This window comes from Eublepharis macularius, chromosome 2 (genome assembly GCF_028583425.1).
Source record: "Eublepharis macularius isolate TG4126 chromosome 2, MPM_Emac_v1.0, whole genome shotgun sequence".
NCBI lineage: Eukaryota > Metazoa > Chordata > Lepidosauria > Squamata > Eublepharidae > Eublepharis > Eublepharis macularius.
In genome coordinates this window covers 199,035,200-199,107,099 of record NC_072791.1, presented here as the reverse complement: position 1 = coordinate 199,107,099, position 71,900 = coordinate 199,035,200, and the positions used below count along the sequence as shown (strand labels likewise).

Genomic DNA, 71,900 nt, shown 5'->3' with positions numbered 1-71,900 from the left:
AAACTTTCAACATTTAGCCTGCGTGCCTTTTGCACCACACAATCCTATCTATTTTGAGATAAGGGGACACTTCCATTTGTTTGTGTATACTCATGCAAGGACACTAAGCTAGATAACATTCTTGAAGACAAGGACCCCAATTTATTGCAAAGATAGGCAAACTCGATTGTAGATTAAACATCCGGAATTCTTCTAGAAGTAAGGGTGGTAATTATCATGGGAAATAATTCTTTTATCCAGTGTTGAAAATAAATATCCATACTTTTTATTTACCTCATTTGTACCCCACCTTTCTCCCCAATGGGGAGTCAAAACAGCTTACAACATCCTCCTCTCCTCCATGTTGTCCTGACAACAAACCTGCGAGGTAGGTTAGGCTGAAGGTGTGCCACTGGTCCAAATCACCCAGCAAGCTTCCGTGGCAGTGCGGGGATTTGAACCTGGGTGTTTCAGATCCTAGTTTGGCACTTTTAAAAGTATACTACACTGGCTGTATTGTTGAGAGTAAAATATCCCTAAGTTTCTGCGGTATCAACCCCTGGCATATGAGTTTGGATGCTTTGGAAGTCAAATTTTCTTACCATGCTTTATTTTTCTTTTACATAGAAAAATCAGTAGCACCTTAAAGACTAACAGAATTTATTTCTTCATAAGCTTGGTGTAGTGGTTAAGAGCGCGGGACTCTAATCTGGAGAGCTGGGTTTGATTCCCCACTCCTCTACTTGAAGCCAGCTGGGTGACCTTGGGCTAGTCTCAGCTCTCTGGAGCGCTCTCAGCCCCACCCACCTCACAGGGTGTTTTGTTGTGGGGATAATCATGGCATACTTTGTAAACCGCTCTGAGTGGGCATTAAGTTGTCCTGAAGGGTGGTATATAAATTGAATGTTGTTGTTGTTGTTGTTGTTATAATATTGAGTCAGAGCATACTTCCTGAGATACACTGAAGTGTACATCAATCAGGCCTGGTTAAATTCCCAGCAAAAGGGAGGAGGGGAGTGTTACAATGGCCATGTCTAATCTAATCAAAAGAGCAATCAGTTTACTCATAGTGGGTGTGAGGTGCTCCCAAACAGCAGCAACTATCAAACTTAATGCACAATCTCATATCAAGTACTTAGTTAGAATTCATTAACAAATTCAAGACAATCTACACCTATCCCTAGGACAGACCTTGGATGGTAATCGGTGCTAATCTCTTGCCATCCCCCCACCCTTTACAGGTGTTAATTTGTTCCAGTGTGCTATTTCATCTGGCATTAGATTTTTTACTGCTGTTATTTGGGAGTGTCTCACGCCCACTCTGAGAGAACTGATTGCTTTTTAAATTGGATCTTGTTTTAACAAAGCCACCCTGTATAACATCCCTCCCTACCTTTCTGCTGGGTCTCTCGGATAGTCTGAGAGCCAAGCTATAAGTGACGAACGACACTTGCCTGGCAAGTGAACAGACTCACGTGTATTCCTCCCTGTTCACTTGCCATTCACTTGCTCTCCACTTGATCAAGTGGAGTGCAAGTGAATGGCAAGTGAACAGGGAGGAATACACGTGAGTCTGTTCACTTGCCAGGCAAGTGTCGTTCGTCACTTGTAGCTTGGCTCTGAAAGACTATCCTTCACCCCCCACACTTTCTTTCCTAGGTTTCTCACCTCAACAATTTCATGTTCCTATGGTAGACACAGGGCTGGATCCCAAGTAAATATTCTATCATGACAATGGAAGTTTCCTGCCCCCCCCGCCCCTTGTTCACTGTTCTCCATTAAATGCTGCTCTTGGGGGACCCCCAACAAACATGAGGGGAGAATGCAGTGGGAAGTGGGAATTGCCAATTTACTCTAGATCTAATATTAATAATAATATTCCTGTTGAAAAGGCCCAATGCTCACACACACATTCCCACATCTCACTATGGTTAACCATAGTGTAGCATTAGTTTGAGTTGGTTCCAACAGGTTAAAGCAAACCAGATTCTCTTGTAGCCAGGTTAACCAACTAGACACTAGTTTCAAGCTCTGATTACAAGGACAGTCCTTGTAACCAGAGCTTGAAACTAGTGTCTAGTTTTACAGGCAGATGTAAAACAGAAGGGACAGAATTTTCATAGATATGTGCCCTCCCGCCCAAAGTCATCTCACATCGTTACATGATCGTCTATAGGTGAATGTATAACGTGCTGCTATGTTTGCAATTTTGATAGCTGTATTTATATGGTGCCAATGTTTTAAATGAATGATTTGTATTATTTATATTTTAAATGGCTATTGCTGATGTATTGTGTACTGTGTTTTAAATTGTTGTAATCCGCCCCGAGCCCACTTGGTTGGGGAGGGCGGACTATAAATCTAAGTAAATAAATAAATATATCTTATTTGGTGGGCAATAGGTACCTTCTCTCTTCAGAAATGGCCACAGGACTCCACATTGTAGGCAAATAACTTGCCAGGTGACCTGTTGACACTGATAAATTGTCAGCTAATGATGGAAGCTGGAATCATGCTAAGTGGTAGGAAGTGAGTGATGCAATTGATATAGTGGCTAGTAGTGTCATAAAGGCACTGAAGCCTGAATACTCAAGTCAGTCTTTCTGAAGCTTGGTCTCTAACAGTTCCTTGAAGACATTGATATGTGAAGAACTCTCAGAGGTTGACATCAACTATAGAGGAAACATCCAGCCTCTTTTCTTCTTTTGACCCCTTCTAACAGTTTTTCTTCCACCCAGACCAGCAAAACGGTTTAAGAGATGGATAGGCATGCACACACAGTTGTTCACAGATATATGAACAGTATATAGGCTGATGCTGGATTAGAATATTCTAGCTACTTGAGCAAAAAAAAGTGGAAAGTGTGCATGTTTGGACAAATGGGAATGAACAACATTACCATTAAGATTCTACATCCTTATAACTCTCCTAATATATGTCCACCGCATGCCAAGGTCTATATACTTCCATGGTATAAGCCACAAAGGAAACTCTGTTACTGAATGGAATGTCCTGGAACATGAACCAATGTATATTTCTCTGTGTTGGAGTAAGCACAATATTGACATTTTAAAGCCTTTCCCCCAAAATGAACATACTCATTTTAGCAATTTCACAGATGCATTTTTAAAGAAAAGTGTATTCAAAGTAAAGAGATAGCAGTCTTGTGTCTAAGTCTGTAAGGCTGACAAGAAGAAAACTAGTTTGAACGTACATGATATTGTAATAAGCAGCAATCTTATGAAAGTTTGTTTTGTTGTGAGACATTTAATGGGGCTTATTCGCTTACAAGTTTGTACAGTTCTAAGGTCTTAAAGATAATTAACTCCTTATAATATGGTCAACTGATGATTTTCAGTAATACAATACTGTCATTTTAACAAACAGGCAATCACCGCTCATAGGACCAGATAATGAATGTGCACTAGCATGCTTACATCACTTCCGGCAAAAAACTGGAATTGACACACAGGATGCTCTAGCATTTTGTAAAACTCTATGGTAAAACCATAAAGATTTTGCAAAATGCTAGAGCATCCACTATGTTGCTTCTAGTTTTTACTGGAAGTGATGTAAGTACATCAGCCTCTGCCCCCCCCCAATTCCTCCTGGGGGGTTGTTGCTGTGGCCTGGCAATCATACTGAGAACCAAGATGGATTACTCAGCGTCTGTCAATGCAATTAATTAGATGAGACATCTAATAAGCAATGTAATAGGACTAAGACTACAGCAGTGTGAAACAAAGCATATGTTAAACAATGTCTAATGGTATACTAGATTAACAACATTTCTTTATCATCCAGGATCTAATCTAAAAAAATAGCCACTCTTAATATTCTATACATTATCCCCAGTGATAAAAGAGTTAACTAGATGTTCTGCTGTATTGCATCTCTATACATACAAAATAACAGCACATGGGCTACAGTCTGTAATATCCCTACACCACACAAGTACAAGTGATTATTGGAAAGAATGCACTTGTAGCAACCCTCAAGGATCACTGATGGCAAATATCACAGCATGCCAAATGTAAAAGTTCTCCCAGGTAACATTTTTTAATAATCTGCACACTGAAGTACTGGAAAGTTTACATCTAAAGGGAAAGATCAACGAGAACTACGTGCCTGCATATTTTGGTAATCTAAACCCCAATCCTTGGTTTGACTAATGTTGACAATAGTGCCAGAATAGAAAATCCAGCCTTTAAACATGTTAAAATAAGGATGCTATAGCTTTGTCAAAGAAAAAAAAAGCTAAACAATTGTTTAAATCCAATATTTTATGTTATTGTTACAGGACTTTGGCCTCATCTATTGACACTGGACATCACTTTTTTTAAAAAAAAAAAGCTGTTTCCATTACATATTTTGATTGGTTTTCACAGTTTTTGGGGTACTCATGAAACATTTTATATGTTCCCCTAAAAGTTCTATTGTTTGAAGGGGTCCTTAATTATGACTACAAGTAACGCAGGTGGATAAACACACTAGGAGAACAGTTCAGTTTAACAGTACCAACTTGGCTAAACACTTTCCCCGCTCATTTCAACAAAGCAGATAGCTGCGAAGTAACTTGCAGTTCTACTATTCCATTTTCACAACCTTCTGCTTTCCTCAAACTCAATACTCCTTTTGTCTTCTCACATTCTGGCTATGCATTTTTATTCTACTAGCTTGCGCAAAGAGTTTCCAATTTCCCTAATGTTAACTACTTATTTCCCCGTCAATAACCCCTCAAAGAAACTACTCACAAAACCTCTCTTGCTCAAATAATATATATTTTTATGCTGCAGAATAATCATGCCACAGCATTGCAAGTTTCTCTCTCTCCGTTAGCTGCTTTCTTGGAACATAAAGTAATCTTTTAGTAATCTTTGATTCGTTCAAAACTTAATAGCTGAAGGTGGAAAAAGAAGAAAAAGAATGGGGGGATCTGGGCTGGAGCCCAACTATCCTGTTTATCCCTAAAGCATAAAAAGTCTCCCAACATTTCTGTTAAAACTTTTAACAGCATTTCTTTTACTTGTATAATAGCCAAGGCCAAATTAGTGCAATCCTAAGAAGAGTTACTCCAGTCTAACCCATTGATTTCAATGGGATTAGCCTGGAGGAACTCTGTTTAGGATTGCACTGTAAGACATGTTGAGGCCACTAAGCTATGTCAAGTTTAAGAGGGCCTATAGCATTACCTTCCCAAATGATAATTTGTAGTAATTTTTTTGTAGTGAGAGGCTCTTAACTCAAAGTCTTAAACTGGGGGGGGGGGACCCATTCCATTTGAGCCTTTGGGCACCTCTGGAATTCTGACACATAATGGTCGGCATAACTGCAAAATAGCTGCTGCAGGAAGCCAGTGCAGGGGAGAAAAGGGGTAGTTTAAAATAAACCAAAACTATGGTGGCAGCTGCCTCAAGTCTGAAACAATATTATTTTAATCTGCCCAGCCAACTGAACCGCCAGAGGCCAATCAGAAGCCCCGCTGGGTAATAATAATAAAAACATTTGATTTATATACCATCCTTCAGGACAACTTAACACTCACTCAGAGTGGTTTACAAAGTATGTTATTATTATCCCCACAACAATCACCCTGTGAGGCAGGTGGGGCTGAGAGAGCTCCAAGAAGCTGTGACTGACCCAAGATCAACCAGCTGGCTTCAAGTGGAGGAGTGGGGAATCAAACCCGGTTCTCCAGATTACAGTCCCGCTGCTCTTAACCACTACACCAAACTGGCTCCTAGTCAGGCCCCACTCTCTTTCTAAAAGCACATGGTGGGCTCCAGGTGTGTTGGCAGGTGCAACAGCACCCACAGGCATCATGTTGGGGACCCCTGCCCTAAGCTACAGCTTACTCTTTTTTGCCATCAAGTTGCAACCCCACAGGGTTTAAAGGCACAAGATGTTCAGAGGAGGTTTGCCACTATCGGCTTCCGCAAAGCAATGCATTTCCTTGGTGGTCTCCCATCCATTTACTAACCAGGGCTGACCTTGCTTAGCTTCTGACATCTGACTTACTTAACTTGTGCATAAATCCCGCTAGGATAATAGCTCTTCTTTCTATGGCTTCTAGACAACTTATATTATTGAGCCAACCTCTACATCTTATGGGATACTGGCTTTCCAATTACACAAAACGCTTATGAAATTTTTGATATGGGACTTTCCCCCATAAGATGTCTTGCAATATTATCACTTCAGCAGCTATGGAGACTTATATTGAGAAACATTTGAGCAAACAGCTAACCTTCATCTGTCTTCATTTTCTCTGCCTACTTTTCATATTTCCCATGTGGATGTTTTTATTCAGGGGACTAGATTGGGAAAATTAGTTCAACATTCCCAAACTACCCAACTGATTTTACAATTTCTTATTTTTCTTCCAGTTCTCCTCTAGGAAAGCCTTGTATTCCAATTAGTCTTCCATTTTTTATCTTTTGACCGCTTTGATTTTCCTGTTACCTGATGCAATTAAATTTCATTATCTGTATCAAGATGTATACACCTTGAATCTATACTCAAAGATCACTCCTTTTTTAGCAGTGTTATCAACTATTAAGCACTGACTTAAGTCTGAATAGAATCAACGTCATTCTTTCCTCTGCCAATGCACCACTCACCCTTGTCATTCATTTAACCTTTTCTCCTACTGAACTAAGGACCAAAGATAATCTGTGTAATCAATTCAACCCCCCTCCCCCGCTCATATAGAAAATGCCAAGTATTCATAAATAGCAATGATAAAGAGCGGTTAATATCAGTTCTGCCTCACTTAACAGAAACAGCTTGACAGGATACACATGCAATTACCGCACCCTTTAAAAATGCAGACTCAAACTTCACTACAGGTATTCTCTCTCCTGGCTGCTTTATATTTAAAAAACAAACAAACAGGCAGCCACAATTACATGGGGCGGAGGGGATCTATAAAAATTTTAATATAGCATTTTTGCAGCCCAGTCCTAAGCATGCTGACTCCTCTCTCTACGCAAGACGTCCTACAATGTTCTCCCATGCGCTGCTAGGGAGACAGAGCACACTTGAATATAAGGGCGAAGCTACAAGTGACGAATGACACTTGAATGGCAAGTGTATTTCTCCTGGTTCACTTGCCCTCCACTCAACCCACTTGCTGTTCAAGTGTCATTCCTCACTTGTACCTTGGCCCTAAGACTATACAGAAAGCAAGTCAATTGAGCGTTCCGTGTAAGATGTCTTCTGTAGAAAGCCTCAATAATGAAGTTAAACCCCAGGGGCTTTATCTCCTTGCAGACATCCTTAGAGCTGCCCGGTACAGCGCAGGCACCCTGCCTTGCCGCTTGCCCAAACCCAGAACTATCAGGAAAGACAGGACAGAATGCACCACTTCTACAACGCAAGCTGGAATCCACCTGTGGAAAGCGATGGTTCGGAAAAGAACAAGTCCTCTTCTTCGGAATTCCAGCTTGCGGCAACAGACAGAAGCATCTGAGGCCGTGCACTGAAGCTGCGGGCGCGGGCGCGGGCGCTCCTTTGCTTCTCAATTTTTTTAAAAAGGGCTGTGAGGTCTGCAGGCACTCAGGGCTCTTTCCCTCCTCCTTCGGTCCTATTTTCCTCCCGTAAACCAAGCAACTGATCTCTGTTGCCTGGAGATCAGTTGTAATTCCAGGAGATCTCCGGCCACCCCCTGGAGGATGGAACCCTGCGTACCTGCAACTCTCGCTCCAGCGCAGCCCAATCTTGTTCGCTCACAAGAGGCGAGACCCGTCAAGTCAAGACGGAACTTCCAACCCCCAACTCACTGGGGCAACCAACGGCCCCCGCAGCTGGGGCGCGCCCTCCCGAGAGTCCCTTCAGCCGGCCCTCTCCCCCTCCCCGGCGTAAGGCAAGGTTGCTTCTCTCCCCCTGGTCCCGCGTGGCGGCGAAGCGCTCCCCCCGCCGCCGCCTCCTACGCACCGATGCCTTGCACGAACACGAAGCCCGTCAGGATGAGGACCGGGTGCCAGTTGAACTCGGCCGCGCCCCCGTCCCAGGCCAGCCCTTCGCGGTAGTGGAGGACCCAGACCAGGGCGAAGATGACGGAGAGGAAGCCGAGCAGCAGCGCCGAGGCCAGCAACGCCAGGAACAGCCCGTAGCCCTCCATTTCCCTCGCGGTCCAAGCCAAGAGTCACGAGTCGGCCGCCGCAGACCCAAAACAAACTCTTGGGCCAGGGGAGGAAGAGGCGGGCGAAGCGAGCCGCCGAGGAGCGCCAGCCCTCTCCCTCCTTCTCCTTTTCCCCTCCCTCTGGAGGGACCGTGAACAGCCCCTTTTCTCCGCCGTCGACCTCATTCCCTCGCCGCGCGCGCGAGGAAACTGGGACTGGAGACTCCAGACATTCCAGCGTCTTTTGGACGGAGTTCCCTCCAGGCTCGTGGCGCGCAGGGCAGGAGGCCAACTGGAGTCGCCTGCGCGTGGAATCCCACAAGCCCGCCATTAATTAACGAATTGCCTTTCTGCGCTACGAAGCGACGCCGCGCTGCTGAGATTTCCGCGCCTCTGGCGCTGCGCCTGTCCCGTAATTGGACGCCCTCGCTGGAAAGAACGACCTGAAAGTTGAGAGCGGGGTTGCCAGGGCGCTGTGGGAGAAACCTGGCAGCGAGGAGTGGCGCTGGAAACCTTGTGTAGAGTTGCCAGGCCTCCAGCGAAAGAGGGAATGAGGGGGACGTGTGAGTCATTCATAGGCAGATTATGTACAGACTGCCGCCCTTTTATGTCGTTATGTTGTAGGGGGCCGGTAACCTGTGTTTCATTGGCACACGTAGAAATTTTTATTCACGTGTAACACAGTGTTATATATGTGTATGGATTTCGGTACTTTTAATTACTTCATTTATAACCCACTTTTCTCTCCAGTGGGAACCCAAGGTAGCTTACCCAATTCTCCTCACAACAGTCTTGTGAGGTAGGTTAGGCTGACTGGGTATGACTGGCCCAAGTTCACCCAGAAAGCTTCCAAAGAAGAGTGGGTATTCAAAGGTGATTCTTCCAGAACCTAGTCTGACACTCTAACCACTTCACCACACTGGGTCTCTACCCCATGCTGGCTCTCTGTGAACACTTCCCACATTCAAACACTTGCTGATTTTTTCATATCCTTGTTTGTGCAAGTTTTGTTGACTCATCAACCTTGAGCAAGCTGGGAACCCCCTTTTTTGGTCCAGAATCCAAACACTTCTGCTTTCTAGAAATATATGTCGCTGTGCCTCGCCCAAAATATCCAAAAACCTTAAGAGAAACTTTGGGGGGGAACTCCATCCATTATCTTACCCTGAATAGGGCTGGCTTTTCGGCCCACACAAAACAACACTTTTGTTCCATTCTCTCTGGTTTGGTTCCCTTTCTGCCCCCTCCAGGCATTTATGTCCCTTTTCCTGCCCTCTTGCTTTCCCTTGCATCTTCTGCTCATTGGTAGTTGAACAATAGAAAAAGCACCCATATCCTTTTTGTTCATTACATAAATCCATAAGTTCCATGTAGAATTTCTTGTACTGCAATAGCACAAAGACTATTTACTATTTCAAACAAACAGAATCAAAGCATATAATGTTCTAATAACAAGGTCCATTTATTTGCCTGAACAATAGATTGAGAGTGTCATAAAGCAACATCTACATCTTCTCTGCTGATAGGTGTGGGAGTGCATACATCAGAAGTAATAATAACAACAACAACAACATTCGATTTATATACCGCCCTTCAGAATGACTTAACACCCACTCTGAGTGGTTTACAAAGTATGTTGTTATTATCCCCATAACAACAATCACCTTGTGAGATAAGTGGGGCTGAGAGAGCTCCTAGAAGCTGTGACTGACCAATGGTCACCCAGCTGGCTTCAAGTGGAGGAGTGAGGAATCAAACCCGGTTCTCCAGATTAGAGTCCCACACTCTTGACCACTACACCAAACTGGCCTTCTGAGCGTCTCTGTCTCATAATCTATGGATGTTTGCAATTATGGCAAAGGTGGGTTTTCTCACTAGCACCACCTGAGGGGCTTAAGAAACTCTCCAGGCTATCCTTCACCTCTGCATGAAGAATGTATTTTCTTGTCTGGCATATTTTATGGGGGGAAAAAATTAACGTCAACTGACATTTGACAGTGCAATGATAGCGCACGCACACACTCGCGCATGAGTGCTGGAGCACATACGGACCTTGCTTTGACAATGGTCAACGTGCACAATGCTGCCATCTTTCTTGAATACTCCCCACCCAGCATTTTTCCTGGGACAACACAATCCAACCACCTCTGCCGGTCATGCTGCAGCAAAACAGTATGTGCCACCACTCTCCATGACACTACAGTGGATGGCAGTATCATGCTCCGGTGACACCCCTGCTCCCAAATATCCACTGGTTTGTGCAACAGAAGTTCTTAATTAATGGGCATGGTTGCAGAAAGAGCCGTCATTCCAGGATAATGCAAGCTCTGGTTGACAGCAAAGGGCAGTTTCTGGATCTGCATGCAGGGATGCTGGGGAGCAGCCACGATGCTGGCATCTTCAGAACCTCCCCTGTGTAGGAAGATGGAGCACATTCTCCTTGGGAAGGCTGCAGAATGAGCAGTGAAGCTGATCATCATAGCAGCCCACACTTTTCTGTGACTAATGCAGGTCTTTCCCTGCACCAGGAACATCACAAGAACAGAGCTACCATGTGCTCCAGCACTCGTGTTGTTTTTGCTGCCATTGCTCTGTTCGTTGTGGCGTCAGAACACTGGAGGACACCACAGTATCTTTGGTTGCGCTCATTAATGTACTGAATTAGTTTGATTAGGTTTTCTCACCATGATGTTTTTGAAGTTTTTTCCATCAGTTTTCTCTCCTCTTCCTGCCTCAGGTGATGTTCCCTCTCTCATCAATGGTTTTTACTGTTTCAGTTACCTGCTCGTATCCTGTTCTGTTATGGTTATTAGACAATGCTCCAGGTCTCTGTGGTTCTGCCTCCTCCAGCTGCACACACTAACAATTCTTTGTGCATTAGAGAGTGGCTGAGCCTGCCGAGGGGACAAGGGAACTGGGGTTGGAAAGCAAAAACTAAGCAGGGGGGAGAGGCTGCAAGAAAGAGGGAAAGAATTCATATTTTGTGTAGGGGGGAGGACAGTAGAACCACATAGCACTTGCCCTGTTTCTGTAAGTGCTTGCTGGCAGGGTTCATGCTTTTTATGCTTTCCACAACCTTTTGTCCTTTCTCTTCTTTTTTGTTTTCTTTTTTATGCCAGCAAGGACAAATGGGAGCTGGGGTTAAAATAAGGGTGTTTCCCTTGTCAGTTGTGAGGCAATTGCCATCTGTCATATACACAGTTATCTCAGTGATTCCAGAGGGTGTTGGTAACAGTCCAGTCATTTCCATTCTTTCATTATTACACTCCCAGTTTTCCCCAGGAGCTGATTTCTTGCAGCTTTTTAAAAAAAATGCTTTTGAATTAGAAGCACGGTTTCTGAGAGTCTCTCTACACAAGACATCTTACACAGGGACGTTCAGGTGACTCACTTTCTGTGTGGTCTTATATTCAAGTGTACTGGGTCTTCCTAGCAGTGCATGTGTATCCACAATCAAAGAACAAGTGTTAAGATCTTTCACTTGATCCTACTCATGTAAGATGACTTGTGTAGAGAGACTCTCAAAAACCACACTTCTGTTCAAAAGAAGGATGGTATTTGTGCTACTACTTCAGCTGATTCTTACTGTTTATTGCAGCTTCCTGCCCTGTTCTCCGTGATGTCTGAGAACAGTGCAACAACAGCTTCCACAGTGTCTTAAAATGGTACCATAAAAGAGCACTGTACAAAAATTATCACCATTTCTCAGCATGTGGGTGGGGGAGATGTTAAGAGGAATTGCTTGGGCTCTGTGAAACAAGGGTGCATCTTTACAGAGGGGTGCAAGAAATTGCTCCCTGGGAATTGGATGCAGTGACAAACCTCTGTCCTCATCTTTCTTAAAATCTGAGGTTAAGATTAAATAAGTATAATGCCCAGTTTAGGTAAAACCCATAACCTCTTGCAAACGAAAGCCTTTATTGTGGAGGATCAAAGAGAACCAACCATACAATTCAGGCCATCTTAATTTCTTACTAAAAATAATGTTCAAACTTGTAAATAAATTTGACCCAAGGATAATCCTTGATATGAATCCAAAGAGAGGCAGAGAGTGGACTGTGGACACCTGTCAAGTGCTTTTCCCTCACTACGCAGTCACCACACCAACTACCTACTTGTTTTTAAGCAGGAGGGAGTGATTTGCAAGCAAGTATAGCACTGAAACCTCCCATTTTAATAAGGCACTGATTTATATTCATCTTGCCCTCCCATCTTTCCCAACAAAGTTACGAAACTTATTCTCTACAGTCTTCTGCCTTCCAACATTCTTGTCGGAGAAGATTATAGGCGTGTGAGTTAAATAAACAAAGGGCTCATGGTACGATTATAAGGAAATCACTGTAACCTGGATAGCTGATGGTATGCTATTCTATAGATACTAGCTTCACAAACTGCAAGTACTTTTTAACGTGTTTTAAGTTTCTGCTTGTTGTAACTTCATAGCATTATACTCCCATACACCTGCTAACCGTTTTTAAGATTTTTTTTAAAAAATAGCTAGCAAAATAGGAGATTATGTTCCCAGAAAGCACTTTAAACACTGAATAGCATTAATTTAATGCATTTTTTGTCTTCTCTTTCTCCAGACGCTCAGAGCAGCATACATGGTTTTTCTGTTCTCTGTTTTATCCTCACAACAGCCTTGTAAGGAGGCTTAGGGTGAGAGAGGATGACTGGTCAAGTTCACTCAGTAAATTTCATAGCAAGGGAGAGGGTTGATCCCGGTCTCTCTAGTGATTAGTGCAACACTAACCACTACACAACACTTTCAGGTATGACTCTGGAATCTCTCATTTTATCTTCCTTCCACCTCTCCCCAACGTTCCCTGTACTATTATTAATATATAGCTAGGTGATATCCAATGGAACTGTAAGCAGAGTTACTCCAGTCTAAGCCCGTTGAAAGACTGGAGTAACTCTGCTTAGGATAATAGCAAAGAGTCCAGTAGCACCTTTAAGACTAACCAACGTTATTGTAGCATAAGCTTTCGAGAGCCACAAATTTCTTCATCAGATGCATCTGGATGAAACATTATTAGTGTTGATCAATCCATTTGTGGCTTTGTGTTTGCAAAGCATGATTTTTTTTTTTTAGTCAGATAATGCTGCGACGGACAGATATAACCCCTGGTGTAATCAGTTAGCAGTGAACCCCTGGAGCACCCAGCACAAAATCCAGTTTAATTAATAAATTGAACTTACATGAAGGACAAGGTCAGGCTCCTGTTCATTGTATATGTACATTTTCACAACACATTTAGAAAAACACCTTTTGGGTCTGGCTTTTCCTTATGAGGCTCCATCTATACATTGCAATGTCCTTGTGTTTGTTGGCAAACAACACAAGGACTTTGTATCACATGCATTGGGAGTTTTGTGCCACCCAGACACATGCTGGAGCTTCTCTGTTTGCAGTCCCAGAGACAAGGGCGGGGAGGCAGGAGGCAAAGGAAAACAAAATTTACCACGACACATGGCTGGACTAAACACGGCCACAACTTTATTGATTACAGCCATTAGTGCTTTGGCACAGCATAGGGCATGGATCCAGTCATTAGATAACCCACCTGCCATCTGATGACACCCCTCGCAGCCCACCTGCTAGGAGACCACTGTGGGATGGTAGCAGGGCTTTTTTTCAGCAGGAACGCGGTGGAACGGAGTTCCGGAAGCTCTTGAAAATGGTTACATGACTGGTGGCCCCGCCCCCAATCTCCAGACAGAAGGGAGTTTCGGTGCGGAGGGCAATCTAAACTCCCCTCTGTCTGGAGATCAGGGGGCAGGGTCACCAGCCATCTGACCATTTTCTCCAAGGGCAACCCGCTGAGTTCCACCACCTCTTTTCCCAGAAAAAAAGCTCTGGATGGCAGGTAATGTGATACCACCTGGGCGCAAGCCACTCTGTGGATTCCCTGCCACTTGGGAATGAGCTGGGCACATTCCCAAATGGCTCCACTCCAAGATCCCTTAAGGGGACCCCTGAAATGGGGGTGAAATGACACACAGACTCTCTCCCCCTAAATGGATTTGGACAATACCCCAAACTGCCCACCAAAAGTTGTGACAAAACATACAACCAGAGAACCAGCAGACTGCTCCACACCCATGTGCTACCATAGAGAAAAGGAAGGTGGGGAAGCTGGAGAGAAATGCCTTGTGCTTCATGGCAGCCCCAGCTATGAAGGCATCATCAATCATCACCATCATCATCACAACAATGACAATAATGACAACATTGATAATGACAATGACATTTGATTTATATACTGCCCTTCAGGACATCTTAACACCCACTTAGAGCGATTTACAAAGGATGCCATTATCATCCCCACAACAATCACCCTGTGAGGTGAGTGGGGCTGAGAGACCCCCTAGAAGCTGTGACTGACCCAAGGTCACCCAGCTGGCTTCAAGTGGAGGAGTAGGGAATCAAACCTGGTTCTCCAGATTAGAGTCCTTCTGTTCTTAACCACTACATCAAACTGGTGAGCCAGAAGGAAAACTTCCTCCAGTCTACCTGGGTAGCCCCTGATTGGGCACTTGGCTGCAGCTGTGGGAACCAGCCCAGAAGCCTCCCTACCTCCACAAGATGACAATACAGGCAGAAGAGCCCATGTCTGAGGCTCCCAGCATGCTGCCACAGCATGAGAATGACCAGGAGAAAATGAAGGGGAAAAGGGGGGGTGGCCCCTTCTTCCGACCTCCACCGTGGGCTGCATATTGTCCCCTATGTAATTCCATGCACTCTACCTGCAACCATGCCATGCAGGGAGCAGTGCAGCCTTGAGCCTCACACCTACACTGTTTTGAGGCTGCAAACTGCCCCTTCAGAGCTACTGTTGGCTCTGTTGTGTGACTTTTACAGCAGACACATGCAGTGGTTAAGTCACCTGACTTTCACAGCAGAGCCAGTAACAGATCCATGGATCTGTTTGAGGAAGGAAAAACATCTGGGAGTGGGGGGGGGAGGCTACAGCTGCTTCTCCTTGCATTCTGCGGTCACAAACAGGAAAGAGCCAGTATGCGTTTGGGAGGCACAAAACTCCCATTGCATGGGATGTGATACAAAGTCCTTTTGTTGTTCCCTAACAAACACAAGGTCTTTGTAATGTGTAGAGGCAACCTTGGAAATTTAACTCCTTTCTCTGGAGACTTGGAGGAGGAACAACCACAAAAACTTTGGGTGATACCCAAAGATTGGCAACCCGTTACAAAGAAAAGAGACAAAGGACAGAGACAATAGAGACAAAGGATGGCTATGAACTGGTCAGTAGTGCTCCACATGTGTTCCCGTAAATGGGGGGGGGGCTTGTGAATTGGGGTAATTAGTATTCAAGGAGATGCGGGGGTGGGGGGAGGTAACTAGGATATCTCCACCAATGTATACCAGGACTGTTCCCTTAGAGAACTCTTGGAATGAGCCAGGCGGGTGCTCAACAGGAATACTTTTTATTAAAGTACAAGTAAAGGCAAACACACAAAAAATCACACAGCGTACACACAGGGCTAAGTAGAAAATTAGAGAGGCTCAGGGTAGGGTGATACTTACCAGTCTCGGGGGAGAGGAGGAGGATGTCTGTAGAGGGAGACACACGCCTGGTATGCATAGTATCCAAAGACACACACACACACAGCATATGGCTGGAGGCAGCCTAGTTATGGAGCAAAACGTATCTTGGGGCAGAATTACATCTGCCTCCCAAAACAATTGCTTGATCGCTTGTCCAGAGGTGAAACAATAAAGTGGGCAAGGCTCGATTGTACATTCCTGGAAGGTGAGATGGGTGCTTGATGTCCTATGATTGTCAGACGGAAAGGGCTTATCAGGTCCCTGAATAGCCCAGATTAGGAAGGGTGGGTGAGGAAGGTATCGAAGGGTGTTGATGAAATCAATCAGGAACTCCTGGAAGACCTCTTTGTTTTACTTAAGTGCTTCTCTGGGGTGTGGAGAGGCAGTTAGCCTGACTCACCTTCTGGTAATTTTCTGACTCCAGCCGGAGTTGGCATCTGTTTTGCCTAGCCAGACAGTATTTTGTGCTTATAGCACATGAGGAAGAGGCTTATGCTATTTCATATTCATAAGCAGCCCTTGCAATAAGGAGAGGGGTATGACTGCTAACATGTAGGCCTATGACATCATTGGCTTATGGCCTTGTAGGAGGCTGCTGGCTAGCTGAATTGACATGGTGTTGACATCCTTGTTGCCTGTTCAATGGCTTTGCATCATGCCCATCAACAGAAACTTGGGACTTGCTTTGCTGACCCACTAGAAGCCTGCTTATCTGTTGCATGTGCCCACCACTGGCACTGGTCACGGCACACCGCCTTCCTTGGTGGCTTAGGAACAAAGCCTGATGGGCATCCAGCTAAGTAAATAATTGTCTGGCTCTTGGTTTTTGCTCTCCTTCCTTGTAGATTTTAACTTTAAATCGCTGCATAGGATGTTTTGACACAGGCTGGAGAATTTTCATTTGGAATTTTGTGTAAATCTGCACATGTGCTTTTAGAAATTGTGTTAGCTAACTTATGCCCTGATGTGAATAGCCCAGGTAAGCCTGATCTCATCAGAACTCAAGCTAAGCAGGGTTAGTCTTGGATAGTAATTGGATGGGAAGACTAAGGTCTCTATGCAGAGACAGGCAATGGCAAACTGCCTCTGTTAGTCTCTTGCCTTGAAAACCTCAGCGGGGCGGAAGGGGGGGGGTCACCATAAGTCAGCTATGATTTGATGACACTTTCCACTACTGGCTAACTCACAGTTTTCAGCCTTGAAGGATAACTTATGAATAAGCGGTTTTATGCCCAGAATAAATTCCAGAAGGAGTGGGAAAGAGTTATTCTTTGGGATGCTCAGAGATGCCTTACATGATGTCTTTAGAGACCACAAATCAGAAAATTCAGTAAAGTCAGGTGTTGCCCTATGTGGTAGTGAAGAGTGCTGTCAAGTCATAGCTGACTGACGGCGACCCCTGGTGGAGTTTTTATGGCACGAGACTAACAGAGGTGGTTTGTCATTGCCTGCCTCTACAACTGTGATCTCCCATCCAATTACTAAACAAAGCCAACCCTGCTTAGCTTCTGAGTTCTGACAAGATTGGGCTTGCCAGAGCTATCCAAGTTAGGATGTTGACCTATGTAACAGCTTCTATATCAGCTAGGATTGCCAGCTTGGGGTTGGGAAATTCCTGGAGATTTGGGGGGTGAGGGCAGGAGAGGACAGGGTTTGGAGAGGAAGGACCTCAGTGGGGTATAATGCCGTAGATTTCACTCTCCAAAGCAGCCATGTTCTCCAGGGGAATTTATCTTTGTTGCCTTGGAGATCAACTGTAATTCCGGGAGATCTCCAGCCAACACCTAGAGGTTGGCAACCCTAATAGCAACTGGCTACACCCTATAATCTCTGAATCTCTCAAATTTGGAAATCAGTGAAATATGCTTCCCCTTTTTTGATAAAGCTCTGGGTAAGAGGCTTTGAAAAGTAACATTTTTTTAAAACTCATGTTAGGCAGAGTAAGAATGCTGTGTATACTTACATAGGATTTATTTTTATGCAGTAAGCCAATGTTCCATGTATATATTCAATAATGTTTCATTTAATGAAATCTAGAGTGATCAGATTAAAATAAAAGTTTTAATTAATACATCAACTGTTTATTGGCTGGTAAATACAAGGGTACACTTTGAATCTAGAACAATAAACAAATAAACAAACTCAATATCACCCTTAGAGATTAAGGGCTATTCCCTGCAAAGTATGCTGCAAACTCTGGGATTTAGTGGATAATGCATTGTTTTTATTCAGTCAAAGAGGTTTTAATCTCCATGTGGCTGTTTCATGTAATGACCCCTCATAAGGGGGGAGTACCCACAACTGCCACAGTATGTGATACTAAATGGAGCGCTAACGTCTAAATCTGTGAACATCAACACCACCAGACAGTTTAATGAAAAGGCCACCCTGCTTCACATAAATAGGTCTTGTTTAATTCTGGAGGACAGTAGGACTTGGAGTTAGCTACAATAACAAACTGAGTCTGAAAAATTAGTATTTTCCTTCTAGGGTTGCCAATATGTATTTTTTTCTCTCCGGCAGGGTTCTTGCAGCCCACAGAGATGTAGCAGGTGGTGCTTGTTCTGGCACAGAGATAAAGAAGAGGGAAAACCCTGCCTGTCAAGCAAGTAAAAAAGGGGGGAAAAACCAGGTTGGCAACTTTTATTTATTTACATATTGAATTGGTTAGTCCTTTCTCCACTCTTCCTTTCTTCCATCTAACTTTCAACACGATTTGCAAAATGGAAGCATTGCTAAGGTGGCCAGCTGGCCAGGAAAATTGTCCCGTCTTTCAGTAGTGGTTTAATATGTGGAAGTGGGCAGCTGAAGCTTTTCATGGCATGGAACTAAATAACATCACCCGATAATTGCCACAGATCACACTGATATTAAAGTCAAAGCAGACGGGCCAGTTTAAAATTGGGTAACCCTAGTTCATGCATGAATACTGCTGATTGTAGGATTGCCAATGTCTTGGAATTACGATTGATCTCCAGGCTACAAAAATCAGTTCCCCTGGAGAAAACAACTGCTTTGGAGGGTGGACAATATGATGTTATACCCCAGTAAGGTCCTTCCTGTGTCCAAACCCCACCTTCTCCAATCTCCACCCCAAATCTCCAGGAATTTCTCAACCCATAGTTGGCAACCCAATTTAGCATCCACGCGTAGACTATTAAAGCATGAGGGAATCTTTCTTCTTTCAGCTCCTTTGGAACGTGGGAATAGAGAGTTATCCTGCAACCTTGAGTGGAATAGTTAGTTGCCTAGCTAACAGTCATGAGAGTTATTCTCTTCCTGCCCACCAGGAAAATGGAAGGGATGCAAGGTTATAGTGCCTCCTAAATCCATTTTACGTACCATTTACAACATTTCATTGAAATGCCCTATATTCTTTGTTCATCTTTATAGTAAGAAAAACCGGGATGAAAACATCCGAAGGTAAATGTACAGAACTGATTTTTGGAGTTTCAAGCTTATTCCACCCCCCCCCCCCCCCGCCCCAAGGGTGCAATACAAAATTTCATTACACGCATTTTTAAAGAGAGAGGTTTTTACGGTAGAAAACTTAAGACAGCTTTGTGCATTAACATTATATACATTTGGTGTATTATAATAAGAGGAGTAATTTCTTCACCTTAATTAGTCTGATGTATTTTTGTATTGTAGTATCCTTAAAAAAAAGCAGCATGCTTGATTTAATATCTGTTTTCTGTGGCACCCTTGAATGTTTTTCCATATATTATTCCAAAATCTGTTCATTTTAGTTCTTTGCTTTAGGACAATGTTCAGCAAGAAGCACTTTAGAGTTTCTCGGTTTCTTTTCTCTAGTTTGAACTGTTCCATTCACCTATCCTAGGAGGAGGAGCTGCAGCTTGATTCTGTGCAGGCCCTTCAATACAATGGATATCCTTGCAAGTAAATATGCATCCTAATGCACCCTTGAAGGATAAAAAGCAGCACATAACCTATAATTGCTTTATAGCTGCCAGAACCTTACCCCCATTTTTTCTCCATAAAAACTATCCTGTGCAACATGTATGCCTCCTTTTGCAGGCACACCTGGCATCTAGAAGAGGATCTTTGTAATGCTTGTAGCTGAGCACAAGCATACAGTAATGCGCCTGTCCATGTTTACTCGGAAGTAATTCCTGCTGATACAATATTATACAATATTATATGATACAAAATACGGCTGGTAGCCGTATTTTATTAAAAAGAAGGTGCAATCTTATTGATGTTTGGTTTGTGAATGTGGCTGAAATGTCTGTACCTTGGATATGGTTTCAGGAGATTTTAACACTATTCCTGCTTCAAATACTTGTATGTTCTGGAATGTGCAGTCTATGTGCTGTGTGAGAGACAGTGTGGTGTACTTGTTAAGAGTTTCAAACTAGGATCTGGGAGACCCAAGTTTGAACCCCTACTCTCCAGGGAAGCTTGCTGGCTCAGTTTGGACCAGCTGCACACACATTCAGCCTAACCTACCTAGCATGGTTGTTGTGAGGATAAAGGAGGAGAATGATATAAGCTGCTTTGAGTCCCATTGGGGAGAAAGTTAGGGTATAAATAAAATAATTTGCTAAAACAGAACATAGTTTCGGATGGGTAGCCATGTTTGTTCTGTAGCAGAAGAGCAATATTCGGGTCCAGTAGCACCTTAAAAACCAACTAGATTTCCAGGGTGTGAGCTTCTGAGAGTCAGAGTTCCCTCAGATGAAATGTAGGTGGTCTTTAGGTGCTACTGGCCCAAATATTGCTCTAAAACAGAATTCTGAAAGCCATTTTAGCCCAACCCCAATAAAAAGGCCTTGAAGTTTCTTGAAGGTGTTTAAACTGTGATGAATCTCAAAAATGAGCAAGATTTTTGTGAGCTAAAATGATCTATAAGCCCATGGTGTTGTGAGCTAAAATTATCTATACACGCATGGTGCCCAGATACTGCTCATGAACAGTGCCAAAGGCACTCTAAATCTTGATGCTTGTGACAAGCCATAGTGAACCATGTGAGCTGACTGAATGTTCAGATATTATAGGAAAGGTGGTAAATTGTGAGATGAGAATAAAATTAAGAATATACTTAAAGCAGGGGAAATGTAGAATATTCCTCAAGCAGGGGAAAATATCCCAGATCTACACGATCCCCAAATTATAGGTGGAGTGTATCAATTGTGTTTTAATCATGCTTTAATCACATACCGTCTATCAATTTGTTTCTCTGCTTCTGCTGTTGTTTTGATTCATTTTAATGGTTTTAATTTTATTATGTGTGTTTTGTTAGCTTATGGGGCAGAAATACAGGGTATAATTTTTATTAAATAAATAAATGTCATTCTTTGATAAGAATGTGCCAAGCCATATTCTGCTATGACAATGCCAAGATGGTCCTCATACTGTTATGCAACGTTTCATTTGTTTGAGTGATATGAGTAAAAGGTAGAAAAGATAAGCAAGTATAAATTAAGAAAACAGGTTATTATGAAAAATCTTTTGCATTTGAGTCCGGTAGCACATTAGAGCCTAATGAGATTTTTAGGATACAAGTCAAAGCTCCTTTCTTCAGATACGAGTCAAAGATACAAAGAAGGGAGCTTCAACTCTCAAAAACTTGTAGCCGGAAAATTTTGCTGGTCTCTAAGGTGCCACTGGACTCAAATCCTGTTCTCAAATCCTGCAGACCAGCACCTACCTAAAACTAACTTCACGAAAAATCTTAGGAGAAATGTATGTGCATGCTATGATGTGCCATGAACAATAAAAGAACAGACACATTCTGTCTTAATCTTACTAGCCCTGTTCACAGGTTACGGTGAACGCGTATAATCCACGATTATCATAGGGATTATTGGGAACATATGTTTGTTGTTATGGGTGAGGGATGTTGGATTGACCGAGATGTGGAAGCACATCCACATTCCTCTTTTAAAACTAGTCACCACCTGATGCAGCTGGGCAGAAAGACTTTGTTGTGGCTTCTGTAAAGGCTGCTTCACTTATCACTTCCCTCTTTTGAGGTTCTTCCTCTGCAGATAACTGACTTGCAGTCTTTCTTCTACTGTTCTGTTCCCCTGCCCCCTCCTAGCAGTGCCTCTTCCTAAGGCAAAGGCAGGAGCTGAAGATGTACATGATCTCCTTTTGAGTAACTCTTTTTCGCCACCACTGTGCATCTTTTTTGGAAGGGATATGGGTTGGAAAAAGTCCACTTGCAACAGAGGGGCAGTCTCATAAAGTATGTGGACTACAGCATCCTTTTCTCATTGAAATTCAACTTATCCATTTTGTGTGTGTGTGTATGTATGTGGTGCTCTCAAGTCATAGCTGACTTGTGGTGACCCCTGGTGGAGTTTTCATGGCAAGAGACTATCAGAGGTGGTTTGCCATTGCCATCCTCTGCAGTCCTGGTCTTCGCTGGAGGTCTCCCATCCAGTTATTAACCAAGGCCGCCCCTGCTTCGCTTCTGAGATCTGACGAGATCAGGCTCACCTGGGCTATCTAGGTCAGGGCACTCATTTTGGGGGTCCACTAAAAAAAGAAAAAGAACCAGACAGAAAGGGCATGAATTGGAAGCATGTAAAAAAGAACCAAAGGTATTTTTACCCAGCTCACTTCAAGGTAGAATGTGATCATCCTGATAGCATAAGTCTGATGGAGTTTCTGCAGAAGAAAACGGATGCCCCAGAGCTGTCATCGTGACTTAATGGGCTAGTCTGAATGCTTTAGAACATCACCTTAAGCTGTGCAGATTGAGACATAAGGGAGCCACTAAAGAAACAGGTACCTAAGACAAATTACTGAGGTTGGGTGACATGGACACATCGAACCTGCACTGCCACAAGGGTACAAAAACTGTGTTAAGGATGTTGGAATAGGCGACTTAGCATGCTTTGGACACTGCAAGGGTGCTGCATGTGTCTCTGTATGTATGTGTAAGTCTAGCAAGCTGCTACTCAATTGTCGTTTGGTGTAGTGTAGCCAGTTTGGTGTAGTGGTTAAGAGTGCGGGACTGTAATCTGGAGAATCGAGTTGGATTCCTCACTCCTCCGCTTGAAGCCAGCTGGGTGACCTTGGGTCAGTCACAGCTTCTAGGAGCTTTTTCAGCCCCACCCACCTTACAGGGTGATTGTCGTGAGGATAATAATGGCATACTTTTTAAGGTGCTCTGAGTGGGCATTAAGTTGTTCTGAAGTATATAAATCGAATGTTATTATTTGAATGTTATTGTCTAAAGTGGGAATGCCTCCTGATTCCTCCTCCTTGTCTCTATGCCTCTTGGGAGATCTCTCTCTCTCGCCTCGTGGTCTTGGAGGAGAAGGATGTAACCCTCTATGCTCTGCCATGAAGGCCTTATTCACAGACTCACATCTCAGCCTCGCCACCTATCTCAGGCTGTGGATTAGATTTAGGGAATGTAATTCTTTAGATTAGGATCTTTCCCTCTACTCCAAGATATTGCTATGGAAGGAATCTACTTCAATAAAACTGCAAGTTGTATCTTTCTATGATTTTGTCTGAAGACTAATAAATGCACATTTGGGGTTTAAAACGCTTCTGCCTAAATAACTCTTTTGTTTTACTATAAAGGTATCACTAAACATAAAGATGTTCTTACCACAGTAAGCTGCACGGAGATTTCTAAAAAGTTCCGTTGTGTTTTTAATCTTTTTTTCCCCACCCCCAAACCAGTCAACTACAGAAAGAATACTTACAGTGAAATCCTAAGGAGAGTTACTCCCGTCTAAGCCCATTAAAATCAATGGGCTTAGACTGGAGTAACTCTCTTTAGGATTGCACTGTTAGTGACATTTGACTCCAGTTTTTGGGAAGCCATCGGTGGTATTTTAATAATCCTGCTAAAATATGAAATCATGCAAGTCATGCTAGTTTTTTAAAAATTTATTTTAAATCATCTACACTAGTGCATTGACTTGAATGTCAGGCATCAATATTTTATCACTCACGTTCCCAGGATCACCATAACAGCATTTCCCGCTTTCACTTCTTGCACATTTCAATGATCTCATCTTCTCTCTGTCCATTATCCAAGATTTTTCTCCAAATAGCTTTTGCACATATTTAAATAATTCAGAATTAAAATATTGTTCTGTGAATCTATTACAAATAAATAAATTAGATCAGGTAAGAGTAGGCACTTATTCACGCTTTTCTGGGCCAAGTCCAGGTGATGATTTTAAAGTTCTCCAACTCTTAAGATGTGAGGCCAAGCAGTCCACATGCTTAGACTGAAATGAGGCAAATAAAACACATTATTCATGGAGGAGAGCTCAGCAAGTTATTCCCTTAGTGTAAACAGCAGTGCTATTATCATCTGCGGGCAATTCTGTAAACCCAATGTAGATATTTGACAATTACAGGAATGAGACTTTTGCTGCTTCTGCTACCAGGAGAGGTGAAATGGGAATGGGATTTCAGTGAGACTGAGGGTGTGCAGAGGTTGTTCTAGATTAAAAAGGGTAAAAGTAGTTCCCTGTGCAAGCACCGAGTTCATTACTGACCCATGGGGGGATGTTGCATCACGTTTTCTTGGCAGACTTTTGTTACGGGGAGGTTTGCCATTGCCTTCCTCAGTCATCTACACTTTACCACGAGGAAACTGGGTACTCATTTTACCAACCTCGGAAGGATGGAAGGCTGAGTCAACCTTGAGCTGGCTATCTGAACCTGGCTTCTGCCAAGATCGAACTCAGGTCATAAGCAGAGCTTAGGCTGCAGTACTGAAGCTTACCACTCTGGATTAAGTCAAGCAGGGCGTTTTTTGAAGGGGAACGCCCCGGAACGGCGTTCTGGCAGCTCTAGAATCTGCCCACGTGATTCCTTCCTCCTTAGCCCCCCCACAGGCTCTGCAGAGGCTGAGTTCATTCTGCTTTCTTTTTATTCCTCTCTCTCTCTTGCTCTCTCTCTCTGTGAGAGAGAGAGAGGGAGAGAGAGAGCAAGCAAGCAGATGCTGCTCAGGCCTGGTGCGGGCTCTGCAGAGGAGGCTTAGCTGCTTTGAGTTCATTCTGCTTTCTTTTCATTCCTGTGTGTGTGTGTGTGAGAGAGAGAGAGAGAGAGAGCAAGCTGGGGCTGGCACGGGCTCTCTAGAGGAGGTTAAGCTGCTTTGAGTTCATTCTGCTTTCATTTCATTCAGGGGTTTCTGTGTGTGTGTGTGCTGCTTTGAGTTCATTCTGATTTATTTTCATTCGGTGCGTGTGTGGGGCTGTATGTGTATATGTGCTACTTTGAGTTCATTCTGATTTATTTTCAGGGGGTGGGGCTGTGTGTGTGTGTGCTGCTATGAGTTCATTCTGCTTTCTTTTCATGGGGGTGGGTGGGGCTGTGGTTGTGTGTGTGTTGCTTTCATTCTTTTGTTGACTGAAGTTGACACTGTTATGGTTCCCAAAGCTTTTGAATGCAGATTAGTTCTGTGTTAAATATATCAGTTATGGCTATTAGTTAAAATATTAGTTATGGTTATTCCAGTTTTATGCTAAGAATGGATAGCTGTGTCCAAGTCACAGAAGTCTTTCATCAATATATTCATCAGCATATAGGTGTTCTTATGTCTTAACAGCTGTAACTCAAATGGTTCTCCCCACCCTCAGCTGATTAACATCACTGAAATTGCAGTGGACGTATGGGTGTTAAGGAAGTTTTTATAAATATTGTTTGTCTGGGACATCGGAATATTTATGAGCATTTCACAATGTCACAACAGCTTAGCCATTGGTAAGGTAGAGTTGGCAGGCAACAAAAAAAGCCTTTTTAAACTAAGTATAAATCTAATGCAGCTATAGTTGAGTATCTTCTTTTGAATTGCTCCCGTAAAGCAAAACCTTCTCTGAAAATTTGAAAGTTCAATTTTCATTAGATTGGGAATTTCAGACTTTTTCTGAGAATGGATTTTTTTTTCTGCGCTGGCGGAGGGAATCTGTTAGAATTTAGATTTGTGAGATGGGTTTTGGATTTTTAGAGGCCCCCTCCTTGCATATTTTAAAATATGATTCCAAAGAAATGAAATGTTTGGGGAAATGGAATGGAAGATTTCACTTTTTGTAGAGGATACTAAAACGAAAAAAAATCCTCTCTCATGATAGTATAATTTCCCAAGCTTACTAACATTTATCTCGTCATAATACATTGTGCTGGGTTCTGGGAAGCGGTGTCATCACGCATTTCCGGGAGTGGGCGTGCATTTAGTGCACGCACATGTGGTAATAGAGAGTTCCACCATCTCTTTTCCCAGAAAAAAAGCCCTGAAGTCAAGATAATAGTGCTATTTGTGTACCCTCGGAAATCCCCTATTGCCAAAGCAGGAATTCTCTCCCCTACTGAGCATCCATATCCTGTTAGACAGTGACAGAGAAAATGAAATAAGGAGATGAAGTAGGCCAGAGTGGCATTTTTAAATTCTTCCATTGAAAATACGCTCATTCATACATACACGAGTCACCAGGAAAGACTAGCTTTCAGCCCATGCCCTGGAGATGTGCAAAGGTCCCAAGACAATAAGGTCTTCCAGGAGTTCCTGAATTAATCGCCTCAACACACCCTTCCGATTTGCCCTTTATCCGTTCTCTCATTCTGGGCTATTCAGGGCTCTGATAGCCACTCCCATCCAGCCATCGCGAGTCATCAATAACTTTAGTTTCACCTAGGAAGGTTTAATCAAACCTTCTCAGTTTGTCTCGCCCTGGAGACAGCCATTTAGTTATTGTTTTGAGAGAGAAGATGCAATCCTGCCGCAGGGTATGTTCCACAGTATAATCTAGCTACCCTTCGCCATAGTTCAGGGTGTGTGCTCTGGACTCACACACACACCCTCAGACTGCATGTTTGAGCCCCTTCTCCCTTTTTGCTATGAAGCGCTGGATGCTGAAGCTGCTCCGTTTCTGACTGGCAACTATAACCCCCAAACCCTGAATAATAATAATGATAACGATGATAATAATTTATATACTGCCTTTCAGGACAACTTAGTGCCACACTCAGAGTGGTTTATAAAGTATGTCATTATTATTCCCACAACAATCACTCTGTGAGGTGGGTGGGGCTGAGAGAGCTCTGGGAGTGCTGTGACTGACCCCAAGGTCATCCAACTGGCTTCAAGTGGAGGAGAGGGGAATCAAACCTAGTTCTCCAGATCAGAGTCCTGCTGCTCTTAACCACTACATAAAACTGGCTCTATCCAACCTCCTCGCTGCTTTTCCTAGGAAACTCTGTATGTGTGCGGTGTATGTTCTTGTATGATTGCTTTTGATCTCCCTTTAATAAAAATTATTCTTTAAACACCCATTCAGTCATTTTGAGAGTCCTCTGAGGGAAGGGAGCCAATAAAAATTGGTGGAGGATCTCGCTTGTCACCCCCTCTCACTGCCTCTCTTTGCACACTAATTCATCAAACGTGCAAGGAGACCCCTCATTTGGGTAACGCCTTGGCCTGATCTTCTCCATTGACTGTCCCATACACCAGGCTTACTGCTGTTTATTATTTTCTGTCCCTTTCCACCATCCATTTGTATGCATTTAATGCTGACTGCAAGTTCTCTGCATAGGGGTTGACGTTCCTTTTAGCCCTGTGCGTCATCTAGCAAACTGCTAGTGCTAAACAAACAACTCCATACAAATTCTTCTATCAATAATATCTTTGCATAACATTTTATTCCATACCCCATAAATCAGGATTAGACAGGGATAAAGTCACTAATGTCTACAAAAATACAAAAATTGTCTGTAATCTAAACTTTTGTTCCCTTCATTTGAGACTGTTTAAAAGGCTGTGTTTTTCATTTTTGTCTCATTTTATTAAATCATTCATAGTGAAATAATTATTCACACTGAAAGTGTAATTTGATAACACTGGCTAATTCTTCCCTTTCCTGCTCCCATTCAGTATGGATGTTTCAAACGTTGGGCTAGAAATGCTGCATACGAAGCATGTTTACTCAGACGTAAACCTAGCTGAGTTCAGTAGAACCTACTTTCTAGTGAGCGAGTTTAGGATCACACCCTTACTAGATAAGTTTCATACAGTAGGTACTAAATCTTATATGAAAAACTACTGCAAACAGTTCCAAGTTGTGTTTCCTTCATTTAATATGACTAACACCTTCATTCTCCATTCATAGTATCTTGGACTACACCTTATACAGACATGTCCCTGTTCTTCTAAATAGCTTTCAAACTGTGTTTGGTGGACCTCTAAGATTCCTGACAAGTTTAATAGGGGCTCCTCACTGAACTAGCAGCATACACTACTACTCACTACTAGTTAGACTGAATAAGCTACTGGGAGAGTTTGGGGCATGTTCTAGGTTCCCTCTCAGCCGACAATGGGCCTGGGCAATGATATGCATAAAATAAGTAAGCTCTAGCACGCAATCCATAATGCAAAGAGTGGAAAACTGTGTCTCAGATAATTTTGGGAAACTTACCTGAGTCACACTTTTTGCGTGGTGGTGAATTAAAAGTTGAAGTACGCTCTTGCACTCAAAAATTATTTCCTTTTCTTCGTTACCTATATTCTGTTGATCAGTTTCATAAGGTAACGTCCAATATTATTCCACTATTCAGTACCTTGAACCAGCAGGGGGACAACAGACTGATGATCCACAAAGCCAAACCCTTTATAGTTTTTTTTTAATTTCCAGAAACTTGTAGATGATGATGAACAGCTTTCCTTTTAAGATTCTTGCTCTCAGACCTTGTCCCAAATGGAATTTAAAGCTCCAAGGCATAAAGGGAAATGACTAAAAAGGAAACTGGTAGCAAGCCACTCTAAACATATCTGAGAATGAAAACATATGAACCTGCCAAAGCACACAGAAGGGTGAACAGCCAACTTGACTTCTAGGGCCACGGCATCAATCTGCAGCCCCCTGCTGGAGAACTGTAGGTAGTTTAAAAAACCTTGACCTAACCACACATCCCGCCAGTGGTAAAGTACTGCATAGTTGTTAGTTCCACCATTAACAAGATCATTCAGCGGTCCTACTCGGGTTGCCTACAATGTGTCAACCATCTGAGGAAGGAGGAGAGCTGAACTCAACTTCTGCCTTTCTCCCCACTGGCACTAGTACTAGTAAACCAAGAGAGGGGCTGCTGGATGGGACTTATTTGCTACAAGCAATGCAATTAGAAATATGTGCGTGGAAGCCAGGTTTTTACCAACATGAGCCTGCTGACTTCTAGCTAGAAGTTATTAACCAATAAGGAGTTTCTTGCAGTTTCCAATTGATTAAAACTTGGGCCTTTTGTGTTGTGGTGAACCGGCTAAGATCTGACCTTGTAGGCCATTGGACAGAAAACACGTTTATCTTCAGCTTGCTTTTTAAAGGAAGCTGATTCTTTTTTAGGATGGGGGGCACATGTGGCTTACCATACACAACTTGAAAAAAAGAGGATTTCTGGCATATGGTATGTGACAGCGAAGAAGAAAGGGAGGACTCAAAGGTTTGAATACATAAAATTCACTGAAGATAGGACTCCTTGAGTTGCTGAAGTCTGAAAACCTCTGGTTCATGGAATTTTAAAATGGCTGTAATATGCCATTGAGTTCTTATTTACAGATAAAAGGTAGGACATACATTTCAATAATTTAAAAAATACATAAATAAATATGGCATTGGAGCTCAGAAACTCTGAGCAAACCTCTGCTTGCCCAATGGGGCTATCCCAACTTTTCCTATCTGTTGCAACCCCTCTGGAACCATCCAAAAAACAGAGGAATAAGAGATCCATCTGAATTGGAGGGGAATGTGAAATGGGCTGTTGCTGGACTATGAGATCGAGGACCTCGCCTTGAGTGGGCAGGAGTGTCTTCCACTCATGAAAGAAATCTCTTTAGATCCCAGACAGGGCCTGAGCTTCCTGAAAGCTTGTATCTCTTTCTGTCAATAGAAACTGGTACAAGAAAATGTCTCTTTTTGCACATCTTTTCTTGTGCCAAACATCATGGGCAGTAATAATGTCATTACACCTAAGTAATGCATTGCAGTGGCTTAAAAAAAATTATCTTAAGGGATTCATATTTACTCAGGTGGAGCTGAATAACAGTTATTAACCAGCCCAGTGTGGTTTCCAGCTCTTTGGATGCTGTCCATAACAAAGCCTCTAAAACAACAGGGATTCTTTAAAAACACTCAAAAGTTCTTCCCATTTTTTTACATAACCGTCGCCTTCTTTTATCTTTTCTTATGTCTTCACCCTCTTTTGAACTACTGCAGACCATTTGGTAAACGTAACAGCTGAAGATCCTGTTGGGCTTTTGTTCGATGTGCAACACCACATTTCTGTCGAAGTAAACTTCATGGCTGTAAGTCTGCAGGGAGAGAACAAAGTAAATAATAATTTTCACTTCTGCTAGGTAAGGGAAGGGAGATGGATGGGCAGCATACAGGTACTCTGTGGGGGGAAAACACACCACAGGCATGACATCTCCTTGCCAATTATAACATTAAGCACTTGCTTTGAATAACTACAGAATACAAGTCCCAGAGCACCTCAAAGACCAACTAGACTTCCAAGGTATGAGCTTTTGAGAGTCAAAGCTCCCTTCCCTCTACCTGCAGGCTGCTCTATGGAATGTTTCCTATGTAACTGCAGTGTGTGTGAGACCAGGTATAGCAGATAAATTACTGTTTGTTTCCTCTGTTGAAGGACAGACCAATACCAAAAGTGTATGTGAATGCTGCGGTAGAAACCCGCCCCGCAATTTGGAGGTAATCAGCACACTCACATAAATATATTAACAAGCCTTCATCCTTCAGGTCACCAATCCCCGAGCAGCCCCGAAGCACTGGATTCACAGGGTTTCCCGTGCAATAAATGAGTTATTGCTATCATGGTACTGAAGTCAGTCTTCCCACAGTATACAATATGTTCCCCTTCCCTACAGTTTTTTCCGACCCCAGGAAAATGTATTCAGTGACAAGATCTGTGTAGACTGATAGCCACGTGAGTCCGAAGGCTGCAATGGAAGAGAGCACAGCTAATGGAAGAAGGGAGCGATTTCTCCCCTCCTCCTCCCGGCTGCAGCCTCGTGTCCCACAAGATTTTAGTTCAGGTGGGTCCCACAACCCCAAGGTAAGAAAGGACTGCTGGGAGGCAGGGGGAATGTGGAAAAGATTTGTGATCCTCCTATCTGCAGACTGCCATAAGTTTGTCATAGGAAACTGCACACTCCAATGTTGCAAATACGGGACTGGGGAATGAAGACAGTGGAAGAGTTTTGCAGAGGCTGATGTTTCTGCTACATATAACTGATGAACAAGGGTCCAAAAATTTGGTCACCACAGTTTAGTTCTTCCCCTCTTTGGAAAGCAATTACAGGAGGGTGAAAAAGGATGTTTTCCCCCATTCCACCCTGCCTTTAGGCTGCAATTGCCTGATACTTGCCTCTGAGCATTGTGGCCCTTGTGGGCACCCTTACAGATTTTCAGCACGGAATTTCTTTTGGATCTGTCAGTTCAGAATCTGAATGACCACATACAATGGCATATTGAGATGAGATATCAGAGATGTCAACAAAAAATGAAATTAGTGGGTTGTACTCACCACATCCCAAGGCTCTGCAAAAAGAATGCGCTTGAGTCGAGTCCCGTACTCATTACAGTGGAAATCCAGGTGAGCTGCCCCATCACTTCCTATCTGAGTAACTGCCACAACAGACAGTAAATCAAGTTCATCTTCGTAGTCCACAATTTTGAAAGTCTTAGTAAAAAAAAAAATGAAATTTCATTAATGAGCAAGTGAACGTTTTTAGCAACATTTTTACATACTTCCTTGCTACAGTGCAAAAAAATTCACAGGCAAGGAAGATAAAGGTTCTTGATTTATAGCAGAGCTTTCATTCAATAAGCATTTAACCAAGCATTTAATTTAAGCAGTGTTATATGTGGCATTGTACCCAAGGCAGCTGTGTAACTTGCCTTATTTGAGAAAAAATAAGGCCAAAGTAAATAGCAATCAAATTAACAAGAATTCCAAAATAATGAAAGATATAAATTATATTTGTCTACCCACAAATAAAAAAAAATGATCTATAAACATAGTAATAAATAATATCTAGCACCAGTCTATGAAAAGAAACATATTCTGTATGTTAACAGCAGCAAAAGTATACAACTATAGTTTTTCAGCCTGTATCGCTCAGAACCCTGAGGTCTTGCTATGAGTTCCAGCTATTCTGATGGCATACAGATGGTGAGCTGTAACGGGCAACATGAGACATTCAACTGGTAGTTCTCAAAAGCTGCCACAGTTGTGTGTGCAAACTGGAAGGTGAGCAGACATCTGCCTTCATATAGATGAAGCAGGAAAGTATTCTGTGTGGGAAGCACATTAAAGCTCTCATGTATGCAGGTGGTTAGATACCGGTGACTGCTTGCAACTGAACTCAGTAAGATTTTTAACTTACTACTCATTTTACTCATCCTATGCAGAGAGTTATTTCAATCGAAGCCTATTGATTTCAGTGGATTTAGACGACAGTCACTCTGCTTAGGATTTCTTGCTCATTCTCATTCTCTTATTTTCTCTCTCTCAACTTGATTCTGGGATAAGATTATAAGCGGTGTTGCAGAGAAAGTGATTAAAGAAAGAAGAATAGTTAAGAAGGAAAGTTAAGGAAAGAAGGATATCTAACTGATAATGAAGGATGTGGGTGTGTACATAATTGTGGATATATAAATAATGTAGGAAAATATGATCTATAACTTAAACATTACCTCTTAAGATCTAGTGTCATTTATTGACAGTTAAACAAATATCTGAATTTGTTACCTTCTCTCCCACTAACTCCCATAAGAAATCCAAGAAAATATTTTAAACAAACAGGTTCTCCAAGTGTTTTTTTTTCAGACAGACAATCAAACAGCAGGCATATACTACAGGCAAAACTTTGCCTGCTTCTACATATTCTCTGTCTCTCAAATCTATCTATTGGTAACTGAATATAAATAAATTGTAGGTTTTAAAGGCCACAGAGGAAACCTTGCCATGTTTTCACCCAGACAATATTCATTTCCATGGAAACAAGGCTGAAAATGGTTTCCAGAAGCTGAGGAATTAGAATTCCTGTGGCTGTCTCATTTCAACGACGGTTCCTGATGGAGGGTGAAAAAACGGTTTCCAAAAATAGTTGCTAATAATGAGGGGGGGCACTCAGATCTGTACTGTTTTCCTGGTGCCGTTTGCCATCTTGTCATGAACAGCATGCTCTCAAACAATAAGTAGCCAGCAATGCAGTTGGCAGTTAAATTGGATATTCACACAGTCAACATTTTCATCAGTCACTTAAGATTTCCTGTATCTCCTTTCATAGTATTTCAGAGCCTGCCATCCTCGACCATTAGAAGTTCATTAGCTCAGCACTCTTCGCCATACAGCCTATGCCACATTTTTTGTTTTTGTGAATGTAACAGCTGTGTGTTTAATAAACAGTTTTTTTATTTCTGGAATCAGGAACTGATTTCAAACAAAGAGATCGGCGCTATCAAAAAAGGACCCCCGCTCCTTGCGTTCCAGGCTGAGCTCAGAGCAGAGCTTGGATCCTGTCAACCTGCCAGCAGAAGCAGCTGACTGTTGGGGATCTACTCTGCCTTCCTTCCCCACTGGTCCCCTTTCTAACTCTGGAAAAAGTTTCTTGCCAGGGTTGAGGGACTCGCACACACACACCAACAGCTTCACTGGTTGCACAGCTGTAGTGGGGAGGGGAAAGGAACAAGCTTGCCCTTTCTGCCTCCTGCACGAGTGAAGCACTTTCCCCCCCTCCCACTACATCTGCTGACTTGTATAGCTATTAGTGCACACGAGTCCCTCAACCCTGGCAATAAACTTTTCCAGGCTCAGAAAGGGTTCCAGAGGAAAGGGAGATTCACAATCAATGAGTGATTCCGCACATGTTGGATAATGCACTTCCAATCCTCTTTATAGCTCATTTGGAATGGATTTTTGTGTGTGCGGAACAAAAAATCCACCTCAAACGATTGATAAAGTGCATTGAAAGTGCATTATCCAACATGTGCGGCATCAGCCTTTGTGCCCCATGCAACACAGGATCCAACCTGCTATGTTGCAGGCAGTTTACATTAGCACAAGTAAAATCTATCCCTCTGTACATGCCAGGCGCATACAAAACCCCAGGGGAGTTTCCTTCGGCTGGTAAGGTTAGTTACCTCTTGTTCTGGGTCGTCATCCAGTATGTTAATACGCTTCTTTACTACTCGGCCAGAAGATGTTACAGTTACAGAGTTGTTAACCTTAAGATCAGAAAACGAAGATACAGGAGAAAAATCAGACAAGATTTTTAAAGAGTCATGCTAATAAACGTATTCCTTTTATTTTCAGCTAAACATGGATTCTAACTAGGTTTGTAGCATCGCTGCAGTTATATGACAAACTGGATCATGGTTTAAGTGACTGAAAACCTTTGAAAAAGGCAGGTAGGAAACACAGACATGAATATTTCGAGAGCACTAGTATGGAATAGGGATTAGTGTGTCAAACTAGGATCTGGGAGACCCAGGTTTGAACCCCCACTCTGTCATGGAAGCTTGCTGGGTGACCCTGAGCCAGGCACAACTTCATTGCCTAATCTACTTTACAGGGTTGTTGTGAGGAATAAATGGAGGAGGAAAATAAACTGCTATGGGTCCTCACTGTTAGTAAATAAAATAAATAATTTTTAGGCATCCTCTTGTAATATTTAAAGCATCTAACATCTAAGTCTGTTCTGTGCTATTGCAGCAACCATACACACAAGCAACCAACTCTAGAGATTTTCAGCAATTCTGGGTATTAATAGCTCAAGAAGTTATTGCAAGCCCTCTGAGTTGAAAATTCTTTATAATATTCTGAGTATGAGATTCCCTTGTTTATTCAATACCAGCTTAGGAGCTTCATTCAGCCTCTTCTTGTCCTCTCTTTATTAAATATATTTTTCTCCCGTAACAATAGAATGTACCAATTTATTAAAAGCAAACAGACAGTTCATTCAAACCAAGGACATAGTCAAACAGCATACTGTAATACTTTGCGCTCAGGGGATAGATCAAATAATGTGTCTCATCACCTGAGGCTGTGGTTCAATAACCATTTCTTCACCCTCCAAATTCTCACAAATTTCCTCCATTCTTCCCATTAAAAAAAAGATACCAAATGCAACAGTATTCAAGAGCCATGGAAAAGAGGCATAGATAAACAAAGGCTCTGAAACTATCATTTATGACCACCAGAGAAGACCTACTCAATACTGTTCTTTTTAAACTGTATCTGAATACTTTGCCTATGTGCCTTAAAATTTTCCTGTACAATCATGAGAACTAGGAGTTTTTTTCTTTAAAAAAATTCCAGACATTATTCCCAAAAACAGATTTTGCTCCAAACTCCGAATCTATCATTGCTTAGTGCATGGAAAAGATAGGATGTTTTAGCCCTTTAAAGGGCTTTCCCTCCTTTCCCTGCTGAGCTGTTATAGCACAGTGTTAAAAGATTTTTAAGACCCCTTCCATAAATCCTTGTTGTGAGCATACATCCAAGCTGAACGCACACAAATATTACAGTAGCCTTGCTGTAGTGTTACAATTCTTCCTGCTGAGATATCTTGCAAGTCAGCTAGGTCTCTGGTAGGCGAGAAGGGTCACTGAGCGAAGTATAAACATTTCATTATTTCTGGTTATTATGATTAAGATTTAGCCTTGAATGAGCTTCTTCCCAGGAGTGCATCAGAAATATGGCTCCAGCTTTTCAAATGTTGGTATAATTTATTTGTCACTCGAGCTTGTCAGATACCATGTAATCTGGGAAATGTGTCATTTTGCAGCATTCTGACCGTGTTTATACTAGCCTTTTTGATCTTTTATTCTGTAAACAATTAGTGCTAAGGTATATAAGGCTCTCTAATGTAACTGGTCTTTACACATTTCAGCCTCGAAAGAGGTGATGTGTGTCGATTCGGTTTCGTTTTCCCGGCCATGTCAGACATTCCTCTCCGCAGGTCCGGGAGGAAACGTCTGAGCAGCGGGCGGTTGACCCGCGAGGGTTAACCCCCAGGACTCCCAGTGAGGGAGTCAGGGTCCAGGGCGCCGCGGGAAGAACCCCCTGGAAGCAATGCAGGGGGTAAATCGCCCGTTTGCTCCAATGGATGCCGGCAGACTTGCGCAGCACATCGTGTGCAGCCGGGCCACGGAGAACGGCAAAGAGCAGAACTAGGCGAAAGCCTGTAAGTAAGCGAATCCCTTCTGTTATTACAAGCATACGTGAAGGATTGGTGGGATCTGAAGCTAAGAAGGCTCGGGTTTCTTCCTCCTCACTGAGTTTCAGAACTTGGTCGGCGGTCTCCCCTCCCTAAAATGGCGACAAAAAAGCAGAGTCCCGCTTTGGGCAAGTCAATCTCGGCTGCCCTGCAGGGTAAAGGAGAATCTCTTGAGGATCTGGTGAAGCGGTCGGTGATTGAAGCCATAAAGCCCTTTGTTGACAAGCTAAATGAAACAGATCAAAGGGTTGGCTTAATTGAGAGCGAAGTGAAAACCATTAAGGAAACAGCGGGGGGGGGGCAGAGAAGTCTGCTCGGGAAAATGCGTCACTCGTGAGGGCAACAAACAAAGAACTAAAGCTGGTGGAGAACCAGCTGATCGGGCTACAAGTGGAACGAGCACAGACAATTTTGCGTCTCCAGAACATGAAAGAGGAGGAAAATGAGAATTTGCAGGATCTGGTCTCAGAACTTTTGGCGACACTCACGAGGGCAACTAAAGAAGAGTTAAAAAGCGCCATTTTGGAAGTCCGTCGGGCTTCTTCAAAATATGCAACGAAGCGTCAGCTGTTATTACAAGCATACGTGAAGGATTGGTGGGATCTGAAGCTAAGAAGGCTCGGGTTTCTTCCTCCTCACTGAGTTTCAGAACTTGGTCGGCGGTCTCCCCCCCCTAAAATGGCGACAAAAAAGCAGAGTCCCGCTTTGGGCAAGTCAATCTCGGCTGCCCTACAGGGTAAAGGAGAATCTCTTGAGGATCTGGTGAAGCGGTCGGTGATTGAAGCCATAAAGCCCTTTGTTGACAAGCTAAATGAAACAGATCAAAGGGTTGGCTTAATTGAGAGCGAAGTGAAAACCATTAAGGAAACAGCGGGGGGGGGCAGAGAAGTCTGCTCGGGAAAATGCGTCACTCGTGAGGGCAACAAACAAAGAACTAAAGCTGGTGGAGAACCAGCTGATCGGGCTACAAGTGGAACGAGCACAGACAATTTTGCGTCTCCAGAACATGAAAGAGGAGGAAAATGAGAATTTGCAGGATCTGGTCTCGGAACTTTTGGCGACACTCGCGAGGGCAACTAAAGAAGAGATAAAAAGTGCCATTTTGGAAGTCCGTCGGGCTTCTTCAAAATATGCAACGAAGCGTCAGCTGCCTCGCGAGATCATCATTGATTTCTCATCTAAGAGGATTCGGGACACTATCCTATATAATTCATACAATGCGGATCTGGACTTTCTGGGTAATAAGGTTAAGATATTGAAGGACGTTCCATTTTTAGCTCGGAAAAGAAGATTTAAATACAAAGGGTTTGCAGCTCTTCTGAGGAAACGTGAAATAAAGTTCAAATGGTTATTTCCGGAAGGTATCTGGTTTAGTTACAAAGATCAAGCTTACAAGATAACATCAGAAGATCAGCTAAGGGACTTTGAGGGTCAGCATCAAGAGTTCCAGCAAGATGCTAAGCAAGAGGGAAAGGATTCCAAGTTTGAAGGGGGAGGGGAGGAGGGAACGAGCACGGCGACTGCAGCTATTCAGAGAGAACTGCGTCTGAGGCCCAGGGGGGCGGGGGGAAGACCTAATTTTGATTATAATCTGTATTTTGCAAGGTCTACCAATCTAACAGTATTTTACAAAGTTTTAATTTTAAACGATGGCAGTATGAAGGGAAAGCATTATTTGTAGATGTAGTGTTTGTGTTGTTATGTGCTGTTTTTTTTCTTTCCTTCCCTCTGCCCCCCTTCTTTCCTTTGTATTGTAAAAAAAGAAAAAAGAAAAAAAAAGAAAGAGGTGATGTGTGTCATGGGCTTATTCTATGAACAATAAACCCGTATTTCTTTATAGATCACAGCTATTGGTGTCTTAATTCTGTGTGAGATTATTGGCTGAAAGGAGGGGTTGTGCTGACAAGCAGAGTGTTCTAAAATAAATCCCCCTTCACGCAGCTCTGTAGGGAAATACGGGGGGGTCCCAGGGCCATGGAGGGTGTCGCAGGGGTAGAAAAGGGAGGAGCAAGGGTTGGGAGCGGCAGCCACAAGCAGACGGGGATCAGGGTGTGTGTGGACGCTAGTCCTGAGCCATTTGCTGGTGTTGCTGCCGTGGTGGTGGTGGATAATTTTAGAGGACATGTTTTCTGTTCAAGGCGGAATTTTTCAAGTACCACCATCACCTTTTCAATGTTACTCATATATCCATAATGTTTGTGTATGTATTTGCCAGCTGCATTTAAACTATGACTCAGGAAAACATCAGGTCTTCAAGCTTAACATCGTCATTATTTTATCACGCCAATGCTGACCTCTATTTTTGAGGTCTGCTTCTAAACAAATTATTTCAGGTGGTTGAAAAAAATTATAAACCCAGATGATGGCTCACAGCTTATGCACAGCCCTAAGCCCCACCTACTATTATGACCACACTTGAGTCACTCGTGCACTTTCCTCATCTAATGATTCTCAACTGTCTCCACTGAAAACAGTAACTTAGATCCAATTAAACTCTGCTTTGTTTGCCAAAAGGATCTTGGCTGCCTTCCCCACCCCACTGCAATAACAAGTCACTTCTGAAGGATGGTGCTAAAGGAAGCTACACCAAGAAGGGGAAATCAGTGGAAAAGTTCACCTGCATTCTTGTACCATCTTTTTGTTCTCCTCTGTGAACTCCCCATTCATGTTTTGTTGGATCCAAGCCACTGTGTTAGAACAGACACTGGAGTATACCAGAAGTTCTGCCAGCAGTGTTTAATCTATATAATAAATTACTAATATATGAAAATCACTGAGTGACAAAAATGTATGTGTGAAATCAGTCCTTCAGTGACATCTGCCTGCATTTAAATGAAGTTCTCAATTTGGTCCTGGATCAATTCCTGTACAGTATTCTGAAAATACAAATATAAAAAAAATGGTACTGTTTTTATCCAGATTTCTTGTTCTATTCTCACATCATTTTCCCTGTTGGCCTCAATGATAAAGTCTTCTTTGACTTCCTGCTGTTCTGTGATGCTTTCAGTTTCCTTCAGTTTCAAAATTCTGTTGGAGGAATAAAGAAATGAAGTCACAATCAGGGCTTTTTTTCAGCTGGAACGTGGGGGAACGGAATTCCGGAACCTCTTGAAAATGGTCACATGGCCGGTGGCTCGCCCCCTGATCTCTAGACAGAGGGGAGTGGCGCGGAGAGCAATCTAAACTCCCCTCTGTCTGGAGATCAGGGGGTGAGGCCACCAGCCATGTGACCATTTTCTCCGAGGGCAACCCCCTGAGTTCTACCACCTCTTTTCCCAGAAAAAAAGCCCTGGTCACAATCATAGGCATGCCTGATCCAGACCAACATTTTCTCCTGTTAAGCATTCATACTGCATTTACTATACCATCCTATTGTTGCAGGTATGGATTACTTGAATTTATCTACTGCATGAAGGGCTCAGGTAACATCATGCTTTTAATAAGCACGTTTTTAACAACTTGTCAATTGGGGATGGCATCCAGAATGTATTCTGCATTAGACCTTTTAACGTATCTTGTATTTAGAGCTTACCAAGGTCTAACTCCCAGCCTTAGGCTGAACTGTCATTTGTGCCTGGATGGACAAGGGGGGGGGGGGAATGACTCTGCTTATTTTGGGCCCAAAATTGGCTATTCTATCTGCCAGGTGGCTTGCAAGGGGCTTCCTGCAGCCCTGCCCCACGTTTTTAGCAACCTTTCAATTGCCAGCGGCACCAGAATCTATTCTGCATTGGGCTGTTTCAATTCACTTATATTTGGAGCTTACCATTGACTGTAGAAAACACAAACTCCTAAAAATGATCGTAATGTACCACTAAGGTGGTAACAAAGGACAGAGTCACAGTTATATTGGGCTTGAGGATCCTGGTCAGGTTCTGATAAAAGTAAACCAAGGAAAAGCCCAGTTAGTTAGTGGTGGTGTTATAAAATCTGCAGGATATGTGACATTGGACTGGAGGACTGCCGATGAATTGCTGGGGGTCTGTCACTACAAGCATAGCAGGCTTGTGGATCACACTCTACATTTATAAATATGAATGTTGAAAAGCAACAATTAGAACCCTAACAGTGCAATCCTACGAGGAGTTACTCTTTGGAGTGTACTGGTAAGTCCTGCAACGAAACAGAAATACAGTATCTGTATTTTCTGGTGTCACCATCCATAAGGTGCACAGGAGGTCCTCCGGTTCTGACCGTGTGAAAATCAGTTTTGAAATTATAAGAGCATTTACCCTCTTGATTCAAATTCAAGCTGAGTTTAAGAAACAGGGATGGTAAACAATAAGCCCGAACGTATGTTTTTTCCACAAGATAAAAGATTTCTCTATCTTTCACACCAATGGGATTGAACATTAGAGCAAAAGAGCCTCGCTGGATCAAAAGTCCATGTAGGCCAGTATCTTCCTTCCTAAAATGGCCACCTGAATGCTTCTGAGAAACGCATAAGCAGGGCTTAAAAGCAACAGCTTCAAGGCACATCCCCCAAATCTGCCATTTAGAGATATACTGCCTCTGGAAGTTCCATTTTGCTGTCATGGCTAACGGGTATTATGGACCTATCCTTCATGATTTTTAAAAGTCGTCCCTAGCCATTTCTCTTTGAGCCCGAGAAAACTGCTCCATTACTTTGGCTTCTGCAAATTTCAACAAGTTCTTACTTAATCAAATTTGGTCCCACATGGAGTATTCTTCCAGAACTGTCTGGGTGGAAAGATATCCAATCAGGCTCCAACGAGCAACACTTCATGTCCTGTATGCCGTTCTTTGCCTAAAAAAAATAGAAGTTCAAACACTGAGAAAACCCAAGTCATAAACACTGAGAAAGGTTCTTTATCATATCTGTGTCCTGATCTTTCTCCAAAGAGCTTGTGTGGTGCATAGGGGAGTGGTATGTTTTATCCTCACAGCAGACATAATTTAGGCTGAGGATATTGAATTTTCCAAGACCACCCCAGTGAACTTCATGACTAAGCAGAGATTTTAACGCAGATCTTTTTGGCTCAATCTACAACAGCGCATGGGTTTACACAGTACTAGTCAACGCCTAGTCCAATATTTATAATAACTAAGATTCAAGAACCGAATTTTAATACGGTCATACCGTATACCATGCTGCAATCTTCATTTTAACCCATTTTAACCACAATGTAACCTTATTAAAACACAAACTCAAAAGCTTATGAACCTTTCCCCACCTGACTAGGCAAACTTTGCCATAATGCAATTGGGTTGTTTGTGAGAATATTTCTTAAACAACACTTTAAAAAAGAGTGGACTGGAGTTGGCATGCGTATCTGGAATGATTTAGGAGCTCAGAGCAGTTAGACCAAAATATTGCTTAATGCTTGTTCTATATATTGGGGCTGGATCCAACATCTCTACCAATCACTGTTTTTACAAATAAATCTTTTACCCTAATATTTCCACCTCTTACTACAAACCAAAACAGAGTGCTCGCAGGGATAATGGTCCAAGGAAAATTCCTAAGTCCATTGGCAGAAGACATATCTTTGCAATGACGGCAGTCTGACTTGCATCTTACTAGCCCCCTTCTCTACTGCTTCAGTGCCTCATATTCTACATCTAAAGGTGCTCTCTTTGAACAGCGTTTGGGAAATGTAGGTGCAAAAATGGGAAATTTGGCCGGGCCTGTAAGACAGAGCTGTTCCGCCAGGCGTTTGGTGATTGAAGGGGGCGGTGCCATGTCGGCCTCCCACCTTTGGGGTGGGGAAGATTCTCCCCACCACTGCACCTTGTTAATTTGTTTTATTATTTGTATATTGATTTTAGTTTTTGTTTTTATCGATTTTAACTGTTTACCGCCCAGAGCCCCTGGGGATGGGCGGTATATAAATTGAATAAATAAATAATAAATAAAAAATAAATAAAATGTTTGGTTCTTCCATCACTATTGAGAAGGCAGCTGGAACAATGGAACAGCATGAGGACTTTTATTTGAATATATTACCAAAGTGTGGTCTTTTAAAGAACGAACATGAAAGATTCCTCTTTGGCTCTTCTTGTTAGGAGTAATGATGTAATGCCATGGGTATCCTCCAACTTGAAATGTGTTCTCCAGGGAAGACACTTCAAAAAGCACGTCTGGAGTATCTGCAAATAGTGTTTAACATTAAGAACACTGCTTATATTAGTAGATTTATAATTCCATTTGTTCTTGAGTAAAACTTTTTTTAAAAAAAAGGATTGTGCTGAGTGAACTGGCCCTAAATGCAGACAGATTCTGGGTTCTGGTTTTGTTTTGTTTTTATTCCTTGCCTGTCAGTTTTTAATAGAAGAACAGGGATCACAAAGCCATGCCATCAATTAACTTTATATAAACCAAGCATCTTGATTTAATAAAAGGCAAAAGCAACTTTTCCTTTTAGCTATTACGGCAGATATTACAAATGACAAAGAACTAGACTTTAATATTAACAAGCATCCCTCTAGGAGGACATTGGAGCATATCTGCGCTACAGATTTCATTCAGGTCAAAAGTTATTCACTCTTCCGAAGGAACCCTGGTACTCTTATGGAATTCCCAGTAGGGTGCCCAACTTCCAAGGTTCTTTGAGGGGAGCCCAGATAAGTAAACTGATATAAGACTGATACATGTTTGCAATATAGCTATGCCTTTGTTCTAGCAGTACTATCTGCTAGTAATTTCAACTTGAATCTCTGTCAGCAAACTTTACAAACTAACTACAAACTAAAAGCATTAATCATTTCCCCCATCCACAGTGGGTAACACTCCCTCCATTTTCAACATGAAAACATTACCCTCCCTCGCTGTAATAAGCAACATGTTTTGAAAAGTCCTGAGAAAGTTGCAGCACTTGATTTTAACTGGCGTTTTATTGGATGAGGTTTTAATACTGTGGCCTGACCCAAGTCACAGGGATGAGGCAAGACAGAAGTCCCAAGAAATAGATTTGGTTCATATTCTCCATATGAGAGAACCATAAAGCAACAGTTACTGTATATGAGAATACAAAAATCAGTGTTGTTGGCAGCACCAGTGTACTGATACTCAACCCATCAACCAAAGTAATGAAACAAAAACTGTTCATAAATACCTGTTATTTTAATATTACAAGGAATGCCAAAAGGATATTGTCCCACAATGCCAACTTTGCCATTCCAGTTGCATTCATGTTCCAAATCCACTTGTTGCATCATAAACTAAAAAAAAACCAACCTAAATCTGATTAATTCTTTTGGTGCATGCACCATATTCTGTTCTACAGAAAATTATGATGGCATACAGTCCTATAAGAAAGTCCATGCAAATTTAAGTTTGTTTTCTGGTTATTACTTCACCCTCTCATTTGAACTAAAATTATATTGTCAAAGTCTTTCACGGCTGGAGAACATTAGTTGTTGTAGATTTTCCAGGTTGTATGGCCGTGGTCTTGGCATTGTAGTAGGAACTACAATGCCAAGACCACAGCCATACAGCCCGGAAAATCTGCAACGACTAATGAACTAAAATTCATTTTCACTGGTGCACATGAATACAATAAGCTCGTACGATTCACTGTTTTGCACACTCCAATGTACTATGTAAACAATAATAGTGGACGATAAACTGAAAAAACAAAGAAGAGTACAAGCTTTTGAAGCCATGAGCTGATCTATCGATCCAAGCACTAATCTTTTCAAAGGGAAATGTGCCAGATGGCATCTAAAAGGACAGTGATGTTAACCTACATGGGCTGAATCTAATGGTTCTCTTCTACTAAGAGAGGAATATTCCAATAGAAGGAGGAGTCATTCCTCCAACATTTAATGCAAACCCCTATGGACGTGCCTACATGTTTTTGTGGGAGTACAAACTTCTGCTCAAGCTTCTCCTGGAATTCCATGGAGTGGCTTCATCCCAATTTTCCAATTTGGGTTGGATCTGGGCTAACATTTCTGCAGGCACAAGGACTTTCACCTCTGGAGTACAATCCCCCCCGCCCCCGCCTCAAATGCCCAGTTGACAAGGGAAAGGGAAGTCCTTGTGCTTGGAGAAACGATACAAGCCAATCAGTGTGGAGGCATGGTAAAACTTACTGGTGATATGACTGGCTCATATCCATCCCTTTTTACCCTTACTGCTTCCATCTGTCTGCTATTTTCCCCAACTGTCCATCTTAAGATAGACAATTCCCTCTCATTTAGGATGCCCCCTCTATTTGGGCCATCCTTGAAGGTCTGTGAGGAACTACAATGGATGCAAAATGTGGCTGTTGGCCAGAAGCTTTGGACCGTGTACTTATCACATTATTATTAGAAGAACTTCATCAGTTGCCTGTGTTCTTCTGAGCTCATTTCAAAGTTCTGGTTCTTTTTTTTAAAGCCCTTCAAGGACTGGGGCCTGTGTATATTTGAGAAACAACTTCTCACCACCAATGGCTGCCCACCAAGGCTGGTAAAAAGTTTTCTTTAGCAGTTTCATTGTCAAGTTTGGATGGCCACAGTAAGTTCTTTATGCTGATGGCCCTTACTTTAGGGAATAGCTTGCTGGAGGATATATGGAGCTTCTCCTCTCTTCTGTCATCTTGATGAACTTACAAAGCTAGTTTTTCCCCACCCCCAAAGGATATTTGGCTGAGAAACTGCTCATGTTTTTTGCTATGGTAGTGCAGTTAGTTCTATTATGGCTAGGTTTTGATCTGCTAATCTTGGTTTTATTGTTGATTTTTGTCATTTTCTTGCAATTTTAACCAGCTGCTTATTGTCAACAGCCTTGAACGAGTTTGGAAATATGGGCTACAAATGGTTAATAAATAAAACTAACAATATAGTCCTAAGCAGAGTTATACCATTCTATGTCTGTTGAAGTTAATGGACTCCAAAGGGCATTACTCTGTTTAGGATTGCCCTGCAAAGTTTCTTGGAGCAGGGACTTGTATATTTTCCCCCTAGGTTACTCTGTAAAATACCATGCGTGTTGATGATGCTGTAATACTGCTGTAGTACTATTAATAATGCCCTGACCTAGATAGCAAAGGTGAGCCTGATCTCATCAGATTTCAGAAGCTAAGCAGGGTCAGCCCTGGTTAGTAATTGGATGGGAGACCTCTGATGAAGACCAGGGCTGCAGAGGCAGGGAATGGCAAAGCACATTGATAGTCTCTTGCCATGAAAACCCCACCAGGGTTTGCCATAAGTCAGCTATGACTTGAGGGCACCACACACACACAATTAATAATAAAAAAGGATCCATTACCTTTTCAGAGATAGACTGGAAGCTATACAGCCTGACAAGTCCTGCACTATGCATCACAATCAGCATCCTATGAGACATTGTGGCATCTGTTATGCTGTTTCCAAAGATCTAGTTTGAGGGGGAGAAGATAACTCATGTGGGGGAGAAAATATCAGCAGAGGTCTCTGGCGCTTGACAAAACCATCAGCATTGATAAAAGAACAGAATGTTCCCATTCTCTGAATCTGGTAGGAAGGACAGCGACACGCTTACTTCAAAGGCAGTCATACCACTACCGATTATTTCACCCAACTGAATGCCTGGCAGGAGTTTCCATGCGAGACATGACGAAGAACATGCAGAACTGGAATAGAACACATGACACCTTTTTTTTCCTTGAGGATGTACCATTTTGCAGGATATTTTGGCAACCCTCATCAAAGTGCAGGAACAGCAATTATAGACCCCAAAAGAAGTGAAATGTTTGCTCTGACTTCTTTGCTCCCTTGCTTTGGTAAGGGAATGCTTGAAGTTACTGGAAGGCTCACCCGGACACGAATGCATTTTTCATCACAGTCAGCAGCAATATGTGCCTTTGGCATTCAAAATTCGAATTCTGCACCAAGGAACCCCCAGTTCAAATAATATTATAAATTAGACATTCTTCTGCTTAGAACTAGATGATGTTGCTTAAATTCTCCTTCTAAGTTTCACAATAATTTGTTATTTTCTGTTAGGAATAAAAAGCACCAGGGAAGAAAGCAATGAAACATGAGGTTCAATGGCTGCTTCTGCTACCCAGAAGCTGGGGGAATCTTTGCCTGCTGCCGCCTGGGTTTCCATGCTTCTTGCGGTCTAGGAATTTTGTTCCTAAGAGTATTAATGTTTACAAAGAGTCTGTACTAGCATGATAAATCTGTATGCACATGAAAAATGTAATATCTGGGTCATGTATCTAAAAGGTCACAGTTCTATTCTTTACATGCAAAGAGGGCATTTAGTAGACATTTGGAAAACTGGCTATGTTATATGAAACAGTGATTATAATTTTATGAAAAATAATACTTAAGAGCAAGTCCTGACATCTCCAGGGTGCAGGAAGAATGTGCTTGATGTAAAGGGAGCCAAGCTATATATCCACAGGACGGTGCTATTCCTGTACTCCTAGAGAAGAGACTCTCAGCTTATCTACAATAAACTTACTTTTTTGTCAATTTCTAGCATTCCGATAAATGAAAGTGGCAGAACTCTGAATGCAGCAAGAAAGAAAAGCACAGACTGTTGGATGCCTGCCTAGGAAAAAAAACACATTGAAAACAGTTCTCTTACATCAGCTTATGTGACATTAGGAAATGTTCAAGTTGGAATTTTCTTTTGCCTTTTCTCAAATGTTTAAAAAGGCTTCCACCCACGTATATATTTTCTCTAATCTCTTACATTCACACATAGATAGAAACTCTCTCCCTTCTACTAATAAAAGTCTCTCTGTTTTGTGAGAGAAGGTTTCTCTTGGAAAACATACCACTGACATGTTCTCAGATTAAAATGCTGCAGTAATATCCCAAATGCGGTCTTGAGAAAGGCTCCAAGAGATTTGCAAGCTGCCAGTGGGAAAAGGGAAGGAGGCTAGATTTTGGCTATAGCTGTGATCGTCTTGTAGCAAAATGAAATAAAAGACCAATGGCATGTTAAAGTCTCACGAAAGCTCATACTGAAATAAATGGTGTTAGTCTTTTACGGTGCCCCTGGATTTTGTCTTATTAGACTGGAATAGCAGCCTGTGATTCCCAGCCCTGATACGAAAGTGATGCCACATCCTTTTCTGGAAAGAGATGACCTTGCCACAGTCATTCCTAATTCTGAACCATCTGGAGTGGAACACACAGGGCTGTCTTTGAAAGCTGTTTTGAAGCCACTAGCCCAGAAGGTGGCAGCCAACCTGCAAACGAGGATGCAACTTAAAGAACCTTTTCCCCAGAGTGACAGATCTTTACCCACTTCCATTTTGTTTCCAGACACAATTCGAAATGCTCTTTTGCTTCTATAAAGCCCTACAGACTGTGATCAGCGTATTTAAAAGGACTGCCTACTCCCACAGGAGTTTGCCAATCAATGAAGACCTTCATCTGAAGCTCATGGGAGGTCGGGGTGGGCAGTCATGTTACAAGAGTGACTGCTTGTGAAAAACCTTTGTTAGTGGTGGGCACCAAAAGTGTGGAATTTTCTCCCAGGAAAATTTGCCTGTCTCATCTGTTGTTTATTCTACACTGTCATATGTAGTTTTCCTGCTTTTTTTTCTCCTATTTTTGTTTTGTATTAGCCTCTTCTATTAAATTTGTAACCCACCTTGGAGGCTATCTTTTTTTTAAAAGGATTAAAAAAATGCCTTAAAAAATTAAAAATACTACACAAGAACAGCCAGTCTGGAGAGAGTCTGTACCATAAATATATCCAAAGGAAGTTTCATGAAGCACTACTGCATGTTAGACAGTTGTCCTCGTAGCAAAATTAGAGACCCAAACCCACTTTATGCCAAGACAGAAGCTTACAAAAAGGTCTCTCTAAATATTTGGCCATAAATATTTTCAAATAAACATACCTGCCGTGCAGTTTCCTGGACCTTACACTGAGCCGATTTCACAACCATGATCTCTTGAGGCGTGTCCCAGCTCAAATATCTGTTCAGGGGATAAAAGATCAACTAGCCAGAATAAATAAAATAAATGGAAAATAAAATATACAGTATTTCTTTTTTAAAAAACTAACAATTACCTAATTCTAAAAGCTGAACAAAACAGGGCTTGTGTTTTGTTGCGTCATCCTAAGCAGAATTTTCTTGTATTGTTATTTCATTTATACTCTGCCTTTCTCCACAGAGGGAACCCAAAGTAGCTTACTCCATTCTCCTCTCCTCCATTTTATCTTCAGAACAGCCCTGCAAGGTGGGTTAGGCAGCTTCCATGGCAGAGTGGAGATTCGAATCTGGGTTTTCTAGATCCTAGTCCATCTCTCTAGCCAGTATACCACACTGGCTACATAATAGATTTAGAACAGTAGAGCTCTGCTTAGGATTGCACTGTAAGTTATCCATTCTGTATAATGGCAACAAGAGACTGACATCAGAGACCAGAACCACGGTGTTTTTGGCCATGGTGCTAGCCTGGTGGAACATACACACACCCCAGTTGAGATTCGGGCCCTGGAGTTCCACACGGCAGTTCCACAGTACAGCAATTCCACAGGGCCTCTAAAATGGAGATGTTTCTCCAGGTTTATGGTTGAGGTGATGGCAATTCATTCTCTTGGCCTCCTCTGCTTGCTTTCCCCACCCTGATCTTTTGGTAGATTTATGTGGCTGTTCCTTATCTATCTTATCATCTATTGCCCCCTCTGTCTGGACATTTAGCGGCTGCCATTCAAGTGGCTATTACTCTTTAATTAGGTGTTTTAGATTGTGCCACTGCATATTTGTATTCTTTTATTGCATGCTATTTATTATTCTGTAGTTTACATTTTATTACTGTAATTATTGTGATAATTGTTAATTGTTGTTGTTGTTGCTGTAGTAGTAGTAATAATAATACTCATCCTGAGGCTGCTTGAGGGGAGGGCAGACTAAAAATCAAACTAAACTAAACTAAAGATGTTTTTTGGATAAAAGGATATTCTTTGGATTTTCGCTCATCTTGAAACATATTCATTCTGGCATTAGAACAATGTTGTTTAAAAGCATTGTAAAAGGTGGTAAACACAAGCTTGGGAAAACCTTGCCAGTCTTCCTTGATGACTAAAGACCCTTGCTATTTCTATGAAAACACCACAGGCAAGTCAAGGCCCCTCATTGTCACAGATTTTACACCTGTCACGAATGCACCCAACTCTTAGAACAGCCTAGCGAGTCCAATGGGAAGGACTTGTGGATCGGAATGCAGACAGGAGCCATATACATATCTATTCAGAAGGAAGTCCCATTCAACAGCCAAGATTTTATTTTCCAGTAAAAATGTCATAGGACTGGGTTGTAAGTAAGCCATTCTCCCCTACTTGTTACCCCAAGCAGTCTTATAGTAAGCCTACCTTTATTACCTGAATTTGCAGTGGGAGGCAAGATACACTCTTTCAACTATTTCTCCAGTACTTGCAGAGAGACGAAAAAGCCAGTTATGAGCTGTCAGAACTGCTAAGGAAGGTTTGTAGTCTGATGGGTTTGGCAACACTTCACCCTATATTAAAAGAATTCAGCTATATTACGTGAATAACTAGAGAAGACTAAAACGTACACAGCGCTTCAGGGGAACAGTAAAGCAAATCTAGCACAGATGCCCTTTTGGATTCTCAAAGTAGGTATCGGACTGTGCTTTGCAAATGAGCCCTCATTTGCTAGAAAAGGTTATATATATATCTATTCAGACTCCACAGTCCCGTGCGGTCTCCACAGTGACAGACCACAGGCAGGTTCTCATATGTATGTATGTATATATAAAAACACACAATCGCTGAAGCCAGAACTTTGAAGACGTTGTCTATTTTTGTCTCAAAAGGTGTTACTCAGGGATTATTTCATTTGTAAGACTTCTAATTGAAAGGAGTGCGTTCCTCCATTTTACGTAACACACACACAAACAGAAGAGAGTTATGACCTTACCAAGCAGAGTGGATTTGTTCAAAAGACCCTTACCACAGGGCATTCCAGTAATAAAGCATCTTCTATTTTTTCTGATTTAGGGCACACTGGCATTTGATAAATTATCCTTGGCTCAGGAGTGACACTAAGGAAAAAAGGGATTCGAGTGTATCACTTTCTGTTATTTGAAAGGTCTTTCTAAGTACTATTATCAATCATGACCAATTCCTCTTGCAAACAGCATCCCGGTCTGTTCCCTCAGTGCCGTAGCACAGCCTTTCATCCTTTCCTACAACACTGCAGCCTCCCTCTCTTCCTCCCTGCCTTCTTGTGTCTCTTCTGCCACCACTCAGGCCGTGGCATGGGGAGCTCCCCCTGGCAAAACCTCTCCAGCTGTGGCCCTGCTATTTCAACAGTCAAAGAGACGAACACAATGTAACAGCCTTTCCCAACTATTTGTCCCCAGCACCAGCTGTTTAAAGGTATACAGTCCCTGAATATGGAGGCTCTATGTAGTTATTGTGACTGGTATACAATTAAAGGGGCATTCTTTATTAATTTCACTAAATCTTTCCCATGCCATCTAAACTAGAGGTCAACCCTGTATCTCACAGCACAGACGTTAATTATGGATTGTGTTAAGAATTACTTTGACTGTCTCGAATCTACTCCTAATCAGTTTCCTTACTGAGCCCAGTGTTGTGAGAGAGGGCAAAAAAATTTTTTTTATACGCCATTCCTAATTTTATAATTATAACCCCCTCTAATGCTTTTAAATTAAAACATCCAAACACTGCAACTTTTGAAGATGGCTCAGCCCCTTGCTAATTTCTATAAGCCTCCATTCTACAAATATGTATACATGAGATAGTTTTATTGATATGAGATTACACAGCTAATTTTACACTCCTGCTCACAAGTTTGGCAGAATAACAGAGCAATCCTAAACAGTGTTACTCCAGTCTAACCCCATTGAAATCAATGAGCTTAGACTGGAGTAACTTTGCTTAGGATTGCAGTGTAAGCAATTCAGAAAAAGAAATATTCTTTTAAAAAATTACCTGCTCACACAGCACCGATAATTGTCAAAATAAATCTTTCCACTTTGATAAGCAATTGGAGACGTGGAATGCGTTGTCCAAACATTCTTGAACGTTGTACTTTCCTAAAATAAATCACAGTGTTCTATTTAGTTGGTTCAGGAAACATTTAAAATGGATGTACAAGCTAATCAAGTTGGAGTGAAGAGAAATAATGTTACAATAAAAGTTGCTAGAAAAGCATTTTTTTTTACAAATTTTATACTAACGAAATGCATTTTTTTACCATTATCATAAAAATCAGGGAAACTTAAATTTCAAAAAAATCTCTTTCAACCAATGGGAAAAACCAGTTCTGTTTATGTTCATGTGCCCTTGACATTTGTATATAAATTATATTACTTCCCACAGACTGGCTACTGCTACATGCAGTGTTCATCAGGAATGTGAGATTTAAATGCAATATTTTAATTGCAACAATTAAAAGAGGGAAGAGATTAAACCATTATGAGCAGCATTTTCTCACTGATGCTGCATTAGACTGGGCATAACAAAAAGTTGCACATTTTTTCTTCCTCAAACGGAAAGGTTAGCTAGACAATCTTCCTCATTTGTACAATTTCTCAGAACATATTTACATCATCAGTTAACCCTGAACTCACTTCCATTTTTGATTTGTTTAAATACTGAACAAGCTGAACTGAGTGAAGGACTCTTGGCAAGATCGGGGGCCTTGATTAAATGCCCTGACCTGGATGGCCCAGGCTAGCCTCTCAGAAACTAAGCAGGGTTGACCCTGGTTAATACTTGGTTAGGAGACGACCAAGGAAGTCCAAGGTCAGTGTGCAGAGGCTTCTGAATATCTGCCTTGAAAATCCTGTGGGATTGCCATGAGTCACCTGTGACTTGACAGCACTTTCCACCAACACCACTTAATTAAATACTTTTTTAAATTTTATCTTAGGACAATGAAAACAGTAATAAGGTTCCTCTGTCTGATGGATGGAATTCACAGATCATATATAAACTTGACAACCCATGAAAGATCTAAAATACTCATTACCCGGGTGGGTAGCCATGTTGGTCTGCAGTAGAACAGCAAGATTCAAATCAACAGCACCTTAAAAGACCAACAAGATTGTCAGGGTATAAGCTTTTGATAGTCAAAGCTCCCTTTGTCAGATACTCATTAAGAGAGACTATCTTAAAACTCCTTGTTCTCCTTTGCTTCAGGATCACAGCCCCAGAAAAATAATTCCAGAGGGATGTTGGACCATTGCAGTAAAAATAAACAGGAGTCTTGAGACATCTTAAGGTATTTTTTTCTAGCTTAGGATTCCATGGACTTTACAGGAACCTGGCAAAGTGGATTCTAAACTATAAATGTTCATGTTAGACTTAAACCTCTTAAGTCTTTCAAAAGCCACACGATTCCTGCTTATTAACCCTACAAGAGACTCCCTTAGGGCTACTTCACCCAATGTGGTGTTTCTAAAGGGAAAACGCCTCTGCGTAAGAAGTAGCATCAAGGCCATATGCAGGTCACCTCTTGATGGTTTCATTCTAAAAATCCACTCAGAAATGTCACTGTACTGGGAACCCACCACAGCTGGCACGGTACCTGGCAAATCAACCTCCTCAGGATTCCCATGTTTTTCCTATAGACCACACCAGCATCTTTTGTGTAAAATCCCTGCGATCTTCTGGTGAGTAGGCCACAGATATTGCGAACTTTAAATGTTGCAAGGAAGGAGAGTCTCGTTGTGGCAGAAGAGGAGGTAGATGGGTCGGAAAACATCTTTTGTGAAGCATTGGGCTTCTGTCTTCTTTATGGCTCGTTCAGGAGCAGGCTAAAGAGAAGAGAGAGAATGCTGGGTTTTTTCTCTCTCTCCAGTTTCCTAGTTCCAAATATGGAAATCAGTCCCAGTCCTAGTGAAAGTGGAGCTGGTGTATTCTAACAGTGGTGCCACCATCTACACAGTGAATTCAGAGATGGCTCAATCACCTCCCAAATACACGACGCTGCTTATACCGAGTCAGATCCTCAGTCTATCAAGGTCAGCATTGACTGCTGACCCGCAGCGGCTCTCAAGCAGAGCTTTCCCACACCACCTTCTACCTGATCCTTTTAACTGGCTATGCTAAGAACTGAACTTCGGACCTTCTGCATTCCAAGCAGGTCACTGAGCCACGAGCATTCTATCACAATACATGAGCCTGTCACGTCATCAGCGAAGCTGCTGCAGAACTTTCCCTTCCCAGCCCTCCTCCAAGTCTCACACCGCCCTAGCCGTTGTTTTCATCCTCCTGGTAGCCCTTCACACTAGTTAGGAATCCTAACGCTGCGCGGCCTGGCACATTTCTTTTATCGGGTTGCCAACCTCCAGGTGTGGCTGGAAGATCTCCCAGAATTTCAGTTGCTCTCTACGTTGTAGATGTTACCCTGCAGAAAACGACTGCTTTGGAGGGTGCGCTATGTGGCTTTATGCCCTGTTGAGGTTCCGCTCCTCCCAAACCTACCCTGCTTAGGCTTCACCCCCAAATCTCCAGGAATTTCCCAACGTGGAGATTGCAACCCTAGCGCCTGCATCAGAATAAACATGCATAGAGTTGCGACGCACGGCAGAAATGCGAAGCACGCGATACACAATCGGGGGGCTTGCCAAAAAAAATTGTTGGCATTATTTGGCGAGAGCACCAGAAAACAAAAACTTGTCTCCCTTCTTGCAAGGCGTGCAGAGCGCCCGCAGGAGGAGGAAGACCAGGGGAGCCGCACCTCCTCTCGCTCATCCTCTGGCCCCCGCCATCGACCACACGTGCGCAAAACCTCAGAGGGCAGCAGATGAAAAGCCGCCGCGGCACAGGCCTTTCCCCGAGTCGCTTCGTTCCACCGCAACCTCGCAATGCTCCGTGGGAATGGTAGTCTTCACTGCCATACGCTCACGGGAGCGTCGGCGACGCTTAAGACTACAACTCCCATGATGCTATGCTATCACTGAAATTTCGAGGCCGGGTTGTAATAGGGCCACGTGGCTAATTCCTTCTTGCCTGGAAGTTCTGCTGGCGGGGGTGGCTGTGCGTAAACGTTGAGAGCCGTGACAGGAGGCGCGGGGGGGGGAAGTACTTCCAAGTATTGCATAACGAACAGTGCAATCCTAAAAAAGTTGCTCAGGTCTAAGCCCATTGAAAATAATGGGCTTAAACTGTGCGTAACTCTGCTTAGGACTGCACTGTATTGTCCTTGCATAGTTTTACAAAATTGCTTAAAAGCGCGCGCACGCGCATACGAGGTTATCCGTGAAGATTTCTAGATTAGCGGGCTAGTGTACTAACAGTGCAATCCATGGGTTTAGACCGGCATAATTGTGTTTAAGATTGCACGGTAAACGTTTATTTTCCCTCTCTGTCGTCCATACACATCAAGTCGGCATTTGGTTACCCTTGGTTTTAAAAGATGTAAGTAAAATCATCTACTTGGCAAGACTTTTTCAGGTAGTTTTGGTCTAGACTTAGGGTTGCCTGCTCCAACTTGGGAAATTCCTGGAGATCTGGGGGGAGAAACCTGGAGAAAGTGGGGTTTGGGGAGCGAAAGGACCTTGGCATGGCATAATTCCATAGGTTCCACCCCCAGAGTAGCCATTTTCTCCAGATGAACTGAGAGCCTAGAGACCAGTTGTAATTCTGGGAGATCTCAAGCCACTACCTGGAGGCTATAATAAGAAAAGACAAAGGGCAACACCGCGTAGTAAACTTACAACAGGGAAGGAACACCTACAGTGGTACATACAAGTCTATAAATGTTTAAAGTGTACCATGTAGCAACCAAAAACTGGACTTTAAGGATAATTTATTAGTAATAAGGCGCTGGGTGCTAATACATTACAACAATAAAACAACACAATTACATACAAGGAATGGAACTACACAGTCTACCAGTGAAACAACAATTCAAAGTCTGTAGCAGTGTAAATGAAGCAATTCTCTCTTTGTTCAAGCTGCAGGTGTCCCCAGCAGCGTGAGCAAGCCAAGAAGCCGACTCTTGGGCAGGAGAACCACAGCAAGGTGTGGTATCACACTGGGAAAGGATGCAACTCCCCAGTCGCTCAACAGGTCGCACGCTGAACTCCTGTTTCGGGAACTCAAGAGCGTGGAAGAACGGCAAAAACCCAGTTCCAATGTTGTGTATAATCTCATTTCTCTAATCCCAGTTGGGAGACCCAGATACCTGGAGGCTGGCAACCCTATCTAGACTGTAGTAGAAGAACAAGATTTGGGTCCAGTAGCCCCTTAAAGACCAAACAGATCTAGTTGGAATTCAAGGGGCTATTGGACCAATATCTTGGTAAGACGTGCTGCAGTAAGAATAAATGAGACTCAACTCTTCTTCCAGTGCAGTGCTCTTCTCCATACAAAAAATCCTAACAAATTGTGACAGTCTGAAAACCTTCATGTGGCTCATAGTTAGCCTTTGTGATCTATAGAGCTTTTGTAGTTCTATAGAGCCAACCCAGCAACGTGCTGCCGTTGCTTAGGCATGAGGTGGGGCCGTACAACAGGCAAAGAGCATTTATTTAAATGCTACAGTTTCTGCAGAGGGGAAAAGGTATTTAGCCTGTCACTCTTTGCTGACTCATCAGGATTTGGCCTGCTAATGTGTCTAATCCTTCTTGAAACCACCCTTGCTTTTTTCAAGAACCACGTCCTACTGTGGCTGGTTGTACTGTGCATTAAAACGACTTCCTTTCAAACATACGGCATGGTATCCCCTACCTTTGCAATATAAGAAAGAGCAAATAGTTGTTCTATGTTGACTTCCCCCCCAAAACCATTCTTAGTTGGGGGTCTAATCAGGTACATGGGGTGCTTTGTTCCCTGAGATCATTAAGCCTTCTCTTCTGTCTTAAGAAAATCCAAATGGTCAGTGAGTCTGAAAAGATGTGTAGCGCTCTTTGGGAGGGGGAGGTAGATGAGACCTGTACGTAGGTGCATGACATGTGTGTAAGAAGGGCTTCCCTTGGATGGTTGCTGGTGCTGGGGACTCCAAGGAATCAAACAGGCTGTTCACTGCTGACAGTTCACTCCTTGTTGTGTGAACTGCTTCTCTTGGGCCGGTGCTTGGAAGGTGAAGATGTCTCTCTTCAAGTCCCAACTCAGTCTGAGGATTCCACATGGAGGATTCCAAATGGCAGCCGACTTCTCTGCAGAATTGAATCTGCAAGCGAAATATCTATTGCCAGGGCTTTTTTTCTGGGAAAAGAGGTGGTGGAACTCAGTGGGTTGCCCTCAGAGAAAATGGTCACATGGCTGGTGGCCCCGCCCCCTGATCTCTAAACTCCCCTCTGTCTGGAGATCAGGAGGCGGGGCCACCAGCCATGTGACCATTTTCAGGAGGTTTCGGAACTCTGTTCCACCACGTTCCTGCTGAAAAAAAGCCCTGTCTATCGTCATCTACCAGTGGGTGAAGACTTTTTTGTTTCACACGGTGTTCCCTCTGTGCTCTTTTCCTTTCCCAATGTTTTGACTGCTTTTATCTTTTGTATTTGTTTTACATTTTGGTTTAAAAAATTGTTTTAATGATGCCTCTATGTGTTGGTTTTAATGTCTTTTATGAAGACAAAGACACAGATACATTTTAAAATTATTTAAATTAAAAAATTAACCTTTTGTGTGGGGTTGCATTGATTCATGCGCTAGACCAGCTAGTTTTTAAGGGCTTTAAACTTTCTGCTTCTCCTTGGAGATGTTAAGCCTTTAAAAAAATTGTACCATAACTACAGGAGCCATACGGTGAGAGGGTGGTTTGTGAACCTTTTCGAGAAATAAATACATTTGCACTGAAATCAGGAAGCTTTTCCACCATCCTCTCAAACCCTGTGCATGTTTATGGTAAGGTAAGACTGGAGTAACTCTACATAGCATCGCACTATTAAATGACATGTAAATGAAGACTAGCAGTTTATGCAAATCTGAAGCTGTATCTTTTGTTTACTTTCTCAAATCAATCAGTTTTGGCTATATTCCATCCTCACAAGGCACAAAAGCACATCTCTGAGCACTGGGTCCTTTCTATTACTTGTTTTCAAAGGTCTCTTTGCATATAAGAGTGGGTTATGCCTGTGTGCTCAGCACTGGCAAAAAGTACATCTATTATTCTCCACACATTAACGCGGTGTATGTGCCTTGGATCCAGGTGCTATGATAAAAAAAATTGAATTATAGGCATCAATTTGTTTCATTCTGAGGGTTGCTGCTCTTCTCTTTAGAGGCACCCAGCCCAGTCCTGTGCATGTTTACTTAGAAATCACAGCCGCTGCGTTCCTCGTAGATTCAATCCCAGTGGAATGCGCATGGGATTGAGTAAACACGCATCGGAACTGGCTGTTGAAGGTTGAAAGGCAGAGTTCTTTGCCTGAATCTGTGCACTTGCCAAATATCATCTTGTTCTAGACTCTCCTTTTGTAAATCACAGCAGCGGCCAGCAGTGCAATCTACTGACAGTGAAATCCTAAGCAGAGTTACTCCAGCTCATCGATTTCAATGGGATTAGACTGGAGTAACTCTGTTTAGGATTTCCCTGGCGGTGGACTTGAACTGGAGTAATGCTGCGGAGGATCGGCACTGCAAATATGTCACCTCGCTATATCCCTCTCAAAATACTGGCTCTTCTTGTCAAGCGGAACGTAGTCCTAGCATCAATTACAAGCAAACTGCAAGGCTGTATAATTGATGAACCATTGAACTTCCTACATATTTAATAATACAAATATTATTTATTAAGCACTAAAAACTTACTAGGCATGATGCAAAAACAAAACCCTGTCTATAAGCTTACAATCCAGAACAGACTACACACAAGGAGAGAGAGAGAGAGAAATGCTAGAGGAGGCAGTGGCAGGTAATAACATCCAATCAAAACTGAAATTCATTATTCTTTTATCCTGCTGAAATGTGACTAAGCTCAGTGTTATGATTTATTTAATAATAAATGAGCTGCTTAGTTTGCAAATCTTTGTTGTGTGAGTATGTTGCCACTACAAAAAGCACTTATTCATGCATTCCTTTAAACACATTTATTGTAGCCTGCCTTTGGGTGGCTAACAGTGGATTGAATCCAGTGACAGATTTCCACCAGTGGGCAGTGGTGGGGTGGATTTCTGCTGATTCCCACTTTCCACAGCAGATTCCCCACCCTACCTCCTTGCTATTTTTAGGATCCCTGCCCCTCAACAGACCAGGGAGCATTCCATGCTGATGTGGGACTGAGGAGACAAGGAAGTCCCATCCCGCTGCTGAAAATCCCACAGCAGAGACAATTTTAGATCCAGACAACCTAAGTTAAACTTATTTAATAATAATAAGATTAAATTTATATACTGCCCTTCAGGGCAACTTAACACCCACTCAGAGCAGTTTACAAAGTATGTTATTATTATCTCCACAACAATCACCCTGTGAGATGGGTGGGCTGAGAGAGCTCTGAGAGAGCTGTGACTGACCCAAGGTCACCCAGCTGGCTTCAAGTGGAGGAGTGAAGAATCAACCCCAGTTCAGATTACAGTCCCACCCCCTGTTCTTAACCACTACACCAAACTGGCTCTTACACCAAACAGGCCTTTATTTCTTTTCCCTGGTTCTGAAACAGTCAAATTGACAAAAAAAAAAAGGAGGGGGTAGTTCCTTGCACTTCTTGGGGAAGTCATCTAAATTTGGCTTTGGCGAGTCTTCAGAGAAAGAAAGTTCTTGAGTTGAGGGGCAATCAATGCTGCTCTGCGCAGTTTTTTTAAAAATCCTGAATTGACATCTAGACAATAAAGTTTAGAAGTTGTTCTTGATCAGTCTAAAAGGCCGTAATTGAATAGTATACTGGGGGCAGAATCTCAGGGCTTCGAAGATCATAACCAGCAAAGAAGATTGGCAACCAGTGTGGTTCCCAGAGCTCTGGTGTTAATGTGCTTCTAATGATACACTCTTATTCAAAGTTGTTTTTACCACTTTTAGGAAAGTGATTGAGCCAGCCATATCTGCAGGTTATTGCCATACGGTCAACATTCAGAAAATGCAGAATATAAGTTCCATTTTTCAAGCCGGTCTTTTCACTGGTGGCTTCCTCTTCAGATTGAGACAAGTCACTGAATGAGTCAGAGATATACTCTCCGAATCTATTCTCTATTTCCAGCAAGCGACTGACAAAAGAGAGAATGTGCTGTACTTTGAAGCAGGCATTTTGACTTCCCCCTTCCCCAGTGTCTGAAAATAGCTGATAAAATACTGGATTTTTTAAAAAAGGGAAGCAAGATTTCAAACTCAAAAGTTGCCAAATGTTGATGTAATTCTAAAATCCATTGGATGTCTGATTCTTATGTAGCTGCTATAGTATAGCAGTTAAGTGGTTGGGCTGCAAATCAACACTCTGCTAGTTCAAGTCCCTCCACTGCCATGAGATCAGCAAGTGGCCTTGGGCAAGCCATTCCTCTCAGCCCCAGCTTTCCAGCTGTATTGTGGGGATAATAATAACACTGGCTTTGGTTGCTGCTCTGAGTGGAGCACTAATCTGTCTAGAAGAGCGGTATATAAGTGCAGTTGTTACATTCACACACCCAGAGAATGGTCAGTGAACATACTTACATTTATTTATTTAGATATTTATACCTCTTTTTAATGCCAAGGCATACTCCCAAATGCAAGCTGAGCTCATGCCATAGAAAGCTCAATAGAACCAAACTGAAGTAAGGGAATGGAATCCCTCCAGAACCAAATTGAAGCAAGGAGACCAACATCACATTCATTCCACCCAAATGAAACTGAAGCAAGGGACACTGTTGCAACTTAGCTCCACAGAAGCAAACTGAAGCAAAGGAATGTATTGTATTTGTGGCTGGTTACTGCTTGGTTTTGTTGTTCCTCCACTGACTGAACCCAGTTCCTGGCTGCTGTGGATGACACTGGTTCTATTCGGCTAAGTTGCAACAGCGTCCTTGGGTGGAATGGATGTGATTCTCTGATATGATGTTGGTTCCCCTTGCTTCACTTTGCTTCTGAGAGGATTCCATTCCCTTGCTTCAGTTTGCTTCTGTTATCCTGGTTATTATCTGTTGGGCACCAGGTTTAAAGGCGTCCTGTTTTCCTGAGCCTTTGACGGTGCAGACTTGCCATTTCCATTTTTAATTGTTCTCGTCTGTTTTGTTTGTAATATCTTGCATTGTTTTAGAAGTCCAGTGTAAGCACCTTTTCAGAACAATCAGCAAGGCAAGATAGATTAAATAAATAAATATTTGTGACACAGTCCATTTTTGCAGTTAATTGCCGGTGTGGGGTAATTTCTGGTTGTGGGGTAATGGTTACAGTGAGACCCAGGTTCAGATCCTCACTCTGCCTCGAGTCAGTCACACTGTCTCAACCTAAGCTTCGTCACAGCTTTGTTGTGAAAATAAATAGAAGAAAGGAGAATGATGTATGCTGCTGTGGGTGACAGTTCAGACCCTGAATCTTTGGAGAGGAAGAGTAGAATTTAATACAATCATGCATTTTTGCATTTTCTGTGGGTTTCATTATAGAGAGATTACTCAGCACATGAGTTTGGTGGCAATAATGAGACAGAAAAAAAGAGAGGACTATATTCTGAATCTAAGGAAGACCGTGCATTCAAATAACCTGCTAGCAGACATCATTCCATTTCACATTACGTTTCATTTTGCATTTCATGTTTTTCTATGCCTCCTCTTTATATTCTTATTGTAGAAATTTATTGGTGCAGTTGTGTTTATATTGTTGAGGTATAGTTTTCCTGTGGATACATTATATGAATAATTGATATTGAATGTATTTAATTTCTTTCTATTTGTTCATTCTTTATTACAACTTCATTTAAAAAAATATTTTGGGGTGTCAGTTGGATTTTTTTTTTGCATTTTTCCCACTTTTGCTATATTTCCCTTTGTACTTAGGTGCTTTTTTTGTTGGTTTATTGGAAAGGTAACTGTTTTTCATTTTTTCTTAGCTGCTTTGGTTTGCCATTGGGAAAAAGGCAGCGTATAAATAAAATAATGAAATGACATTTCTTTGTAATCCTTATGGCTAATTTATATAAATGTGACTCGTCCAGAAGGGATTTAAGGCAGAGGGGTGCGGAAGGGAAATTCCCCATGTCTCCTCATGAGAATCACAGAATTGGAAGGGGCCATACAGACCTTCTAGTCCAACCCCCTGCCCAATGCAGGATGAGCCTAAAGCATCCCTGACAAATATTCATCCAGCCTCTTCTTGAAAACTGCCTCTAGGGAAGTTCTCCTGCTTTCCTAACTACACAAGCAAGCAAGCCCAGTGCTTTTTATCTTTTCTAGGTTCCATAACTTAACACAGGGGCGGTCTTAGTGATTCTGGGCCCCTGAGCAAAAGTCCAAAACAGAGACCTAGAATCATGAAGTAGAGCAGCAGCAGGGTGGTTTGTGTGTGTGTTGGGGGTCTCTGCCCCCTATGAATGGTTGCCCGTCTCAGGCAGCTCAGCTGTAGGGGATGGAAGGGCCCCCTTCCTCTGCCTTCTGTCTGATTGCCTTGATGTTGCCTAAGACTCAGACTCTCTACATGAGACATCTTGCTCAAGTGTAGGGAGATGCAATGTTTAAAAAGATGTAGTTTCAATTTCATGTCTCTACACAAGGCTAATTTAAACAGACAGAGCCTGCAGAGATCACTCCTCAGAAGGTTTGTTAATTTCCTCTTTGCCTCCCAAAGGCTCTGTCAATTTCACATCCCCTTCCAGGTTCACATCCCCTTCAGCAAGTGCAGCCAGCTGTAGAGCAGGGGAGAGGGAAGGATTGCCCTACAGCTTATTGCTGGCTGCTGCATGAGTGATGCTCTTTACCATTGTCACCTGTGTAGTCATAGGGGCTGCAGAGAGGGCTGTGGGGACTGGCAACCAGGAAAGCTCAGGGGTACCTTCCCAGTGCAGGGGAATGGAGAAGGTGCCCTAAGTTCCCCATAACAATAACTGCCTGCGGCTTAACAGATTCTGAGAGCCAAGCTACAAGTGACGCCTGACACAGGTTGGACACTTGTCTGCTTCCCTCAAGTTTTGATGGGAAATGTAGGCGTCCTGGTCTTGCAGCTGTAATGGAGAGCCAAGCTGTAAAAGCAGGACGCCTACATTTCCCATCAAAACTTGAGGGAAGCAGACAAGTGTCCAACCTGTGTCAGGTGTCACTTGTGGCTTGGCTCTGAGTGTATGTGTGTTGTGTGTTCTCTTTTGGGGAAAAAACAACAACAAATGAAATTGTCTTAAGAAACTACCATGTAAATTATGTAAGGTTTATGCTGACACGTGGTTCCAACCTGCACTTTGCATATAGTAAGCCTGCACTTTTATAAATCCATAATAGAATTTTGGAAACCTCTTCTCTGTTCTTGTGTGTGCATACTGTTTTTTACTCACTCTGCCTTTAATTTCTCTGCTTGAGTAGCTAAAATCATAAAAAGAGCTGGGAAATGAAATGCTTTGAAGAGACATAACCAAGTGAGTAGGACAAGAAATGTCAACCAGAAGAACAATACTTTGCTTTGGGGGGTGGAATGTTTCTTTTGTGATTGCTATTGGATTTTTTTTAAGGGGCAGAGCTGCAAACAATGAGGGATAGCCTGTTGTCTTTTTCTTTGGAAGCCCTCCTTTCTGTATTAAAACAATCAATAAAAACAGTTCGACATGAATGTGCAACCTGTACCACCAACTTTTGTCTCTAACACACACTTTGTAATGTCCATTTTGTTTCCTTCCAAGCAGTTCTCTCTTTAGTGACCCATGCAAGTGACAAATTAGCTAAACAAAGCTAATCGCAGAGGTGTGATATTTGTCAGGTCAGTTTACACTCCCTATAGCCTATAAAAATAAAAGCATTTTATTAATCTGGTACTAGGACCACACAGATCCAAACTAAGCAACAATTCATTTTAAAAAATATATTTATTTATTACACGGGGTTCCCAATGGGCTCCCACTGAATATATTTATTAAACCGCACCTTGTTAACTTCACATCAGGTGATTCTAGAACATTTGCAGTGTAATCCTAAATAGACTTAAACCATTCTAAGGCCATTAAAGTTAATGGGGCTAGAAGGACGTAACTCTAGTTAGGATGTTTCTATGATTAACGTAGCATAAAAAGCATCTGAGTTATATATGTCAGTTCTCTCAAAGATCGATACAGTTTTAAATTTTTTCAGCTGAAAATGTCTTTCGGGGATTAACCAGCTATCAATACAGGAAGGTTCACAACTCTCCTAAACTCCGGCGACACCCTGTTTCTTTTTCTCGCTTTTCTTTAATTGGAGATACATATATTGTGTGGGCACACTCATATGAAAATAAAAACAATAGTTGAAGAGTGTTGAAGCCACACGAAACAATTCCATCCTGTATTTGTTTTTTATTTATATTTCACTTTTCTCCCTGATTGGGACCCAAAGTGGCTTTTCACTTCTTTCTCCCCTCCTGCACTTCATCTCCACAATAACAACCTTATGAGGTAGCAAAATCAAAAAGAGTCCAGTAGCACCTTTAAGACTAACCAGCTTTATTGTAGCATAAGCTTTCGAGAGCCACAGCTCTTTTCATCAGATCTGACAAAGAGAGATGTGGCTCTTGAAAGCTTATGCTACAATAAAGTTGGTTAGTCTTAAAGGTGCTACTGGACTCTTTACTCTTTTGCTACTACAGACCAGGGCTTTTTTTCAGCTGGAACATGGTGGAATGGAGTTCTGGAACCTCTTGAAAATGGTCACATGGCTGGTGGCCCCACCCCCTGATCTCCAGACAGAGGGGAGTTGAGATTGCCCTCCACGCCGCTCGGCAGCGCGGAGGGCAATCTCAACTCCCCTCTGTCTGGAGATCAGGGGGCGGGGCAACCAGCCATGTGACCATTTTCTCTGAGGGCAACCCACTGAGTTCCACCATCTCTTTTCCCAGAAAAAAAGCCCTGCTACAGACTAACACAGCTAACTCCTCTGGACTTATGAGATAAGTTAGGCTGAGAGATTGTGACAGGCCCAAGGTCAACCAGCAAACTTCCATGGCAGAGCGTGGATTTGAGCCCCATTGTCCCTAAGTCCTAAGAGTTTTCCACATGCTCACAGCAGTGTTGCCTGTAGCAGCTGGACACAGGCATATATACATGAGCTGTGCACGGCTTGGTATTGAGGTTACCATTCTGGCGTAGCTACCCTTTTGCACCCGGATCCGTGTGCCTGCTGCCAAGATGCCAGCCATTACAGAGAAGAAGCCATGCTCCAGAGACAGCTTAAAAGAGCTGTCCTTTGGGAGCCAACGGACAAGTGAGTATCGCCCAAACATCAATCTTCCTGCTAATGTGACGGTCTCTATACCTTCCCACCTTTTATTTCCTAGTCTTGTAATGAATGTGTGTGTGTTTCTTGTACTCTGTATACTCCTCTCTTATTGGGCGGAATCCAGGATTTCTGACCCTGGTATACACAGGTCATCATGATCCCTTAACAATAGCCTACGGTAAAAAGGTAAAGGTAGTCCCTTGTGCAAACACCGAGTCATTACTGACCCATGGGGGGATGTCGCATCACGACATTTTCTTGGCAGACTTTTTTTACGGGGTGGTTTGCCATTGCCTTCCCCAGTCATCTACACTTTACCCCCAGGAAACTGGGTACTCATTTTACCGACCTCAGAAGGATGGAAGGCTGAGTCAACCTTGACCTGGCTACCTGAACCCAGCTTCCTCCAGGATCGAACTCAGGAGCAGAGCTTGGGCTGCAGTACTGCAGCTTTACCACTCTGCGCCACGGGGCTCTTTAATAATAATAGCCTGCTGCTTATTAATTCCCCATTCTTGAAGCAGTTTGGCTAACAGCAGCTTTTCTGGGTATTCAGCCTGTGTGGATTGGATCCACTTGGGGCTTCTGTAATCCCACACTCGAGGGAGTCGAACTACAGTTGTGTCTTGTTTTAATTTCTGCACTTAGAAAAATGCCCCTTTTCTGCTGCAGGCTTCTTGGGGGAAGATGACATCAACATTGCAATGTTGTTGTTTTAGTTTTTTTTAAAAAAAACTAGGGAGGGGGATATATACTGAACTCTTCTTCAAGAGGGGATGGAAAGGTAATTAGTTATCAAATCTATAGAAACCATCATCTTCTTCATATCATTATCTCGAAATCCAGGGGTGGAAAAATATTTAAAATTCTGCCTGTAATGTGAAAGAGGCAATTTTTCTGACATAGGCAACTGACAGGCTTTGATTAATTCGAACAGTTCCCTGTATTGTATTTGTATCTTGTTTATCTTTGTATGACAGAGATATTTCTTCGGCTGTTTTCTGTGTGCTTTCCTTGTACACATGAAAGCCACAAGTAGAACATTAGATCGGTGGCTGTGAATTGGATTGTGTCTGTCCAATGCTCAATTCAGTTCACACATTCCTGAGTGCATGAGTTGGGTTTGGGGTCCCCATCCTCCATAATAGACATGAATCGCAGGTTTTCTTCAACCCACTTGGGGACTGAAAGCCCATCCGAGGACTCACAGCCCAATCTGAGGTTGAACTGGAGATGGAATCTGATGATCAGTCTTCAGGCAAGCAGGGGAAGAAAATCCTAAAACCACGTCTGCTAATCAGATAAGATTTGGATTGAAGTTCTATCCCTTCCTGGGCATGGCCTGAGGCATGAGCCTGTGGGTAACAACCAACAGGATCTTGGCTCATAATCCATGGCTTCTGTCCTATGGCACTAAGTGAGCTAACCCAGGCCGTTTTCACACGTCTTACTGGCCGCCAGAACGTTGCACAAAACTCCCAGCAGACAGCATCTTCTCGCACTAAATCACACCAGGAAGACGCTGTTATCTGGGAGTTCTGCGTGAAATCGCGTCTTCCTGGCTTGATTTTGCATGAGAACATGCTGTCTGTAGGGAGTTTTGCGCAACATTCCGGCGACCAGTAAGACATGTGAAAATGGCCCCAGTGGTTTCTGGACCAGCCCAGAAGTTGGAGTTGTACTTGTGTTTATAGCTGCTGCTTGTTGTTCTAAATTATACTTGAATTTCTTTGTTAGCTGTTTTGAAACTCCATCGGGGAGAAGAGCAAGATAGAAATATTTCAATACATCCTTCACAGCAGATGAGCATAGATCCTGAGGAGTCAGCCGTGTTAGTCTGTAGTAGCAAAATCAAAAAGAGTCCAGTAGCACCTTTAAGACTAACCAATTTTATTATAGCATAAGCTTTCGAGAATCAAGTTCTCTTCATCAGATGCCTGATCAAAACTGGCCAGATACAGAAGAGGAGGGGGAAAGAGAGAGAAAAGGGAGGGGTCATAAATCACAAGAAGGCAGAATGCAATTAGCATAGAGGCAATCAAAACATTCCTTTGCTTGGAAATGTAAACATCTCCTTTTGGTGTGCAGTCAGTTTGTAGCAGTGAAGGTGTCCAATTCCTATGTAGTATAAGCCTTCGGTAACCACAGCTCTCCCTGCCAGTTGCATCTGACAAAGAGAACTGTGGTCCCCGAAAGCCCACACCAGGCGTCACTGGGCTCCCCCAGATCACGCCTCTGTAAAGAGAATCTGTTACCTGTGGTAATGTGATAACCATTCATAGTCTCTATTCAGTCCCCGCTTGACAGAGTCAAATTTGCATATGAATTCCAATTCAGCAGCCTCCCGTTGGATTTTGTTTTTGAAAGGTTTCTGTTGAACCACAGCGACCTTTAAGTCTTTGGTGGAATGTCCTGGTAGATTGAAGTGTTCTCCCACTGGTTTTTGGACGTTTCCATTTCTAATGTCAGATTTGTGTCCATTTATTCTTTTGCGTAGAGGTTGGCTGGTTTGTCCAATGTACAGAGCAGAAGGACATTGTTGGCACATGAGGGCATATATCAGATTGGAGGATGAGCAGCTGTAAGAGCCAGAGACAGTGTAGTTGATGCCATTGGGTCCTGTAATTGTATTCCCTGGGTAGATATAGGGGCAGAGCTGGCATCTGGGTCTGTTGCAGGGCCTGGTCCCTGTGCTGGTGACTCTGCTGGCCGATTCATGATTGTAAGTGAGAAGTCGTTTAAAATTGGGGGGCTGTCTGTAGGCAAGGAAAGGTCTTCCACCCAGGGCTTCTGAGAGAGAGGTATCATTTTCCAGGATGGGTTGTAGCTCACTGATGATACGTTGGATGGGTTTGAGCTGGGAGCTATAGGTGACAACCAGTGGTGTTCTGTTGTTAGTTCCTTTAGGTTTGTCCTGGAGCAGACTGTTTCTGGGTACTAGTCTGGCCCTGTTAATTTGTTTCTTCACTTCATTTGGTGGGTACTGTAGTCCCAAAAATGCTTGTTGTAAATCTCTTAAGTGTGAGTCTCGGTCCAGAGCATTGGAGCAGATACGGTTGTAACGTAAGGCTTGGCTGTAGACAATAGACCGAGTGGTATGTTTAGGGTGGAAGCTGGAGGCATGTAGATATGAGTATCGGTCTGTTGGTTTCCGGTATAAGGTGGTATTTATTCGTCCATTATGTAGTTGTACAGTGGTGTCCAGGAAGTGTACCTGTTGTGTAGAGTGATCCAGGCTTAGGTTGATAGTAGGGTGAAAGTTATTGAAGTCCTGATGAAATCTCTCAAGGGCTTCCTTCCCATGGGTCCAAATGATGAAGATGTCATCCAGGAATCTTAAGTATAGTAGTGGTTCCAGTGGATGGGAGCTGAGGAAGCGTTGCTCTAAGTCCGCCATGAATATGTTAGCATATTGTGGTGCCATGCGTGTGCCCATGGCTGTGCCATAAACCTGTAGATATAAGTTGTCACCAAATTCGAAGTAATTGTGAGTGAGTACGAAGTGACAAAGTTCAGTGGCGAGGTTTGCTGTGGTTTTGTCCGGGATAATATTCCGTATGGCTTGCAATCCATCTGCATGTGGGATATTGGTGTACAAGGCCTCCACATCCATGGTTGCTAGGATGGTGTCATCTGGTAGGTTGTCAATGGATTGTACTCCAATGCCCTTTGCAGCCTCAGAGATACTGGGTTGTGAAGCAACGAAAGCAGATGGACCTGCCAGTAGATTCAGGGCAGACAAAAGAAAACACTTTTTCACCCCGACCAACTGCCTTGTGGAACTCATTGCCCCAGGATATGGTGATGGCTGCTAAGTTAGACAGCTTTAACAGGGGAGAAATTGTTGGCTGTTATGGTCCATCACTGGCCATTAGCCTTGGTAGCTATGTGGAACATTCATGATCTGGAGGAGTATACCCAGAGCTTTTTTTCAGGGGGAATGCGGGGGAACGGAGTTCCGGAACCTCTTGAAAATGGTCACATGGCTGGTGGCCCCGCCCCCTGATCTCCAGACAGAGGGGAGTTGAGATTGCAATCTCAACTCCCCTCTGTCTGGAGAACAGGGGGCGGGGCCACCAGCCATGTGACCATTTTCTCCCAGGGCAACCCACTGAGTTCCACCACCTCTTTTCCCAGAAAAAAAGCCCTGAGTATACCTCTACATGCTACTTGGGGTGGGTGGGTACAGGATCACTGAGAGGCTTTGATTTCTATGCTCTTGCATGGGGCCTTCGGATGGTCGGCCACTTTGGGAAACGGGATGCTGGATTAGATGGCCATTGGTCTGATCCAGCTGGGCTCATTATATTCTTAGGAAAGAGGCACGGGCATGAAGGCGCTTGTTTAAAATTGCAGCAGCAGCCTCCATCATGAACCTTCCTGCTCTAAAACATTGCTGATACAACATGTCCCCTTCTCTCCGCTTCACAAGTATCCCACTATGCTGGGTTGTTATTGCCATCAGCTACTGGTGGCTTTATCCTCTGCAAGAGTGGTGTGTGTAAATTAAAATGCTTGGACACTGCCAGCAAGGATGCCTTACTGTTGGGCAGAGTATGGTGGCCCTTAGAGGTAGTAATTTGGGGGTACTGCTAAAGAGTGGTGTGACGTCCCCTGCTGGCCGTGTGGGCGGCGCCTGGCAGATCTGTCATGGCCGGGCCGACACCTCCGGGTGTTTGTTGGGTCCTGGGGACAGGGTCCCTCCAAGGCCGTGCCTACGGCCCATGAGCTGGCAGACGCTCCTGGCTTCCTTAGGTTGGCCTCAGATGACCAGCATCTGTTAGGGTGGTTACAGCAGCCCGTTCCCACAGCACACAGCCTCAGGGTGCAGTCCTTACGTAAGGGCCCGCCTCCCTGTCTTTTCCTCCCCAGCCAGGGAGCCTTGGACTCCTTTTATCCCCACCCTCTAGGGGAAGCCCCACCCCGCTCCCCAACTGCCAGCCCCCAAGGTGATCCCAATTACCTGGGCTAACGCTGGCCCAAGCACCTGGCCCCACCCTCACCCGGTCTGAGGTCCCTGTGCCTCGCGGCACCTGGTGCTCTCCGTGCCTCCCACCCCCTTGCTCCCCACTGGGCCTACCCTGGCGGCCGGCCCGGTTGACAGGCTCGCGGGCCTATTGGCGGCTGGCGTCCCAGCTGGCCTCCGCCCCTCCCGCAGCTGGGGACGTGGGCCTTCGCCGGGCCTCGCAGGCTGCTGGGCCAAGGCCCCGCATTTGTGGCGCTGCCGCTGCCAGGCCCGGGCCGCTTGGCCCGCTTGCCACCGTGCCGCTGGGCGCTTTGCCTTCAGGGCCTCCCTCTCCCCACAGCAGCGCACGGGCTCTAGCCACAGCTTGGTGGCGGCGGCGGCGGGCAGGTCTCCTGGCGGCGCCGCTTGGGCCGTGCTCGTTTCTCCGTTGCTGCCGCTTTATCGCCATCTCTCCCCTGCCTCCAGGTGAGTCGAGGGTCCGCCGGGGGGGCGGGGGGTGCTCTGGTTGAGGGAGGGGAGGCCCATCCCCGGACAAGTGCAAATTGTCCTTTTTAATTAATGAAGTTTTCATTGTCTGAAAACATTGTTTTCAGCCTCGTCAGTCCAATCAATCAATAAATCAATAAGAACACAATCCATGTAATACCTTTTATTAACATCAACCCAAGGACAGTGGGTGAGCCCAGAACTGTTCTTCAGGCTGGATGTTACAAAAATGTTTTAAAGAGGTTTGAAGTAGAGAGAATGCAACAAGACATGGTGTTAAGTCCTGTTCAAGCCTCCATTGTGTTTTCAGCAGATTCAAATAAAGCTGGTATCAGGTAACTACAGGAAAGAGGCAATATATCGAATTTTCTTCATAGCAACAACAACCTCAAAAGACAGGGCTCATTTCGAGGGGAAACACGCAGGAACGCAGTTCTGGCAGTTCCCCAAAGAGGTCACATGTCAGGTAGCCCTGCCCACCTGACTCTTGGCCATTTGGGGCCCATTTCAGCCTGGATTGGGGCCTAAACAGCCCAAATCAGGCCTCTGACGGGTGGTGGATGACTCTCCTACTCAGCAGCAGCCCGATCCTGACCATTTTGGGCCCCTTTTTGGCCATTTTCAGACCCTTTTTGCCATTTTGGACCCAATTTCGGCCCTGAATGGCCAAGATTGGGTCCAAAACAGCCAGGATAGGTGATGTCAGGGGGTGTGGCATATGCAAATGAGTTGTGCTAATGACAGACTTCTGGTGATGTCAAGGGGTGTGGCATATGCTAATGAGTTATGCTAATGAATTATGTTAATGAGTTCCCCCAGCTCCTTTTCTACGAAATGACCTCTGTCAAAAGATATCTCTGATTTCTCTCTCAACTGTGGATGCCAGGTGTAGCAGGAGACCTTCTGGCACCCTGTGCCTTTGAATGCTGGTGCTTGTAGGAAGCAATGGAAGGGAGAAATGGACTATGTGTTGTTTTCCAACAAGTTTTTGTGAATGCTAGAATGTCTAATGAAATGACAGTCTCAGTGCTTAGATTAAGACATTTTAAAAATTAATTAAAATTGGGGTTGGGTTGAGAAGGCACAGTAAATCTACAGTGGTGTTGCCACAGAGTAGACAGGAGTTCTCTGAGGTAATTAAAAGAATTACATTTTTGGAAATCTATAATTTAATTTAATTTTATTCTTCTCCCTTCGGGCTTTGGGTCATCATGTTATTTATTAAAAAGGTTATCTGCTTCAGATACAAGGAACAACATGGTATCTCCAAACTGCTAAAATAACAGAAGACTGACTGTTTCTCTTTGATCACTGATTTTATCAGATCTCACGCAGGCTTTTAATTAGATCATGCGGGAAAATGTGATGTGTTGGAGTACTTCATCACCCATGTAACTTTTAATTTGGATATAAATATGCGTGATGATACTAATAGCATTGTGGCTTAGTGCTGTAAAACTGATGACCCTTTGGGGAGCTCAATCCTAAGAGGGGGGGGTGTAGAAAATGCACTGGGAGAGAACTAAGGCTTGTGCAGGCATAAATGGCTCTTACGGCCCCTCTCCGCTGGCACCCACCCAAGGCGCACTACCACAGATAGGTTGCTGCCGGTGGGCATGCTTGGTGGCCAGGCAGAGGTGTAAGTGCAGCACAAGTTCCCACACCGGCGCTGGAGGGGGTGGGGCGGGAGGTGGGCCACTAGTTAGTCCGCTTCAAAAGCCACTCCAGGCCCGGGAACTCCCTCTGTAGTGGCAGAAAGTTACACCACGAAAAAAGGAGGTGTAGCCCATAGGCGCCCATTGAACAGGAAAACTCAAGCCCCTCTCCTGGCGCCCCGCCCTGCCCTGCCCCGCCCCTGCGGCCCAAGTGAGAGAATGAGAGAGAGAGAGAGAGAGAGCAAGCCGGGCTACTGGGGCTGGCTCTCCAGAGGAGGGTAAGCTGCTTTAAATTCATTCTGCTGCTTTATTTTCATTTGTGACTCGTGAGTGCGCGTGCGTGCGCATGCGTGCGTGCATGCAAGCAGGGCTGCTGGGACTGGCTCTCGAGGGTAAGCTGCTTTGAGTTCATTCTGCTTTATTTTCAGGCAATACCTGGAGATTTTTGGGGAAAGGGGCCTGAGTGATGGGTGTTGCCTTCTGACACACTTCCGGTGATGTCAGGGGATGTGGCATATGCTAATGAGATATGCTAATGAGTTATGCTAATGAGTTCCTGCAGTTCTTTTTCTATGAAATGACCCCTGGTAAGGAGCAAGGGAGCACTGACAGGTAAGAAGGAGATGGGGCAGCAGCTAACCTGGCTTGCTGATTTGTGCCGGCTGCCCCCTCACCTGAACTCGCCTGACCACTAG

General features: G+C 43.2%; 2 protein-coding genes across 3 annotated transcripts in view; both read right to left on the bottom strand.

Moving 5' to 3' along the window:
* LOC129323949 (plasma membrane ascorbate-dependent reductase CYBRD1) overlaps positions 1–8,455 on the bottom strand; it is a 16,004-nt gene extending 7,549 nt beyond the window's left edge. Inside the window, exon 1 of the mRNA XM_054970824.1 lies at positions 7,915–8,455. Within this exon, the coding sequence (XP_054826799.1) occupies positions 7,915–8,101 (187 nt within the window). The 5' untranslated portion in view covers positions 8,102–8,455. The remainder of the gene's footprint in view (positions 1–7,914) is intronic.
* Positions 8,456–29,159: 20,704 nt separating this feature from the next.
* On the bottom strand, positions 29,160–53,621 carry DCAF17 (DDB1 and CUL4 associated factor 17). 2 transcript variants are annotated; one of them, XM_054970823.1, is made up of 15 exons: positions 53,538–53,621; positions 52,383–52,611; positions 50,783–50,886; positions 49,776–49,866; positions 49,184–49,320; positions 47,697–47,775; positions 46,301–46,390; positions 45,119–45,226; positions 42,978–43,083; positions 41,870–42,012; positions 40,560–40,669; positions 38,841–38,928; positions 33,824–33,907; positions 31,203–31,358; positions 29,160–29,967 (listed from the first exon to the last, which is right to left on the bottom strand). In XM_054970823.1, the coding sequence occupies exons 2-15, from the start codon at positions 52,557–52,559 to the stop codon at positions 29,779–29,781; spliced, it is 1,662 nt and encodes a 553-aa protein (XP_054826798.1). In that variant the 5' UTR covers positions 52,560–52,611; positions 53,538–53,621; the 3' UTR covers positions 29,160–29,778. The 2 variants fall into 2 exon arrangements, with proteins under 2 accessions (XP_054826798.1, XP_054826797.1); XM_054970822.1 differs by lacking the exon at positions 53,538–53,621 and having other exon boundaries at positions 52,383–52,860.
* Between the last annotated feature and the right edge of the window lie 18,279 nt (positions 53,622–71,900).

Bases quoted from the DNA above. Each gene is read 5' to 3' on its own strand.
- DCAF17 (XM_054970823.1), bottom strand. From the start codon at position 52,559: ATGTTTTCCGACCCATCTACCTCCTCTTCTGCCACAACGAGACTCTCC. The intron at 46,391-47,696 runs GTATGTTTATTT...TTTTTTTCCTAG, and splicing joins TCCAGGAAACTGCACGGCAG to GCAGGCATCCAACAGTCTGT. The intron at 38,929-40,559 runs GTAAGAACTTGT...TTCCTCCAACAG, and splicing joins GTGGGACCAAATTTGATTAA to AATTTTGAAACTGAAGGAAA.